Source organism: Acomys russatus, chromosome 15, assembly GCF_903995435.1.
Source record: "Acomys russatus chromosome 15, mAcoRus1.1, whole genome shotgun sequence".
Lineage (NCBI taxonomy): Eukaryota > Metazoa > Chordata > Mammalia > Rodentia > Muridae > Acomys > Acomys russatus.
In genome coordinates this window covers 24584362-24656450 of record NC_067151.1, presented here as the reverse complement: position 1 = coordinate 24656450, position 72089 = coordinate 24584362, and positions in this window count along the sequence as shown.

Below are 72089 nucleotides of genomic sequence, written 5' to 3'. Positions count from 1 at the left end.
GTGATTTCACCTGGAATTTGGCTCCTGCTTTGCTGTATCTAGGATCCCTTCAAACACCTGTGCACCTGAGGTTTGCTACAGGGGTATCATTGCCATTTTCAGGAGATGAATTAGGCCAGCTGTTTTGGAATTGGTAAGGGATCTATTTGAGACAGAAAAGCCTAGGAAATGACAGAGAGGGAAGAAGTGGAGAATCTAGTTAAGAAGTCAAGCTTTTCATGTCACAGAGATGAGCTTTGCATTCCCTGAGTTGTCATTTTGAATTCCTCCCTGAAATAGCAGAGATACTGAATTCCAATGGAACAACACCTGTTCCAACCCCAGGGCAGACTTTTGGGCAGTAATCCTTTTGGATACAAATTCATTCAAGTCTGCTAAATAATTAGTGACTCAAGTTTCCTCACTGATTTCCATTCCTTTGGGCAGAGTGAACTCTCCTCCAATTTGAGTCAGTTTATGGGAAAAAAAGCTCTACAAAGTACAGATTCTGACTCATTCTTTCCCACATTATCACAAACTTTGAAATTGCACTTGCTATGATGAATAAATAAAAACTTTAATAAATATTCAGGCCTAAATCAGGAAGATGCTATTATGTATGTTTATCTGACTTCTACATTTGAGGTGTCATTTTAAATACAAAAATATAAAGTATAAACCCATCAAATTCAGTAGAAAAGTTATATTAAGTCATTTTATTATTTATTGTACATATGACTTGTTATTTTAACACATTTAAAACATAGAAAAATTGTGACATATATTTGTACATGGTCTGTGAAATTTTTAGCCAGTCTAAAATATATTAACCCTTTTGGTGTGACTTTTGACATGTTCTAAATATCAAAGTAGAATTTTTTATTACAGAATTATGTGAAAAATAACTTCCATATATGTGGCCTATTATTGATGAACTGAAGTGTCTCCCATGTAAACTCAGTGCTTCTAAACACTTGCTATACATTGCTGGCATTATTTAATATACCATATACATCCAAATTATTAAACAGCTATATGTGTCAGTTTTTCCACATGGCAGAATATATTCACAACACCCTCAAAAGTGAGATCTCATTAGACTTTATCTATCATGAGATTGGATAGGAAAATTTTCAACCCTATGTAAGAATAGACTCAGTAATTCTAAAGGAATCAACCCTAGTGTTAAGTTTGTCAAACTTGCTAAACAATTACACAGTGGGCACTCAGTCATTAATGTCCCTCAATTCTCTTGTATTTTTTATTCAATGTTTTCTTCGAGAGTTCTTTAGCAACACAATTAAGAGTCAGGAACAGTCATAGGGGAGGGGAATAATGGGAAAATGGGGGGGGGGAATGGGAGGATACAAGGGATGGGATAAACATTGAGATGTAACAAGAATAAATTAAAAAAAAGTCAAAAAAAAAAAGAGAATATAGAGAATAAAAAAAAAAAGAAAATATGTTTAAAACATATTAAAATATCTAATAAATGATTGTATAAATATAAGCTGACAAGATTGTAATACACAGAAAAACATTAGATAAATTAAGAAGTCATCTCATAGAAGGGTCCTGGAGAAAGTAAAAATCAAATTCAGAAACTTTTATCAAAGCATCTTGAATAACATGACTTTATTTATACAAATTATAGTGTAATTAATATGATAAATAATAAAAAATTGAGGTAAAGAGAATAGGTGTGACATATCAAAGGATAAAAGCACATTTGCCATTTCAGAAAGTGGCTATTTAGTACATGATTTTGAGGTTAAATTAATTTTCCTAACTGTTGTAATCATCCATGATTAAATATTAGCCGTTAGATATTCTGGATCATGGGAACAACTTAAATGAAAATGAGAAAGCTTATGATGATGCAAAATATATTTTATTTTAAATTAAATGTAATTTTTTACAAGTTTTAAATGTAATTTTATAAACTATTATTTATGCTTCAGCATTTCACTGTGATATTTAATAATAAAATGTACTTTCATTGTGTAGAAAAAAATTGTATTTAGATGACACTTTTCCAGTGAATTTTAAATGTTTTTATTAATTCTTTGCAAATTTCATAGAACTCATTTTCATCCCATTCATCTTTCTCTAAGTATATCCAGACCTCCACACTCTGTCTCTATTTAAAATGTACTGTCTTTCCTTTTTCTCTTTTTTCCTTAATTATTATTTTATCTGTTTGTGTGTTGTATAATACACATTACACAAATATCTAAACTGTTGAGTGCATTCATATTGTTTATATGCACATATTGTTACAGATGGCCACTTGATAGTGCATATTCACTGAAAGGACTTGTTCCCAAGAAAGACTACTTCTTTCTCTCAGCAGCCATCCAGTGCTTGTGCCTTTTTATCTAAAGGTTGACACTTATGAGAATTCATATCATCCTCATTGGTTTGTCACCTAGTGCTGTCTTTGTTAAGAATTTGTTTAGGCACCTATATTAATGAGATTCTGTGGGCTTTACTTCCCTGGCCCATGTAGAAGTTACTATCTCTCAGTGAACGTCTTTATCCTTTAGCTCTTATAATCTTTCTATTCGTTCTTCCATAATATGCTCTGAGTCTGAGATGTAGTACTTGCATTGTATATGTATCTATTTAGGTGAACTTTCACTATTTTGACCATTGATTTCTGTAAGGGTCTGTCTACATCTGCTGCAAAAGGAAAATTCCTTGGCGAGGATGACAACTATACTTCTCTGTGGGCATAAAGACAATGTTTTGTCAGGTTAAAACTGAGGACACCATTAATCCCTGCATGAAAATCTTTTGAGCTTTGAGTATGAAGCAGTTTTGGTCTAAAGAGATTGTTTCAGGACAGTCAGAGCTACATAGAGGAACACTGACTCAAAAAACAAAAGCAAACAAACAAACAAAGGTAATGTTTTTATTCTGCATTATGTGTATATTGTTCATTTTGCATTGTAATTTTTAAAAATGATACTGGTTTCAGAACATGACAGTAGTAGGTTCTCCACTAGGTACCATGGCCTCATCAGTTATGGGTAGTTGGCTAGGTGTACAGTATCAGGCATGATGTCCATCTTATTGGACAGGCACACAGTCCTATTAGATAACTTTCATTTACTTCTAAGATATATGTGCCACTATTGGATCTTTAGGGATATTTTTCTGGGAAGATCATTGTTGTTGCTCACATTATCACAAGTGAGTAGAACTTTTCTTTTTCTCCCATGGCAGTTTGTGCAATAATTTCTTATACTAGGAAAGCCCTTCGTCGGGGAGAAACCTTGCAGGTCAGTTACAGTTACAGTTACTTGTAGTTACAGCACTGAAAGTCCTATATTCAAAGAATTTGATGTTTTCATGAGTATGAACTAAACTTCAAATTCTGGTAGGCAATCAAGTGTAATAACAAAACCATATTGTTTTGTTTTGGTGGGGGTTCCTTGGACTCCCTTGGCCAACAACTCAAAAGAAAATTCTCTTGTCTGTAGTGGAGGTTTTGGTCTGTGACTTATTTCTTTTATTCAAAATTTATTCTTTCACTCCACACACAAACTTCTTCCAGTTCCTCTCCACCTCCCTTTTCATCTAGATATACACCCTTTCTGTCTATTCTTAGAAAACAAAGGGGAATTTGAGGAATAACAATAAGTTTAAAAAAAATGGAAAATGACTTAACAGCCAAGCAGCAACAGCAAAATAGTCCCCCCTGCAGAAAGAATAAAAGCACAAGAAACACATATAGAGACACACATGTACCACACTCAGGAACCTCATTAAAACCCCAAATCAGAAGCTATAATGTACACCTAAAGGATCTCTAAGTCAGAAAGAAAGAAAAAAGAAAAAAAAAAAAACTAAATTAAACTGAAAATACCCTGACTTAACACTAAGAGACAGAGAAATGCCAAAGATGTCTTTGAATTTGTCCATTGTTTACCATCTAAAGTTGATCACACAGCCTACATTTAAGAGTAGTTTATTAACCTAATGAGACTTACTTGAGGAACAGGAGTTTTTCAGTTGCAAGTGGCTATCAATTGGAGTTAGGAGTTGGAATGTGTATCTACTTCTTTTAGCTCTAAGGCTCAATCTGGTACAATACTCTTCAAGCCCCATTCATGCTGTCTAAGTCACTGTGAGTTCACGTGTGCATCAATCCTGTAGATTTAGAAGGCCTTGCTTCCTTGGTGTTCTTCATCCCTTCTGACTTCTAGATTCTTTCTGCCTCTTCCACCACAGGGTTCCCTGAGCCCTGAGGGGAAGGATTTAATAGAGATACCCTTTTCAGGGCTGAATGTCCCAAGGTCTCCACTATCTGCCTTGAATCTGTGGATCTCTGTATTTGTTCCCATCTGCTGCAGAAGGAAGCTTCTCTGATGATGGCTGAGCAAGGGACAGATCTATGAGTATAGCAGGATATCATTAAGGGCCATTTTTATTGCTAGTTCTATTTAGCAGAATAGTAGTATTGGATTTTCTTCAAGGTCCATGGCCTATGTAGTCTCGGATTCTTTTTCATTTGTTTGTTTGTTTGTTTGTTTATCAAGACAAGGTTTCCCTGGGTTAGCTTGGCTGTCCTGGCCTCACTTTGTAGACCAGGCTGGCCTCCAACTCATAGCGATCCCCCTACTTCTGATTCCCAAGTGCTGGGATTGAAGGTGTGTGCCACCATGCCCAGTTGTATTCTCTCAGATTCTCAATCACAGGAGCAACCTTAGATATGGGTTCCATCTAATGGACTGGCCTTAATGCAAATTAGTTATTGGTTTGCTTAGTTCCATGAGGTTTGTGCCATTGTTGTACCAGCCTATCTTGCAGGCTGATCATTCTTGTATATTAAAAGGTTTGTAGCTTAGTTGTTCTTTGTCATTTCTTCTTTGGTAGCATGCAGTCTACCTTTAAATACTATGAATACTAGTCCATTGTGTGATGGCTCCAGGTAGGTACCAGATCACCAGATCTACATCTACATGTTTAATGAGCTGTACTGAGCAAAAGGACCTTACTGTCATTAGGTTGAGAGCCTGTGTTGTTTGGAGAATATCATGGGACCCCTTCGGCCAACAACTCAAGTAGATGTAACCCATTCCCAGTACTGGAGGGCTCATTTAGTGACAAGAGATGATCAGCTGAGCCTCAGGCTTTCAATCTTTTTGGCTATCACCCCCAGTGTTTATATACATGAACATTTATAGGTAAACATAAATAATATGCTTCTCTATGACATTTTAAAATCTCCTTTTTGTTGTTTATACCAGCTCCCCCAAACTTCTCCCTCTGTTTGCTCTGGTTCCTCCCTCCTTAGTTAGTACACTCCATTCCTCACCCCTTTCCCCATCTCTAGAACTTTCACTCTGGGCCCAGGTTTCTTTCTACTCTTCTGATTCTTGTTACTTTGTATTATATATACATATACAGAGGTCTGAAGATAAGAGTGGACTTGTGACATTTGTTACTTTGGTCTGGGTTGTCTACTTATAATAAAAACATGTTGCAAAATAAGTTTAAAAAAATATGTTTATATAGTGTTATATTACTATCATTATATATATCCTAAGTATTTTCAAAGACCTAGAAATTGTTTCTAAGGAGAGAAAACCTGTATATATTCTAAATTAGCAGTTGACTTGGCTGCTTCTACTTAATGTAGCTAATTTGTTTTTTCTCTCCATCAAAATTTTATGTGAAAATATTATCATAGCAAACTGAAGTATCATTTGAAGAAAGCAGCTTTCTTTTCTATTTGAGAGCCTGTGGCTGGGTATTGTTTTGTGTATTTTTCTGCTAAGTTGTTTAAAGATTATCTGCTGAGGTATCTAGAGAATTAATAATAATATCCACAATTTTCTCAGACATATGTTACACACATCAACAGTGTGTTATCCCTAGCTGTAGAGACAAAGTTCGTGAATTTATACCATGAGAATTCTATCCAAAAACATATGGTTATGTGGCATTATTTCAAAATATTCTCATCTTACCTTTAATGTGATAGGAAACTATATTTTTGTCACATCAACTGTGAACATAATGAAATTAAAAGCATTATCCCTGGGTACTTCTGAAATAATCTCATGTGACACCAAGCAAATAAAATGAGTTTATATTTTCTTAAACCATAAAACTTAAAACATACTATGACATTTGAAATAATACAAATATGCATTTAATGAAATAATACAAAACACTATATATTTTATGCTACATTATAGAATAAAAACAAAGATGTGTGCTAGTGATAATTACAATATATTTTGATTTATACAATTAAATTTTGTGATGTAGTCTGACAAAATTGACCCAATACCTTTTGATCAACTGTCTGTCCTCCTTTTTTAATCATTTAAGTGAATATATTCCTTAGTGTTTTGAGGTTTAGAGCCACTTGGAGTTTATTCTCAAAGGCTTCAAAATATAACACTAGGTTTCTAGCTTTCTTTGATATTTTATTTCATGGCAACTATAACAGATAGCCTCAGGAAGTTCTTGTCCATGATTAGGGAATATTAAATCCCAAGAACAGATGTGAATCTCTCAAATTTTCTGCCACGCACAATTTAAAAAATGCAGATGCTATTCTATTTCATAATTTTACTTTTGCTCTTTCAGGTCTATTTGGCCCCATATGTAGAGATAGTGGACATTATATTTATGAAAAAGAATCTTTACTGTTTAGGAAATAATATTACATATGCATTTAATTCTGTTTGTTTACTATTGTGTTCAATTTTGAGAATAGTTTAATGTCATTTTAATATACTACACTGGCAAAGCACTTAGAAGAGCTACAGTCAATGAAACTGTTTCATGGAAAATGCAATCTTTGAATAAGCCATCGCAGGACACCTGACACAAACTCCAAGTGTGGTGTGTAGTATTTAAAAGACTATAATTGGAATTTTCCTTGGGGGCCAAATAATTCATTTATGGTGCTTGTCATTTTCAATGTGATTACATCTGAAGAAAGGGAAAGGGTGTTTATGTCAGAATCCAAGAAATTAACTAAATACAGAGACGTGCTCTCTCTAGATCCATAGACTAGTGGGCATATGTCTACTTATCCATGTATCATCTTTCAGGATTTTATTGCTGTAAAGAGACAATATAACCACTACAACTTCTTCTTCCTTCCTACCTTCCTTCCTTCTTTCCTTCCTTTCTTTCTGTCTCTATTTCTCCCTTCTTTCCTTCCTTTCACTTTTATTTTTGTTTTTCTTTTTTTCTTTCTTTCTTTCTTTTCTTTTTTCTTTTTGGAGGCAAGGCTTCTCTGTGTAGCCTTGGCTGTCCTGGAACTCACTCTACAGACAAGATTGGACTCAAAATCACAGAGATCTCCCACCTCTGAATCTGGAGTTCTGGGATTAAAGGGATGCACCATTATTGCCGACTCAGGGCAACTCTTATGAAGGAAAACATCTACTTGGGACTGCCTTACACTTTCAGAGGTTTAGTCTATTTTTGTCATGGCAGGAACCACAGCAGAGTGACGTAGACATGGAGCTGCAGAAGAAGTTAAATTTTACATCTTCATCCACAGGCAGCAGGAAAATTATGACACACACGTCCTCCAGCAATGCCATACCTACTTCAACAAGGCCACACCTCCCAATAATTCAGTTTCCTATGAGTCCCTAAGGGGATATTTTCTTCAAATTATCACACAACCAAAATACGGGGTCACTGACCCGAGAAATTGTTTTGGATTTGTTACCTACATAAGCACCAATGGGCAATCACTTTTTCTTACGTGGTTTATACTAAATCTATGACTCCTGCAGATGTTAACATTTTTTTATCACTCGCCCTCCTCAATCCATCTGAGGGCAGTGTTTATACTTTATGGTCAAAAGAGCCCATCTTAAAGTAGTGTTTGACTCTCCCATAGACAAAATCTTGGGGAAACAACAAACCCTAGGGTTCATGAAACTACTTCTCAAAAACCTACAGCAAAGACTAGTCCTAAAAAATGTCAGTCCACTTAGTTCAATTCCTTTTGGATATTCTAATACTAAAAAAAGAAATTACCTTTTTTTTTTCCTGGGGAGCAGTTTCTTGTTATAATGAGAACACAGAAAACAAAATTTACAAAACTGCTTTCTAAAGTGGCATGCTGATCTATTTATTTTTTATTTAATTTATTTATTTATTTATTTATTTATTATTATTAATTTATTCTTGTTACATCTCAATAGTTATCCCATCCCTTGTATCCTCCCATTCTTCCCTCCCTCCCATTTTCCCTTATTCCCCTCCCCTATGACTGTTCCTGAGGGGGATTACCTCCCCCTGTATATGCTCATAGGGTATCAAGTCTCTTCTTGGTAACCTGCTGTCCTTCCTCTGAGTGCCACCAGGTCTCCCCCTCCAGGGGACATGGTCAAATGTGTCACATGTGATAGACACTTCTAAGGTTTTCATAAGCAAAGGAACTAAAATGTAAACTAATTAAAAAGCCATAGGTTGTGTTGTATCTGTTTTTAAAATATGGCCTTTAACCATTTAGAAAATGGCATGTAGTTGGAAAGGCAGCCTTGAAGTTGAGATGTGCTCAGAATGATTGAGGACTTGAATCCAGGTAGAGCAAGATAGCTTTATTCCCTCTATCTACTCTTATTATTTTAGAATGAATAGTTTATATCCATATAAATTACTCTTAGTATTCATCTTTGTCACTTGCCTCTTTTCTTTCTGTCAGTCTTTATCTACTTCTATCATTCTCTATGCAGTGTGAGCTGAGGATTGAGTATTCATTGCAGCTGTTGATTTCCAGGCTCTGATCTTAAAATCAAATCAAAGAGCTTCATTTCAGAAAGATAAACTCTAAATATCTATTCAAACAATCTTTCTTATGCTTATGACTTCATCTTATGACTTCATCTATTTAGCAGAACATTTAAATATTAAATCAAATTAGAGAATTATAACAGTATGACATAAAAATAAAAGACCTTGTGTAATGTTCAGCTTCTCAATAAAGGAAATAAAATAAATACAACTTCACAAAATGCCTATGAAGAGAAATAGAATTCAATCACCTTACAGTAACTAAAAGACCTTTTCACTAACTATAATCTTTAAAATACTTTTACTTAAAAATAAGCCACAGAAAGGTCATAAGATTGTCTTCCCAGTGAAGAGGGCCCCAACCCCAGTTATTTATACAATACCAAGTGTACAGCTCTGAGATTATATACATAAATGTAAAATCATATGAAATGAGGCAGTTGTTCATATATATATGTGTGTGTGTGTGTGTGTGTGTGCACATATGTATGTATGTGGCTTTCAGTCTTCTCCGCCCCCTGTGAACAAGAACAAAGATATCAAGATCATGATTTTTAATACCAGAGAGATAGAGAAAGAAAGCAAGAGAGAAAGAGACAGACATGGATATATATACATACATACATATATATATATATATATATATATATATATATATATATAGAGAGAGAGAGAGAGAGAGAGAGAGAGAGAGAGAGGGAGGGAGGGAGAAGAGCAGAGAGAGTGAGGGAGACAATGACAGAGACAGAGAGTATATGAGGGGAATAGAGGAAGGTGGAAACGTGTAATTGCATTTTTATTTCTTTTCTCCGTTTCACTGAAAATTGATTATTTTCTCATACAATATATCCTGATTACCCTGTCCTTTGGTGACATTAACGGACTCTGGCCTGAAGGTTGCTGTTTCCTCCAAAACTGTTGGGTTGTTCTATCACCCATCCTCTGCTCTTAAGGCTGGCATCAACTGAGCCTGTGCCACACATATTGACTGCTCCCATGCTTGCCTGTGCTCTCGGGCCGGCTTGTGAAGGCATCTTTGCATGTTTTGTTAGGTGTTCCCATTTCTTGGTTGTAAGAACCCAAATTGGTTGGACAGTGTGCCATGAACAAGAATGTGTTTTTTGTGCCTGCGCCTCCTGGTGCACTTTTCTACCACTCCATTGCTTTTTTAATTAGTGTTTTTATTTAAAAATAATAAAAATAAGAGGAATGTTTTATAAACTAAAACAAATTTTCCTGTCAGAGGATCCCTGGGATGTTAATACAACAAATATTCACTCCTTCGAATTCAGAAGTGTGGAAATTCAAAATCCTGGCTTTGCAAGGTTTGATGTGAGACTGTATTAAGTATTAAGTGTTTACTTCCAAATTGTGGGACAGGATTGCCCATGGTCAATTGGAAGGACACATATATTTTGTCTATTACACTGATAGGAATTAGTTTACAACTCCATTGTTTTTCAACTTTACCTCAGATTTGTCATCGGATTCAAAACATCTATGAACTCTAATTAAAAAGTCTCAAAACAGTGTGACCCCCCAGACATCAAAGGTATTATAAATAGTTTTACCAAAAAAATCATTGGGTCAAGTGAGAATATATCAAAGGTTATATTACAATGTGATATTTAATCTGATATTCAAAAATTGAAACTGAACAAACAAACCTTTGAAAAGCACTTTTCATAGATTACATTCAATCTATTTTTTATTAGGAGATTTTGAGGAATGAGAATTTTATATTGTCTCACAATATTGGCAAACTTATATGAGTTAAAATTGTGCCAGATGTTGTGAGTGAAATGCTATGCTAAACTGGCTTTCCTAAGAATTTGCAAAAAAGTTTTTTAGCCACAGCGTATGTGAATAAGATAAGGGTGCCTATATCAAAATTAGCAATTTCTAATTTTAACATCTGCTTCTTTGATTGACAGAGAAAAAATACCTTCATCAGAAATAATACAGGTTGAAAAAAGACAAAGCAATACTAATCTCATGAATTATTAAGTAATGCGTCTTTAAATAATATTTGATGAGCAGGGCATGGTGGCTCATGCCTTGAACCCCAGCACTTGGGGGCAGAGGCAGACATATCGCTGTGAGTTCGAATCCAGCCTGGTCTACAGAATGAGTTTTAGGACAGGCAAGGCTACACAGAAAGAATCTGTCTCAGAAAACCAAAAAGAAAACAAACAAAGAAACAACAACAAAAACATCTAAAAACTTGATGATTCACAATTATTTAGCATAATTTAAAAATGAAATAAAATTATTTGGATGCCTAACTGATAAAAGTTTGAGATCACAAACACAAGCCAAAATAATAAGGGAATGATCGGTATAGAAAGGTTGTGCCACATGTCTAAGACACTTAAGGTGGTGTTTTTAACAGGACTATAATTTAAGCCCACCCACAGGCTATAGAATATAGTTATTAAACAAACAAAACTGTACACCTATATATGCACAATTATTAAATACCATTTAAGCTGTAGAATGAAGTAACTTATTTGAAACACACTAAAAGTATTGATCCACTCTTAAAAAAATAGACTGAAAAAATAAAATATAAAGTAGTGTAAAAGCTTATACAGGGAGAGGAGGTCCCTCTCAGTCATAGTCATTGGGGAGGGGAGTAAGGGGAAAATGGGAGGGAGGGAGGAGTGGGAGGATACAAGGGATGGAATAGCAATTGAAATGTAATATGAATAAATTAATAAAATATATTTTAAAAATGTTAAGAAACAAGCAATGGTCAAAAACTTGTGTTTACTTCTTTCTATTTCATTTTTCCATCACACACAGTGTCATGAACAACTAAATTTTGACATTTTCACAAATATGTTCATAGCTGCTTTATTTGCTTACTTACTAATTTGTTCACTTTGCATCCTGATTGCAGTCCCCTCCCTCATCTCCTCCTGGTCCCATCCCTTCCCTCTTCGACCTTCCCCACCCACCCCTAGTACTCACAAACTGGAACCCTCCTCCCTTATCATGTGACCTCAGCTTGCCAAGTCTCATCTGCACTGCCTGTACCCTCTTCCTCTGTGGCCTGGCATGGCAGCCCTGCCAAGGCGAAGTAATCAACAAGTGGGCAACAGAGTCCATGTCAGAAGTAGACCCTACTCCCCGTATTTTGGGACCAACAAGGAGACTGTGCTGCCTCATCTACTGCATCTGAGCCAAGGGTCTAGGTTTCCTCACCATGCATGGTAGGTAGTTGGTTGGTGCACCAGTCTCTGCAGTGCCCCCCACTCCTTCGTGTGATACCCAACGTTTCTTAGAAAGTAAAATTTGTGACAAGGTTTTGAGTTTAATTATTTCTTCTTTGCTATTTGTGAAGTTTGCATTTTACTGTCAGAATAAATGTAACTAAGTGCAGATAAATTTGAAATAATTTTATTTATTTTTAAAGTGGTAAATCACTTTTCATCTAGTAGTATGTATATTATTAAAGATTAAATTAATAATATAGAGTTAACTTTTGTTAGTGTTTGTATTCTAATAATTTTAACTATGTATTTAAATGTACCTTATGCACATTAGGCCCCTTCTTAATCTTTGACTAAATGACCATATGTTTGCTTTGTTCCTGTGCTGGAAACCTAAGCAACTGTGATTGCATGCATACCCTCTCTGTGTCAAACCCTTACAGTTTGAAGGGGTTAATCCATTAACATCATATAGGGACGCAGGCAGCAAGCAGGCATTCCATGATGCTGGAGCAGTAGCTGAGAGCTTATATCCTGATCCAGAAATTGTAAGGCAGTGAGAGCAGGACTGAGATTGGTCTTGATGTGGGTTTTTGAAACCACAAAGCTGCCCTCAGTGACACACCACTTCCAACAACACCACACCTCTTAATGCCTCCGAAATAGTTCACTGAGTGGGAACCAAACTTCAAATACATAAAGCTACATGGGCCATTTTAACCCAAATCACCACAGTTGCTAAAAATCAAATGTCTGTGAATAGAACATCTTCCAGAATAACATTTCATATCACATGGGTCTGTGAGTTTTACTTGGGATAACTTTTCCTTTTCTTTATGTCAGTTGAAATAATTGCATTTAAGATCAAATAAAGAGTCTTGTTAGCAACTGTCTTATAGTGGATGAACAGTGTTTCAAAGGAAGGTAGTGGCCATCTGTTCTTTTTCCCACTGAGAATAAAATGAAAGCAACTGAAAGTGCTGTTTGAGGAAAGGAGAGTTGGGTTAAATGTTAGAAAATAACTTACTGACACTAGGGTTGTTTAAACACAGAAATCCAAGTATCTAGGGACTGTATGTGATCCTTCCCTCTGAACATTAGTAAGAATATAGCAAAAAAGCATCTGTCTTAGCGGCTCAGTCCGTGGGCCTACCTGAAAGCAAAGTACCAATCGCTCTCCAGAGAAATCGTTCACTTTAAAAAGATATGCGCAACCTGCAAAGATTTACTAGGAGAGATTTTTTAATGTGCAGAGGAAGCTTTTTCTAAAAATTTGGGTAGACTCTAGAATTTAAACTTTAAAAAGTACTATGGTGTTTTTAACACATTAAAATGTTGCATTCGGAGCTGGATCTGTTGATTCTGAAGACAATCCATGCTGCTTGGCCCCAAGCTCAAGGCCATGCTGGGACTATGAGATACTGTTTCAAAAACATTTAGTCTTTGAAAGGCTTTATCTTTTTAAGGTTTACACTATACATTACACTGTTAATTGATAGTATCATATGTGTTGTAGCTTTGTCTTTATTTAAATAAGCTATAGTAAATTATAATATGATTATAATATAATTATAATAATCAAATATAATTTGATTGTATATAAAATGTGTGCCTGAAATACAATTATCTGGTACTTTATTATATAAAAATGTATCTACCTATATATCAAGTCTCTACCATCTATCTATCATTTATCTATTTATTCATTAAAGATAGATGCTGCAGAGTCTGCACTCATGGAGGCCATGCATACACTCCAACCTTTTTTTTTTTTCACATTCATTTTGGTTATAGTTCCCATCCACATTTACAAGGGAGATACAAGATCATTAAAAATATAAAATGTGTTGAACACCAAGTCCCTGAAACACCTAATCTATTTCTCAAGACTCTTATTTATTTAAAGAAATGTTTAAAGAAAACAGTAACTACTTTTGCTAACTTAATGAGTCAAGAAAAGCTAAGATTGGATCATTCAGATGTGGAAAAAAGGGAACACTCTTCCATTGCTGGTTGGAGTGCAAACTTGTGCAACCACTTTGGAAATTAATCTGGTGCTTTCTCAGAAAACTGGGAATAGTGCTATCTCAAGACTCAACTATACTACCTCTGGGCATATACCCAAACGATGCTCCACCAAATAAGGACATTTGCTCAAATATGTTCAAAGCAGCTTTATTATTAATAGCTAGAATCTGGAACCAACCTAGATTTTCCTCTACCAATGGAAGAATTGATAAGGAAATGGAGGTACATTTACACAATGGAATACTATTCAGCTATCATAAACAAGGAAATTTAGAATTTTGCCGACAAATGAATGGAACTGGAAAAGATCAACTTGAGTGATTTAACACATGGTATATACTAACTTATAAGTGGATATTAGTCTAATACAGATGTCCTCTGAGAGACTTTACCCAGATGTGTGTCAGGACAGATACTGGTTCTCACAGCTGGACTCAAAGTTTGAGTTGTATGGAGAAGTTGGAGGGTAGAAAGACTGTGTGGGGCAAGGGGACCTTGTTAATTTTCTTATTAGCAAGTTTCAATAAACTTTGTGTCTTATATTCTCGGGTTCTACTGCAGATTGGCTGTAGGTGGCCCAGGAAAGAACAATACAGGAAGCGGTTTCATGTTGCTCTTTGTGTTTTACTTGACAGAAAATGATTGGATTCTTTTCAATATTATCATCTTATTTTCAGTTTTTAAAAAAATTCTCTCCCGAATATACAGGGGGACGTAATCCCCCTCAGGAACAGTCATAGGGGAGGGGAATAATGGGAAAATGGGGGGGGGGGGGAGGAATGGGAGGATACAAGGGATGGGATAAACATTGAGATGTAACAAGAATAAATTAATAAAAAAAATGCCAGACCAAAAAAAAAAAATTCTCTCCCTTTTTTCCTCATACATTACAATGTGAATATAGTTTCGCTTTCTCCTACTTTTCCTGGTTCCTTCCATATCCTCTCTCCATGCCAATCCACTCCCTCTCTGTCTCATTAGACAAAAAAAACAAAACAAAACAAAACAAAACAATAAAAAAAAATAGCAACAACAAAAAGCATGCTTCTAAGAGACAACAAAACATGTAAAAATAAAATTTAATAAGGTAAAACCAAAACCATCATATCAAAGTTGCATAAGTAGGGAAAAAAGAGCCCCAAGAAAAAGCACAAGATTTGGAGACCCACACATTCAGACATTCAGTCATCCCAAAAAAAGCAATAAACTTACAGCTATAATCTATTTGCAGATGACCTGGTACAGACCTATTTAGACCCTGTGCATGCTGTTTCAGTTTCTGTGCATTCATTGGAGCATTGCCTGGTTGATTTAAAAGGCCTTGTTCTCTTGGCCCCTTTGTCTCCCCAACTTCTTTTGGCTCTACTTTCATAGGTTCCCTAAACTCTAAAGGGAAGGATTTCATGGAGACATCTCATTTACAGCTGTGTGTTCCAAAGTTTCTCTATGTATAATGGTGTCTCTATATTTGTTCCTATTTGCTGAAGGAGGAAGCCTTTCTGATGATGACTGAAAAAAGGAAATGATCAGTGAGTTTAGCAGAATACCTATAGGAGTAATTTCATTTTATTTTTAACCTCTCCCCACCCTAGACCACTAACACTTGGTTTTACTATAGGTCTCTTGGTCACCCAAACAGTGTCAGGTATGGGGTCAATCGCATGGAGTGGGCCTTAAATGGAATCAGATATTGATTAGTTACTCCAGCAAGTTTTGTGCCATAATCACTCTAGTATATTTTTCAGAAGGACAGATTGTAGACCAAATGTGCTGTGATTGAGTTGATGTTTACATTTCTCTTTGTTTGCCTCCAGAAAACCTTCCCACTTCATAGATATTATACCAGGAAATTATGGTTCTATATATGATGAAAATCTTGCATCTTTTGACACAGAGTTTCTCTGTGTAGACTAGGCAGTCCTGGACTCTGCTTGTAGACCAGGCTGGCCTAGAATTTTTTTATAAAACAGAAATTCATCTTTGACTCAACAACTTTATTTTAAAAGTAAGAAAGGGCTGTGATTAAAATATTTTACATTTATCCTCTACTTAATATAATAGCAATCCTCAATCTATATTAACATATAATAAACTATAGACTAAATATTAACTTTGAAGTATTTAGGACAGAAGATACTAAGCATTACATAATGTTTTTGACTCTTAAGATTGTCATATTTAAGAGAGGTGAACTAAGGAATAGCTAAGCATTTAAAATTGATTCAAAGTTATATAGATATCAAACTTTACAGATCAATCTTTGATATATATCTTCCTTTCATTTTTATAGTTAAATTTAACTTTTGAAGCCATTTGGAATTTATTTAAGTCCAAAGAGGGTAAAATTATACATTTACTTGAAGATGGACCATATTTGCCATAAACAAGTTCAGAAAATCAACAAGATTTGAAACAAATGCTGATTTGAAATGTGCTAACTCAATTTTATTGGTGCTTTTAAGCTAACTAGCACATAGGTTTGTAATCAAAGGCTTTAATTTAATTATCAAAGACTGTAAGAGAGACTTCAGTCTTGCTTTCCATATAGGTCCATAGCATTTATTGTCATACAGTTTGTGAAAAATTCTACAGACAAATCTAAAATAGAAACTCAAAGACACGAAGGAGTTTGATTCAAAATTAACCTTTTAAAATGAATATTAAATGGGTGAAAATAATATTAGCATGAAAATTAAAAACTAGTCTACTAGTCTTTTTGTGCCATGAGAGAAAGACGTTTTACCTAGTGTTGATGTTGTTCCTTCAGGTAGAAAGTAGTGTCAGTATGAATATTCAACTGGAACATTGTCCTCCACAGCTTCCTGTCAGAATAAGCCAAAAAGCTCCCGGCCTTCCAGAGGGTACCTGGCAGTCAGCTTTCATCTACAATGGCACAACTTCTTGTAGCTTGTGGAGTAACAAAATGATATTGTCACTTCCAGTCCATTTACTAAGTTTCATTTCTGCAAGGGATTACCACAAATTTTTTTTGCACAATTGTCACATAATTAGTTAAACTTATAATGATAAACTCTGGAACCAAATTTATTATCATCATTTCTTAAGCTGACTATCACAACTGCAGAGTAAAATGCTGCTCAAATATTATTTTGCTTCCATTATTCAGCAAATTATCAAGTGATCAATATGAAATATTTATTATAAAGCCTATCAAAAAGCAAAAATGTTGATTGATGGGGGTATCTTGTCACAGAGAGTAATTGATGCTCTTGAGTCCTTAGACTAAATTTCTACAAATGTGGTCACAGTGGCCTTGTGTACTCATGCAAATGTCATCTTGGTTTCAATGACATCTCACTCGCTCTCTAACAAGTTTGAGAAATAACAATAACTCTCAGAAACACCTTGGTTACAAAATATCATCAAGTGGCCCAATGCTTTTATCATAGAAATTCTTTTTTTTTTTTTTTTTTTTTTTTTTTTTTGGAGTTATTCTTAAGGAACAAAGATTATCAGTGTAAAAATATGTGTCCCATGAGGTGAAATGTGTAAAGGTTATCTTTTTTTAAAATATGAATCACAGAGTAAATTAGCAATAAAATAAACAAGTATGCTTATGGATGGAATGATATAAAATGAGTTATTTTGTTCAATTCAAATATATAAAGGAATCAGTTGGATTCAAAACATTAATTATTTGCTACTTTAAAAGTTTTGGTTAAAATAAATAGAATATTAGAAAAAGATATTTCAAATACTTACGTTCTGAAATAAATGTAGAATCATATTATTTTGCATGTATTAGACTTCTTGTTAGCCAGTAAGGACCATACACTACCCCCAAATATTATAATATAAATGTATATGCAAAAATTAAAAATATGTAATGGTTTTAAATAAGTCTATTATCTTGTTTGGTATAGGATGGTTAAGAATACAAACCACAGTTCCAGATGCATCTTCACTGGGCAGCCACTGTTTCAACTTGCTTTGGAAGAATTCATATTTATAAATCCAGCAGAAAGCAAAGACCTTGGTCACATTTTCAATAAGATTAGTTTATTCATTAGTTATATTTTGTGAATAATGTTTAATAGTTTCATCTGACACTTCCATTTTCTAGATAAATGAAAAATAATGCAAATGAGCAAACAGATAAAGGCAATACAAATAACACCCAGGACAGGCATACATTAAAAAAATAATCATGAATAAATAACATGAGAACTTCTCAACTCTTCACAGTGTGTTTAGTTGAATATGATTGTAACTAGTTAACATATAAGCACCTATTGCTTTGCCTGTATATTATGTTTCCCAATTTTGTGGTTTTTTGTTTTTATTTTTTTAACTTCTGCGTGTGTTCATGCATGTGTGTCTTTGAATCAGTAAGTGTTTTTTTTTTTTTTTTTTTTTTTTTTTTTTGCTTCGGTTCTTTGTCTACTATTTGCTTGTTTGTTTTGCCTATTCTGGTTTATTTCTCTGGATTCTATATTTATTGATATTGTTGTTGTTTCCATTGTTATTATAAATATTCTACGCCTATCTGTATTTTAATGAGAGAGAGAAAGGCCGCGAATTTGGATGGGTAGGAATGTTTGGAGGAATGTGGAGGTCTTGTGAGAAGCAAACTGTAATCAGCTATATTGTATGAAAAAAAATCTATCTTCAATAAAATAAAAGAAAAATATAGAAAATGTTATGTTCTAAGTAAAACTTACATGTTTAGAAAAGTAAAATTAATACATAATTTTTTGTGAAAATTGAGTTTCATGATAAACGTTATGATTTTTGAAACCAAATCTCTGTCTTTGTCTGTCTGTCTGTCTGTCTGTCTCTCTCTCTCTCTTCTCTCTTCTCTCTTCTCTCTTCTCTCTCTCTCTCTCTCTCTCTCTCTCTCTCTCTCTCTCTCTCTCTCTCTCTCTCTCTCTCTCTCTCTCTCTCTCTCTCTCTGTTTAAGATATTAATGATTACTTTAGAATTTCATTTTCTTGTTAATTACATATTTTTGTTCTCATGTTAAAGTTTTTGCTTCCTCAGTCATGAGTATTTTATGAGAAATATTTTAACATATTATTCACAAGTAAAATACTAATGAATTGCAAAATTATCTGAAGTAAGTAATACATTTAAGTGTATGATAATAGAAAGATTTTTTTAGAAAAACATTAAGCTTTGGAATGTAAAAGCTAAACACAACACTGAAACTGTGTCTCTGACATATGCTGTAAGAAAGCTTCCTGCAAAAGTGAACAAGCATACACATTGAGTAGAGTGGGAATTGAGGATAAACTCTAGGACCCAAGCAGGATGTTAATCACCATGCATCTATAATATAATATAATACAATATATTATCAGGGAAATATATTATCATGGAAAAATATATATACATATATGTGTACATGAATAAATATTATATGTAATACTTCTGTTCTCTGATTTTGACTCAACAAAACATAAACATGACCTTTTATTTTGGGTTTTGGGAAAGAGACTCAGAGACACTGTATCCAGGTTATCCATATACACAGACTACAGTTCCAGAGAAATAACACAATGTAGGGTAGGGGTCAGAGGAACTTGATGTTCTGGTTCTAGGACCTAGGTTACCACAGTAGACATTGTATTAAGTCTTGTAATCAATACCTATGTTTTGGAAGCAGAGGAAGAAAATTCTATGTGCTTGCTGGGCAGCGACCTAGAGTGATGGGTGATCCCAGATAAATTGTCAGCCTTGTCTCAAAAGCTAGATAAATGTTTTTCCTGAGAATGACATTGAACTTATCCTGTGGCCTGCACATATCCTTTGATGCATATATTTCAGATAAGGCATTGTATATTTATTACAGTGTACTTATTGTGTTTTCAGTATTCCTTCATTTTGAGCAACATTTTTACATGTCATCACAACCATCTTTTCAATGTCCTATCTCTTTTGAAGCAATCAGAGAAACTTCATATTATACAAAGTATAGAATTACTTTTGACACATAATATAATAAAAAGCAAATAAAGTACTATTAGAAAAATGTCCCCAAATCTTTCTTAGTATGCCTACATTCTCTCAGAACAAATACTATATTGCCTCAAATTCAAAATAAAAAACTGTTAAGAATGAAAAAGGGATACAAAGTACAACAACATAAGTTTCAAAATGAATTGCTAATTTGATTTACTATTAATTTATATCAATTTTACATTTTGTGTTATTGTATATAATATCCATCAATGGCATTTGATACAGGTAGAAATTTTCAATTCATGAATTTCAAATTGTGGCTCACTTAAAAGCCAAAGAATGAGAAAGGAGAGCTAGAAGACCTTCACAATAGCACTGTCTTTGTTAATGGCCATGACACGTGGTATGAAAAATTAATAATTCCAAAGAATCTTTTATTCAGATATTCAGGATATATGGAGTAAAACAGAATATTTTCACCTTGCTGAACATCTATAAATTTACGCAAAAGGATCATTCTTTTTTTTTGAATCCACACTTGTAATAGAAAGTTTGCTCATGAAATAAGTAACATACTTTTTTCCCCCAGAATTATTAACAAGGCCGTGAACCAGCACACATTCAAAGTTGGGGATACAACCAATGCAAGAGGTACTTTAGACATTGGACTCTGCTTGGAATAGTTTGATTATACACAGATAGATGACTGAGGAAATCAAGACAATTATTTAGTTTATACTATTACTCTTAGCCTTCACTAAGAGGATTGGAGTGTCTAGTTGCTTCTATTTGCTGCTCATTTTCAATAATACCACAGTGTTCTTCTCTATGAAAGACATGAGAACTTTGATGAGAGTCCTGGTACATTTCCTTAAGTACCTGGTACCCATTGGCACATGCTCACATGTCATTCACACATAGAAAGTAGATGAAAAGCCGAACATAGCTGGACATGGTTCCTTCAACACAGCATATTTCTGGAAAAGAAAAACACTAGATGGATGTTATACATACAAATTAGCCATTGGAAGCCCAGACTTCACATGAAGTCATAGTGTGGAAACTTACTATTCAGATATGCTAATATTAAAAATCAAAATCAGTTTATGGACTGTATTGTCCTTGGCTGGTGCCATAGTTTGAGCAGTACCCCTGGGCCCAAATTTAGGGGAGGGGAGTAAGGGGAAAATGGGAGGGATGGAAGAATGGGCAGTTACAAGGAATGAGATAACCTTCGAGATGTAACAAGAATAAATTAATAAAAAAAAACTGAAAAAAAAAAAGAAAGGGTCAATTACCTAAAAAAGTAAAAAAAATAAAAAATAAATAAAAATAAAAATCAGACACCCTATCCCCTGGGTTTCAAATTCCATCACATAACTCTGGCTGCTTTCCTAGAGGCCACACAGGCCAACAGAGATGTAAGGTAAGACACTACTATCTACCCAAACACTCACCTTAAAGCACAATCAAAAACTCCTCCCCTTGGATCAATATTATGGCCCACAACCTTGGCAGAACACTTCAGCTTTGTCAGAAGGCACACAGACACCATGGTCCCCAGCTAATACATTATTCTCTACCTTCCTCCTCCCTTTAAAAAACACCCAACTGTCCTAAACTGCATCCCACTCCCTGGCCTCCAAATACAGACCCACAACACCAATGGCTGCCTGGAAGATATTTAGGAAGGAAGCCGGAGCTGTGGACCAGGAAATGGAACCCAGGGGATGGGATGCAGAGTGGGGATGTGGAATGTGCTTTCATGGGAGTTGTTGGCATAGGGTGGTTTCTTACCTGGTATCCCTCTGGCACTTTAAATATTTAAATCTTCATAGTTAGGACTCAGAACATCAACAAGAGGGGCAGTCTCTGACTCTGTTGCCTGCCTTTGCGATCCTTTCCTCCTACTAGGTTGCCTCATCTAGCCATAATAGTAGCAAATGTGCCTGAGCTTGATATGCCAGGGCTGGTTGATTCTCATGGGAGGTCTGGCCTTTTGGGGAGATAAATAGAGGAGTGAATGGGGGCAATGTACTTGAAGGAGAGGAGGGAAGGAAAACTACAGTCTGGCTATAAAATAACTTAATCAATGACTCAATTAGCTAGTCAGTTAGTTAATTAATTGTAAACCAATCAGCAAAAGAAAACAAAGCAAACAAAGAAAAAGAGCAAAAATCCAGGGGCTTCAACTTGAATATAAAGTTAGTAAACATAATATTTTCACTGAAGCCAAATTTAATCATAAAGAATTCATAAACTAGTGAACTTTAAAAATCTAATACTGAGCAGATAACTACTAATGATATCAATGTGTAACTTCAGTCTGAATTCTTAGGTTTTCAACATCCCAAATACACTCAAAATTGATCAACTACATTAATTGCTTTTTTCCTTTTGTGTTATAATACTTTTATTTATTCATTTTCTTGAACTTCAATTACCTTGCTTTACATTTAAAAATTAATTAAAACTAAATTCCAATAAGCCAAAAATTATTTAATTAACATATTCTTACTTTATAAGGTTAAATAAAATTAAACAGGTAAAGTAAATCAAAGAAATAAAAATATCTCCATTTTTAAAATTTGTGTGTTACCTGTTTTAATTCTGCCAAATGGTGCCATAATTCTCTGATTTTATATGTTCCATAATAAATACAACAATATATTATTGAGTCAATTGCATTAAAGTAATATACATAATTAAGACAACAAAGGCACACATGATGATTGTTAGCAGGTGTTGACTACCTTCTAGTAGTATTGCTGGACTGTCTCCTTGTGAATCTATTTATTCTCCTCAAGCCAATAAACATCCATTGCCTTTGCAAAAATTTCTGTTTCTGCATATGCCTACCTCCAACTGTTGTTCTAATAGCAACAAACCTGAGCATTGAGTCCTAGGATGCTTGACTATAATGTATCCTTCAAGTGTAATCTAATAAGGACCCAATAATGTTGGGGTTTGTCCCAAAATTTTCAAGACTCTGATGAGACAAAAATAATTAGTTTCTTTATTGGTACTGAGATGACACTGTTTAATGTATTTATAGCCAATTTTATATTTTACAATATCAAATGCAATGGAGACAATGAGATGTCTAAAAAAAATATCTTCCAACCGTACAGAAGTCATTGATGTTTTCCCTCACCAAACTTGTTACATATTCCAAGCATCCCTACTACTGAGAGTCACATTATTCTACTCTAATATTTTGTAACAGCTTTTTGACATTTTATTTCAAAATTCTGATATTAATAATTAAGGAACAATAAAGACAATCACAATTCTACATCTATGAATTTCAGTTCAATCATTGAATCACTTTTATCAATTCATTCATGCCTTAGTAATATTTAATTGATTAAAACTCTTACAGAGTAGCAAAACAAGTAACCAATTGGTGACTTAAGAATTTTATATATACATATATATAAGAACATATATTACACTAATATATGTACATGCGCATATAAATTAGTATAATACTTGAATTTTACATTAATATATATTCATATATGACAGTAATATATGTGTGTATATATGTATATAAATTAATGTAATATATACATATATATTCATAGAATAAAAATAGAATGCAGGACCATAGGCTTTTAAAGAAAACAAGGAGAGTTATAAGGGAGGAGCTAAAGGTAGGAAAGAAAAGAGAAATTTTTAATTATATTATAATATAAATACTTAAAAATAGACATTGGCTAAGAAATAGCCAGTGTTAAAATGTGTTTGTGTGTCTCTGTGTTTCTGTGTGTGTGTGTGTGTGTGTGTGTGTGTATGCATTTTGGAAATTGGGCTGATATTGAAAAATATTTATTTACCCTGAGGATACCAACTTTGGTACAGTGATTTTATTGTGATATTTAAAGCAAACAAAGATGATGTCTTCAACTAAAAAAAAAAAAAATCAGTCACTGGCCTATAGCAGCACTAGAGTGAGAAGAAAGAACAGGAAGTGACCTAAGATGGAGTTCAGCTCACTTCTCCATTCACTGAACAAAGTGCTGTCTTTCTCTTATTTTCAACCTCTACTTTGCTGTTGAGACCTTGTGCTCTCTGACATCCTTCATTATGGTCTCTAAAACACTGCTTTCCCACCAAAGTTACAGCATATTTACAAAATCTGCCCTTGTAATACAGTTCTTATTTTCTAGTTCTCTGCAGTCCCTGGAAACTTGGGAAAGTTTGGGTTCTTCACTTTGAGGATAGAACAGATCCTAGTCTGTACATTGCCTGCCTTTCAGAAATTATATCCTCCATGCCTATTATCAAATTTCCTTGCCATGAATACTGTAAACCTCCACATAGAAACATGTACACACATATAAATTCAAATATTCTAATATATTGGGTTCAAAGTATCTGTATTGTTTTAGAAACAGGTGCCAAATGTCAGTGATTGATTTTGAGCTCATTATTTTATTTTCCTTCTTTTCTCTCTGTCAGATGCCTATCAGCATGCTTCTTATAATTCACCACATGACCAACTTGTCTTATCTAATACCAGGTCTGCATATGGTGATGATATTTGTGGGAAATGCGCTGAAAGAATTTCACCCTCACCATCCCACCCTTATGTTGAAAGCATTTATATAAAAGGCTAGCCAGAGAGAAGTAACAATGGAACAGATGCTCACCCTCCAAATCCAGCAATAGGAAAAAAGCAAAAACACTCTGATCATTGTGATCTCAAAAAAGGCTCAACATGTTAGGGAGATAATCTTATCTGTTTATGTGCTTACTATTCACATAAAAAGACTTGAGTTAGGTTTCCAGGACCGATGTGAAAGTCAGGTACTGAAGAAAGGGATTCTAATTCTAGATTTGGGGTGGTAGTTACATATTTCACAAGAAATAAACTATGATATGACTTGGAATCAATAAATCAATTTCAGAAACATGTTTTAAAAAGACGGGGCAAAATTTGGGCTTATAACAGATACTCAGTTTTAACTTTTGTCTTTTACAGAAAAAATGAACTCCCACTGGCAGTCTCATTTCTATAATCATAAACAAACACAAAGTCAAATTTGTAAAAATACTCATCAAGAAAATAATAGATACACTGTAGGATACCATTACAAATAGATAATTAACATCCATTCCTCATGTTAGAGAAGGAGTCACTGATATGAAACCACAGGGCCCAGGGCACCAGTGCAAAGGTTACAGTGTAGTATACAAAAGCCATAGACAAGGAGGGCAATGGAAAACTCTAATGAACTATAATTCTTAGAGTGGCTAAAATCTAAAATGTGTGATAGGAGAAAGTAGAAATAGAAGTACCATGATGCAAAGCACACATTTAAGCATAAATATGCAATAGGCTATTAAAAATATCTAATGTATTTTAATATGATTTCAGTCTGTCATCAGTTCAGTCACTCAACAAACTTTTACTGATTATTATATTCTCAGCATCATGCCAGGTGCCAGCACAGTTTATGCAAAGGAGATGTTTGTTTGCCTCTTTGAATCTCACAGATCAATGTAAAATATGCGAAATAGAAACTGAACAAGAAAAAAATACAAGGAACCATGGTACAAAAGAGATATTCTGAGCATGTTTTCCAAAGACGGGAAGACAGAACTGATGAAAATATGTGAATATAATATTTAGCAATAATTAAATTTGTCACACACACAAGATCAGGGAGTTTTGTACAAAATATACATTTTCCCCATGAATTTCTTACACACTTCATGAATGAGAATACAGATTGTTTGTTCACAGATATAGGTGGTCTTGAGCTGCCATAATATCTCACCCCAGCTCATAAACTCACATCAGGATGTTTCCATGTTCTGGCTATTATGAATAAGGCTGCTATGAACATGGTTGAGCAAATTTTCTTGTTGTGTGCTGGAGCATCTTCTGGGTATATTCCAAGGAGTGGAATAGCTGGGTCTTGAGGAAGCCCTATTCCCATTTTTCTGAGATAGCACCAGATAGATGTCCAAAGTGGCTGTACTAGTTTGCATTCCCACCAGCAATGAAGGAGTGTTCCTCTCTCCCCACATCCTCGCCAGCATGTGGTGTCGCTTGAGTTTTCGATCTTAGCCATTCTGATGGGTGTAAGATGGAATCTCAGAGTTGTTTTGATTTGCATTTCCCTGATGACTAAGGAGGTTGAGCATTTCTTTAAGTGTTTCTCAGCCATTTGACACTCCTCTGTTGAGAATTCTCTGTTTAGTTCCAAGCCCCATTTCTCAATTGGGTTATTCGGTTTGGTGGTGTTTAATATCTTGAGTTCTTTATATATTTTGGATATTAGATCTTTGTCAGATGTAGGGTTGGTGAAGATTTTTACCCAGTCTGTAGGCTGTCGCTTTGTTCTCTTGACAGTGTCTCCTGCCTTACAGAAGCTTCTCAGCCTCATGAGGTCCCATTTATTAATGGTTGACATTAAGGCCTGGGCCGTTGGTGTTCTGTTCAGGAAGTTGTCTCCTGTGCCAATATGTTCCAGGCTCTTTCCCACTTTTTCTTCTAAGTGGCTTAGTGTCTCTGGTTTTATATTTGACCATATCCCCTGGAGGGGGAGACCTGGTGGCACTCAGAGGAAGGACAGCAAGTAGCCAAGAAGAGACTTGATACCCTATGAGAATATATAGGGGGACGTAATCCCCCTCAGGAACAGTCATAAGGGAGGGGAATAATGGGAAAACGGGGGGGGGGAGGAATGGGAGGATACAAGGAATGGGATAAACATTGAGATGTAACAAGAATAAATTAATAAAAAAAATGAAACAAACAAACAAACAAACAAACAAAAAAACTCACATCAGGACCCGGATGTTAGACTGTGTCTTTTTTTTAGGGAGTTGAGGCCACTGATATTGAGAGATATAAATGACCAGTGGTGGTTAATTCCTGTTATATTTTATATTGGTAGTAGTAGAATGGGTATGTGTCTTTCCTTTCTTTTAGTTTTGTGAATACTGGCTTATTTATTTCCTGTGTTTTTCTGGGTGCAGTTAAACTCCTTGAGTTGGAGTTTTCCTTTTAGTATCTTCCATAGGGTTGGATTTGTTCTGAGTTACTATTTAACTTGGTTTTGTCACAGAATACCTTGTTTTCTCCATTTATAGTGATTGAAAGTTTTGCTGGGTATATTGTCTGGTCTGACATCTGTGCTACCTTAGTATTTCTATGATATCTTCCCAGGCCTTCCTGGCTGTCATAGTCTCTGTTGAGAAGTCAAGGGTAATTGTGGTAATTTTGCCTTTATATGTAACTTGGCTTTTCTCTCTTGCAGCTTTTAATATTCTTTCTTTGTTCTCTATATTTAGTGTTTTGATTACGTTGTGGCAGAAGTATTTTCTTTTCTAGTCCAATCTAGTTGGTGTTCTATAAGTTACTTGCATATTTATATGCCTCTTTTTCCTTAGCCTGGAGAAGTTGTCTTCTCTGATTTTGTTGAGCATATTTTCTGGGCCTCGAAGATGGAAGTCTTATTTTTCTTGTATTCCTATTATTATTGGATTTGGTCTTTACATAGTGTCCCAGATTTCTTAGATGTTTTATATCTGAAACATTTTAGAGACTTAAGATTTTCTATGGAACATGTTTCAATTTCTTCAATCCTGTATTCTACACCTGAGATTCTCTCTTCCATCCTTGTATCCTGTTGGTGATGTGTGTATCTGTAGTTCCCCTTCACTTCCTTTGGTTTTCCTTCTCAAGATTTTCCTCAGATCATTTTTGTAGTGCTTCTATTTCTATTTTTAGATCTTGAATAGTTTTCTTCATTTCCTTCTCCCATTTGATTGTATTTTCTTGTATTTCTTTAAGGGATTTATTGCATTCCTTCATCTGATCAAATGCATTTTCCTGTATTTCTTTGAGGTATTTATTGTCCTCTTTCAGTACCTAAATCATTTCTATAACATCAGATTTAAGATCATTGTTTTGTGCTACAGGTGTGTTAGGGTATCAAGGGCTTGCTGAAGTAGGATGGCAGGTTTTTGAAGGTGCCATATGGCTCTGGGTTTTGTTGCTTGTGTTATTACCCTGACCTCTAGCTATACGGTTGACCCTGGTGTTAGTAATTCTCTTGGTGGCTGATTGTAGACCGATTTTTGCTTGAGCTGGTAGTGCCAGGTGGTAGCATGCTCTGTTTTCCTGGGTGGCAGCAGGCCTCTGGAGATACAGGGGGAATTGATCATCTCTGATGGCTGCTGGTCTCTGGGATGAGATTCAGGGAATGCGGCTGGTGGAAGCTGTTGGACCCTGATGATTGTCTGTCTGAGCCCATCCCCGCTGATTGGTGCTGTTCCCTTATGTCTTATGGTCTCCATAACTGTCTTTTCCAGATGTGTGCCTGTCTTTGGGACTGCAGATTTTGATGTAACTCAGGAAGTAGAATATGCCCAGGAGATGGTGAGTGGACCACAGTGGGGAAGGGGTGAATGCTATGGGGCAATATCTGGAACAGATGGCATGGGCAAACTGTGCCCCTGCTGGCAGATTCTGGTTCTTCCCTGGTGGCTTCTGGTCTCTGATATAGGAGGTGGGGTAGGTTCCCAGGAGAAAGAACACACCCAGTAGCCGGATCATGGAGCTGCCTCCTGGAATGGAGCTTGGAGAGTCCAGGAAAGACCACGCCTCTGCAACTGGGCTCTAATAAACCAATGATTGGAGGAGTGCTCTCAGTTATTGTCCCATGATTACTGGATGCCTTGGGAGCTACAGATGGAGATGAGGCCAGGAAATGGAGGGTGCCCAGGAGATAGAGACTGGAGCACAGTGGGGCGGGCATGAGGGCCTGAATCTGATGTGCCAGGGCAGACCATGCCTCTGCTAGCAGGCTCTGTTGTTCCATGGTGGTGGCTTCTGAAACAGCAATTTTTAATTCTTGCAAATAATATGAGCGTGTGTGATTCCTGTCTCCAATCTCATTTCTTTAGCTCAGAGCACTAGTACTACAGACAGAGTTTACCAAGTCTAGTTTGCTTGAGATAAGTTCTCTCAGTTCTACCAAATTACTATCCACACTGAATCATCTTTAGAGCTTAAGTTTTATTGGTGTTGCTTGTGTATACCATTCATCTTTTTGTCTAGCTGTCAATACAGGGTCACTAGAGGACCATGAGAGTTGCATCAGAGGAAAAATCATCTAAAACACAAAATGTAGATAGTGAATGTAAAATGAAAAACAGTTTTGCTGTAATGAAGAAAGAATATATACAATGTATTCAATCACTTCATTATTCTACAATAAGAAATTAGGAATATGTCTCTGGTGTCTGACCCATTTATTGGGAAGAATGTATGGTTGGACAGCATGTTGGGTTGAGAAATTTTTCTTATGTAAATAGTCTGTGCTTTCATCATTTTTATTTCCATCTTTACATTAGACTATTTTCTAAAGATATTAAGAATATATTCTTTACTTTTTTATATTACATAGAGTAAGAAATAATAGGAATGTGCTCTGAAATAGTCAAGTTTTTTCCAGAGGAATAAATATTTAGTGGTATTATAGAAAAAATAGTTAATTTTAATTACTTTTAAACAGAAGTATTTTGTACTTTATGTTTGTATGTATTTTTTTCTAAGTATATATCTGTGTATGATATGCATGCAGCACCTTCTGGAGATAGAATATGCCATCCAATAATCTGCAGCTAGGACCATATATGGCTGTGAGCCATTATGTTGATACCAAAAACTGAACCCTGACAGTATGAAAGAGGAACAAGTGCTCTTAAGCACTGAGCTATCTCTACAGCCCCAAACTAGTTAAATTTAAATCGTTCAATATAATGACCATGGAAAGGAGTCATGATTGAAAATTATTATCACAAAGAATTGCTATGAAAGATGTGTTTTCCATATTTAATGTGAACATGGTTAAGTTCCACAAATAATATGCAAATATTATCACTGTTTGATGATAGTGATGATGATCATAATGATAATTTTAAAAAGCCTAAAAGGATATTTCATATGTCAAGGGACATCACTTCATGATAGTACACTATACACATAGTTAAAGTAGTATTTTAAATCTATTGCAAAAACAAAAGGTTTTGTAAGTGTCAAATGTATGTGACAAGGAGACTAAAAATATCCTCAAGATGATAGTGTCACCTCAGGACTGGTAATGGCAAATGTACGTGTTTAGACATGTTCAATGAGTAATCAAAGGACAGTGCTCCAGGTCTTATTATGTTTTGAAACTCAATCAAAAAGAACTAATGTCCTGTATCATCTGGTTTGACTAATGAGCAGAAAAGCAGGAAGAAAATAGCATCTATGATTGTCTTGATTCTGTATGTCACACATACTCTGGCTTCTGCACTGCTGTAAGGCAGTTTGGGAGAATCAGGTACCACAGACACAAGTATAGGTAACATTATTTGGTATAAAAACTCTTCTAAGTAATCTTTCCTACCTTGACCTGTGTGAATATATCTAAGTTTAGATATTTTGATCCATAGGAATAATGTATGTACATATACAGAAGGAGATTGTTTTTGAAACGATTGTAACTTTAACGTTTGATCAAGTTAACATCCTAAATAAACCAAGATGATGTTGTTGTAAGAAGAAATTCTAGACCCTTTTTATATAATTTGGCTTGATTTTGAGATTTAAGTTTCATTATAGTCTTCTAGGAGTCCATAGATAATTTACAAATTTGCAAATAAATGTAACCTAAATAAATTCTTCAGAGTATTAATGGTGGATCACAGCATTTTTATTTATACTTTTCAGGAAAATTAGAATTTTATTACAATTATTTGATTTCTTTCCACAAAGCAATAATCAATTATAAGGTTTCCATTTGAAAGACATTTCAAAATATATAACATATTTTATTTTATTTTAAAAAATATTTTATTAATTTATTCATGTTACATCTCAATTGTTATCCCATCCCTTGTATCCTCCCATTTCTACCTCCCTCCCACTCTCCCCCTACTCCCTTCCCCTATATATGTGACTTAAGGGGACCTCCTTCCCCTGTATATGCTCATAGGGTATCAAGTCTCTTCTTGGTAGGCTGCTATCCTTCCTCTGAGTTCCACCAGGCCTCCCCATCCAGGGGATGTGGTCAAATATGGGGCACCAGAGTTCATCTGAAAGTCAGTCCCCACTTTCCACTCAATCGTGGAGAATGTCCTGTCGATCAGCTAGATCTGGGTAGGGGTTCGAAGCTTACTGCCCATATTATCCTTGAATAGTATCATAGTTTGAGCAGGACGCCTGGGCCCGGATTTGCCCGTCTTAATGTTCTTCTTGTAGGTTTCTAGGGCCCTCTGGATTGTTCCATTTCCCCATTCTCCCATGCGTCTCTCACCTAAAGTCCCAATAGGATGTCCTCCCCTCTGATTCACTTTCCTGGGAAGTGAAAACTTTCATGGGACACGCTCCTTGGGCTAGTGTCTAGATATAAGTGAGTATATACCATTTGACTCTTTCTGCTTCTGGGTTAACTCACTCATTATGATCATTTCTAGTTCAATCCATTTGTCCACAAATTTCTGGAATTCCTTGTTTTTAATAGCTGAGTAGTATTCCATTTTGTAAATATACCATAGTTTCTTTATCCATTCTTCTATTGCGGGACACTTAGGCTGCTTCCATATTCTGGATATTATGAATAAAGCCACTATGCACATGGTTGAGCATATATCCCTGTTGTGCAGTGTAGCATCTTCTGGGTATATTCCAAGGAGTGGAATAGCTGGGTCTTGAGGAAGCCCTATTCCCATTTTTCTGAGAAAGAGCCAGATAGATTTCCAAAGTGGTTGTACTAGTTTGCATTCCCACCAGCAATGAAGGAGTGTTCCTCTCTCTCCACATCCTCGCCAGCATGTGGTGTCACTTGAATTTTTGATCTTAGCCATTCTGATGGATATAAGATGGAATCTCAGAGTTGTTTAGATTTGCATTTCCCTGATGACATATGAAGTTGAGCATTTCTTTAAGTGTTTCTCAGCCCTTTGATGTTCCTCTGTTGAGAATTCTCTGTTTTGTTCTGAGCCCATTTCTTAATTGGGTTATTTGGTTTGGTGGTGTTTACTTTCTTGAGTTCTTTATATATTTTGGATATTAGACCTTTGTCAGATGTAGGGTTGGTGAAAATCTTTTCCCAGTTTGTAGGCTGTCACTTTGTTCTGTTGACAGAGTCCCCTGCCTTATAAAAGCTTCTCAGCCTCATGAGGTCCCATTTGTATATAACATATTTTAATGCAACAAAGTTTAAGTTTGAAAAATAATCAATAAGTACTTATTTGAGGATGAGGAAGGTAAGGAAACCTCTCATTACTCACTTGTATGATGGTCATCTAGCCTTCTTGAACCAGAATACAAAATAAACCTTTCTTAATTTGACTTAGGTCAAGGTGTTTATCACACCATTGAAGTTTAAACAAAGACACATTCTTCTTACTAGCTCCAAATTTGTTTTGCTATAACATACAGCACTCTACTTGTTAATCGTAGGTGGGTACATATCTTCCATCTAAATAGGATGTTTTCTAGCTTTCCATGCAACCATAGTCAGATAAATTATTGATGATCTACAGTGAGCAGCAGTATCACAAGCAAATGTTAGAGTTTTTACTGTATTCTGTTTTGTGGCATCTAGATCATGGACAATGGCGAACTTTTTTTTAACCCTATTGCTTAAAAAACATAGGTAGGTATAAATCCTTAATAAGGTGTTTAATATGCATCACATTATATTATATTACATGAGAAGAATATTTTCTTCATATTGAGAATAATTATTTTCATATTTTCCATTAGAAGGATTTGTTATTTAATATATATGAGTACGTGTTTCTGAGTGAGTACATGTGGACCAGCTGGGATGTACGCAGGTACTTGCAGAGAAGACAGGCATTGCATCCCCTTGAACTTGAGTGACAGAGCTGTATAATATCTCTTTTTTAGAATTTAAGATATTACCTGAATATCTTAGGATCTATATGAATGACATCTTGGATTTTTAAATAAATATAGACATAATGCACTCAAAATATTCTTGAATGCTCTCAAAGAAATATGAATGGAAGATCATACTAAATAGTCGGTGGAAATAATGTCACAGTGCTTCTGCCTTAATGATTTTTAATGGTCCTCATAATTCTGAGACATATGCAGAATAATTCTGGCTTTTACTTAGATTTCCTTTAGTGATGAGTCAGTGTATTAGATTGTTCTTATTTGCATAATAAGAGAGTGTGATTTGTTGTATCATAAATTTCACTTAACTTTATCTTTTGTTTTATTGAATTATAATGGTTTAGTACAGTACTTGTTTTAATTTGTTTTTATTGCTATGAAGAGACAAGATGACCATGGAAACTCTTATAAAGAAAAACATTTAGTTGAGGCTTGCTTACAGTTTCAGAGGTTTAGTCCATTATCTTCTTTGTGACAAGCAATCATGGTGGCAAGCATGGCAGGATCCAGGCAGACACGGTGCTAGAGAAGGAGCTGCACATTCTACATTTTGATCGTCAGGCAACAGGAAAGAAGCTGGGTGCCACACTTGGAGTAGCTTAAGGAAATGTGACCTTAGAGCCCACCCACACAGTGATGCATTTCCTCCAATCAGATTACACTTACTCCAACAAAGCTATATCTGCTAAAATTGCCACTCCTTATGGGCCAAGGATTACACAGGAGTCTATGGGGCCACAACTATTCAAACCATCTATTAAAAACCACAGCATTGAGGGACCAAGCCAAAAAACAAAAAGAAAAACTAAAAGAAAAAAAAGAAAACATAGAAAGTAAAATGGAATTTTAAGAAATACAAGATAGAAGATAAAGAAAACAATATACGAATAATATGTTACGTATGTCTAAGAGACAAGACAATTATCTCTAGGATCAGAAAAAAGGCAAAGCTGTCTCCATACTGGAGTAATTTAACATCATAGATGAATCCTACTTATTAAAGAAGAGAGAAAAATAAGCAAAACTGACATGCCATATAAGAAAGGTATAAATAAAATTAAGTTCATACATAGTTTCAGATTTTTTATTTGTCAAATGAAATAATTGTAAATATGTGTAAATATAAATAAACTTATATATATATTCATATATACAATCTCATGCATGAATAGCAGTTTGTATAGCAAATCACTATATTTTCACAATCTAAAAACTAAAGAAACATTTGTTATATACCTAACAAACTAAGTAAAGGAAATCTGTAGTGAAGGAACAGTGGTGCGCACCTATGATCCCAGCATTCAGGGAGGCAAAGGCAGGCATTTCTACGTGAGTTGAAGGCCAGCCTGGACTACAGAGGGAGTCCAGGACAACCAAGGCTTCACAGAAAAGAAAGAAAGAAAGAAAAGAAAGAAAGAAAGAAAGAAAGAAAGAAAAGATGAAAAAACAATTCTGAATAACCACATGGAAAAATCAATAATGTACATAAATAAAGAGATAGGCCATGTGCCTAGTTAGGGATACTCAGTAGACTAGGCAAATGTTGGGATATTTTATCATTTTCATGTGTAGATTTAATTAATAATTTTTTAAAAATTGGTTTACTTTACATCTCAGTTATGCCCCTGCCTTGTCACCTCTGAATCATACCCTCCCTCCCACATCTCCCATTCCCCCTTATTTGACAGAACGGGGGAGCCCACCCCCCTAACATTTGACCTCAGTGAATCAAGTCTCATCTGGACTCCCTGCATCCTCTTTCTCTGTGGCCTGGCAAGGCCACCCCACCAGGAGGAAGTGATCATCAAGTGGGCACCAGAGTCCATGTCAGAAGTAGTCCTTACTTCACATATTATTGGACCCACAAGGAGACATCTGAGCAGAGGGTCTATGTCCTCACCATGCATGGTCCTTGGTTGGTGCATCAGTCTGCAGCATCCCCATCCTAATCTCTCTAGATTTAATGAATCTTAATGGAAAATCTACCAAGTTTTGAAGATGTCTAGGAAGTGTCAATATAAGTGTTGTTGATATAATGCTAACAACATATTAAAGAAGAAATAAGTTTCTAGAATTACTGTGAAATTGTTTACGTTCAAAACTATGGTTTGAGAAAGAGCATGGAGGAATAATGGAATGAGGTATAAAAGTGAGTTCAGCAGTAGATCCAAGCATACACCATTGCCTAATCTATGACAAAAGCACAGAGTAACTGAAATGAATAAAGGTTCCTCTTACAATTAATACGTCTGTTACAAGTGAACAAATATCACAAAGCAAACAGAAAATTAATGGGCAGATCTACACTTTCATCACATCCTGAACTCAATGTGAATCACTGAAAGGACTGCCCTTGATGCACCAAGACCAAGCTTTTATCACAAAGAAGATTCATTTGCCTCAGAGAGACAAAAGGCTGGCAGGGAACAAGAGACAAAGTCTGGAGATAGAGGACAAAGAAGTCAAATGGAACAAGGGAGAGGAGGAAGAAACATTTTCACCAGAGGGCCAAAGATTTGCCTCTGGAGGTAAAAAAGAGGAGACAGACATAGCCCGCACACAAATGGCAGCTTCTAAAAGGAAAGGGGAAACTCCGTGATAGGACGAGATGGTTAATTTTGATTGGACAGATTAATTAAGTGACCAAAATAGGGCTGTTGATTGTGGACTTTAATATGCTGAAAGCTGGACCTTAATAGTCGGCCTCAGGAGGAGGAAGTGGCCAAATAAGGGAATGGACCTTGGTGGCTAGCTTTAGGAAAGCAATGTAGTGGCTTACCAAGGCAGAGAGAAGGGGGTATAAGGCCAAAAAGCAAAAATGTGTTGGGGACATATTTGCCATGCTCAGGTCAGTGTTTGCCATAATTGTACCTGCTATAGCCCTTCAATTACTTTTTCAGAAGTGAAATGCTAAGCTGTAAAATTTCTACTACGAGATAATTTGGAGACATTAGCTGATTTTATAATTGCCTAATTTCTTTGAGGATACAAAACTCAGATCGCAAAATGTGAAGGAAGAAATTGAAATCGAAAATGATGGAATTCTCTGAAATTCAAAAATTCTACAAATTATAAGTGCTGTAAAGGACTTGGAAAGCTGAGCAGCAGATGGGGAAATCTTTACAGAATTTGAGGCTGGGAAAGGGTATAGAATCTAAAATACAAATGTGTGAGCACTTGTGCATGCGTGGGCATGCACAAGCACAGACACACACACACACAAAGACATACACAAACACACACACACACACACACACACACAAACCCTTTAGATTTAAATAATGCCAGGAAGCACAGAGTTGAAAGTGAGCAAATATTTTGAACAGACACTACAAAAGAAAATGTGCAGATAAGTACAGGAGGCAGGGGAAAGAGTAACTCTTTCAATCAGAAATTGCAAAGGAAAGCAATTTGCTAAAACCATATGTGGCTAGTGTGCTTACAGAACAAAAAGACTACCCTTATCAAACACTGTAGGTGATATGTACAACAACTCATATTTGTTGATAGTAGAAAAGAAAATAGCTTAATAAGAAGTTTATTAAGCTTTTAGAGAATTCATTAAAAAATCTTACTATACAGTGATCAGAGCACTTAGGCATTTTCAAATGCATTGATATATTCATGTCCCCATAGAAACTAATACTTAATCATTGTAACAATTTTACTCATTTTTTGCCAAATTTGGGAAAAAAAAGTTAGGTATTTTCAGTAGGTGAATGGGAAAATCAACAATAGTATACAAGATACGTTCTCTGGGAAATTAATCACTGATATAAAGGAAATAGTTACCAATCCTACACAAAGAACTACAGGCAACTAAGGCATGCTGAGAGCATGAGAAATAGTCCTCTACATAGAAGATTATAACAATTTGTTATTCAATAAATATCCAATGGTTAGAACTGAAGATATACATAAAAGAAAACTCATATTGACTCAGTTGGCCATATTTAGGAATATATTTGTATATACTTATACTTGATAATTTTAGGAGGAAGTTGTGTGGTAGCTGATAAGGAAGAGGCAGGGAACTTGATATAATTTTTATAAGTGTAAATGTTTTTTTATAAAAATATGTCAATAAAATATGATGTGAGTTGTAAAGCATAGGATATTCAAAACAAGTTTAAATTAATACTTTCATGTATTTAATAATTTGCCTTTTATCCATACTGTTAAATAACAAAATAGTACTTTTTAAAGAACTAATTTATAATTTTACTGGCATTTTTCCTTCACATTTTATATCTAATTATTTATCTACTACTTCCCCTTTATTTTAATAAAATAATATATTAATTGAAGAACATTTAGTTTCTAATGTTTTAATATATATATATAGAACCATTTCATAAAATTCCAGTACATTTTTAAAAATCAGAATAATTACCAGTGGATATCAGTGAAGTATTGAAATAAAATAAAATGAAAAGGTTAGATGAAATACCTTGGTTTTGATCTAAGAGATTCTGTAGAAGAGAGTATTTGAAAAAGTCTGAAAAAATTTTTCTAATTTTGAAAGAGGTATTAGTATGTAAGAGCTTCCTCCCAAGGGCTCTTACTCTCACCTACTGGCAAGGCTCTGTCTGCACAATTACTCTCAGCAGATCGCCTGTTTCTGTGGACCATGTTTGACTACTATATTCTTTCTTCAGAGCCTTTGGAGTCACACTTCCTCCTGGCCTTATTGATTTCTTGCTGAAATATTTTAAGGCCTTTATGTAGTTTAGAGATAGACAAACCTTCTTCTTAGTAAAGACTATGGAATATTTTTCATGAGCATGTGATAGGAAATAGGTCAGTGGAGGAATCTAATAATTATGGCAAGCCATAGCACATAGGGCCTGCTCCCCCCCCCCAAAAAAAAATGGAGTGAAATAAAGGTAGGACAAAGAAAATATATAGAAACACTCTCAATTGGTCAACTCTAGTCATGCTTACAAGATGTTTTAACTACTAATTTGGAGGCACATACATACATACATACATACATACATACATACATACATACATACGTTGTTCATTATTATTCTTTTAATTTTACTTAATATAAAACTAGAAAATTCAGTCAATCAGAAATGACAACTTATACCTATGCATTCCCTGTCCTGTACAGAACAGTCATCCATAACTATTTCCAAGGTAAAGGGTTATAAGTTACATTTTAGGTAGTGATCACATATTTTGCAAAATTCTCTTATGGAAAGCATTCTTGTGCAGTTCATATTTCATGTAAATGAAGGTGCTTTCTAGCATACAAGAAAAATAGTCTATGATCCTACAAATTTTATTCTAATTAGTTAAATAAAGGTATATTTTTTTCTTAATGAACACTTAATTTTGCCACTCCCAAGACCAGCTGTGGGAAAACGAAGAGAAGAGAGGAGAGGTGGATCCTCAGTAGGGATGATTGAATGGGCAGTGAACAGCTGGTTAAGCGAAACCAAGCATTGGTTGAACAACTATCTAGAAGAATTAGCTGTTGATGAGAAGTTGAGGAATGGAGAAAGTAGAAATACTCAGAGACTCAAGCATATGTGGTACCAGCTGAAGTTCTTAAAGCCCAGGAGGACTTTTCTATCTGTCTCCATCTCTGTGTCATTTGCTGCCTCTCTATCCAACTAACTATCATCTTGCTGGTTCTTACCAATCCTTCTAGCTCCTTGCTTGTTGTTGCCTATGTCTAATTTTCTTCCTTGCTGTTACCCATCCTTCTAACTCCCTTACCATTCCCCCTCTATCCGTCTCTCTTGCTGTTCCTCACCTCACTCTAACCCACTCTCTCACATCTGTTATTCACTTGCCCAGCTCCTTGAGCCAACCGCAGTATTTTATTGAAATGATGTTCAATCTTTTTTGATACACATGACATCATCGTTCCAATCACTAGGGCAATAAAAAATCAACAGAATAACAAGGAAATACAAAAGGTTCTCTAACCTACAACAAAACATACAACAAAAATCAAACAACCTTCAGGATAACCTGGTCATTATCTTTTAAACAATACACAGGAAACTTTACTCATAAATTTCCCCAGGCTTAAGCCAATGGGTTTATGAGATGGTCATAGAAACATAGTTTGAGTTAGATATTCTCTAAAGAAAACATTTGACTCACTTCCAGTCCCAGACCAACAGGTGTACTATCCAAGCCTAGGCTAACTGCCAAAGGGAGCTCTATTGTAAAATATCTGCAAAGCATGATGTTCCAAGCCCACCTTCTATTGCACTTAAAGCAGATTCTAAGGAAACAATTCTACAGGTAAAAGTATTTAGCAAGATACTCTTATGTCTAGGTCTTAACTTTCTTACATGCAGGTCCTGCTTGGGTGCCCAAAAAACTTTGTCATTGTCTCAAGCCTTTGGCCAGATGCCTTCTTTCAACATTATCTGTGGAAAAGAGTTTTCCCTGCATGAATTTTCTTAGGGCTGAGAAATAAATAGAAAAGAACAGTTTTAGGAGAAATAGCAGATTCTAAACAACATTACAACTGGATCATACATAATATTTAGGGGCAAGAGTGATCAGCTGGAGATCTTTCTCTGGAATTTTGTCAAGCAAAGTCTCCATGACTTATCCACCTGTCTGTGGCATAGTTTAAATAACATATGTATCTAGTGAAGCATGACTCAAAGACAGTTGCATCACTGAAGCTCACCAAAATGAGTAACAGCTCACAAAGCTAGGAACGTGGAGCACATTACACAGACTGCAGGCATAGCAACAGCTTTCCTTTCCTACTGAATCAGTACATCTAAACTATTGCAAGGCATTTTTTTGCATCTTTAGGTCACTAGTGTGGTTTCAGAGTCCTTTAAATTCATTTGTCTGAGATTGACTTCTAGTGGTCCTTACTATTTACATAATCATGAGGAAGGGAGGAGTGCCTAATGCCTAGGGAAATATCAGAACTAGAGTTGTATGATGTTACTGTTTAATTAAGAATTTCAAATCTGAAATAATATATATTATGATCATTTAACTTGAAAGAGAGAAAACTCTATGTAAAATTATGAAATAGAATGAAGATATAATTAGGAAACACTGTTCTCTATACATAAACTTTGTATAAAAATAAAGTCTTGTTGATGAGACTTTGCTGGTGTAATTTCTAGTATTCCTAGGAGATACATATAATCTGAAAATTAAAAGAAATGTTTAAACAAAAGAATATATGAGAACAATAATGAAAACAACAGTTTATAAAATAATAAGATTATACAAAGACAAAGTTCAAATTAAACATTTATAACATGTTCAAAACCAGAGAGTAGTCTAGATAGGGTCTATATTGGACATAAGCTGTGGCCTAGTTTCTACTCAGATTTACTCCAAGAGAAACAATCACAATGCTAAAGCAGGTTTCTAAGAAATTGTTAGGTTCATAGTCCAAAAATAATACATATTAATTGTCTGTGTTAAGCTCTGTTTTGTATTTAATAGTACTAATGTAATTTAAATTAATTTAACTTAACCAAGATATCTAAAGTGTTACATGTAAACCATGCTGACTCATATTGGTACTTGCACTCATACAAATGTATGTAGATAAGAAAAAATCCAAAGAATTAGTATTTTTAAAAATAATAATACAGAAGAATATGTATGTGATAACTTAATTTAGGAATAAAATAAGTAACCTGCATCTTGTTCACTGAATGCCTTTGAGAAAGTTGTTTCATACCTGTCTCCTTTTGAACTTCGTTTGTAAAGTAGACTTTACAATAATATCCTCACTTGTAAATTTGCTTAAAATATTGATGGGGATAGGTTATAGCAATGGACATTTATAAGTGGTAAGTGCAAAGTTTATGCTCAGTTTACTACTAAAAGTAAATTATATAATATTTTATTAATTTCTAAGGAACAAATAGCCCAGCTTACATAAATGCACCAACTAATCTTCACATTCCTTTCAGCCATTCTGATGCTAGAAAGCATAATAAAACCAAATTACCCCTAAAGACTTTTATGAATATCTATCACTTACCTGTCTATCCATGATCTATTTGTTTACTTGTTTTATGATGCCAGGCTGTCCCATAGCCTACAACCCTCCTATCACAATGTTCTGAAGTTTTGATTCCAGGTAATTTCTACAGTTTTACTTTATTCTCTGATGGACAGATTTTTTTCTTTCAGTTATCCTGATTTTTCATCTCATTCCAAATGCTTAAAATCCTTAAAGCTTTCTAAAAGTTTCCAAAGATTTTGAGAAATCATTCTCCCCAGACTCATATGCTATGTCTTTTCTCTTCCACTGAACAAAAAGACTCACCCGATTTCTTCAGTGTTTTCATCAAGCATATATTCTTCCTCAAAGGTGTTACACTGATTTTTCTTGTTTTTAGAAATATTGCCCCTATGATACTTGTATAACTTATTTTTGGTTCCTAATCACTTACTCCTTAAGATTTCCATTGAGACCCTACAAGCAATTGCAATCCTAAGCTTGTCCCTTACCCATAGGTTCCATATTTCTCTCAGACTTCTTAGAACCACTACATGTAATATATTTGCATGGTTGTTTCTTTATTTCCTTTATATTACTATTAGAATAAATACATAAGAAAAAAATCAAAAGAATTAGTATCTCTAAAAACAATAATATAGAAGAAAGGTATGTGATAACTTAATTTAGGAACAAAATAAGTAATCTGCAGCTTATTCCCTGAATGCCTTTGAGAAAGTTGTTTCATACCGGTCTCCCTTTGAACGTCATTTGTAAAGTAGACTTTACAATAGTATCCTCACTTGTAAGTTTGTTTAAAATACTGATGGATATAGGTTATAGTTAAGACACTTCTTTTCTTCTTATTTGTTTTCTTCTTTATTTCTCCACTTTAAACATTACACTGCTCGTACCTAAAAGTCAAATTCATATATATCAAGCTGAGCATTATCCCTTAGAATATTTTAAAGGCCTATAATTTAGAGGAGGTATAACATCTTCATTACATTGTAAATATTTCACATCTTTCTGAAACTGAATATAGAACTTCTGCACCAGCCCAATCAAAACTTAAAGTGATTATTCATGAAAGCCATCATACTAACTTTAAAATGTATATAAAATTTTAATGTGTAGTTTTAGAAATGAAAAAAGAAGCATGGGCGGGAAATTATCATACTAAATACCGGGACATGGTGTAATATATAGTAATTTAAACAGTGTGATTTAGAGAAGCCAAAAATGAAAGAGATCAACATCAAGAAAGAACCTCATGGACATGTGGCTATTTGGATTTGGCAGATGTGGAAGTGTAAAAAAAGGGACAGCAAAGAGAGACTTGTTCTAAAATAATGCTGTGAAAATAAAATTCCGGTCCCAAAACATCCTGGCAAAATCATTCCAGATGGTTGAAATATTCATACTTAAAGTAAACTTTAAACTTATTACAGAAAGTATTAAAGAATATTATAAAACCTATTCAGAAAAAATATACTTTGGAAAATGACTAGAATAGACTAAGAAAACTATTATTGAATTTCATTGCTTCAAAATTAAAAATTGCATCAATTATTTAAAATAAAATACAGTTTAAATATTTAAAGACAAATAACAGATAAAAAGGAAACATTCACATTTGATAGAGTCTAGTTTGATACATATATATATATATATACATATAAATGTACATATGATAAATGATACAGATATCAACATAAACTATAATGACCATGCTCAAATTCAACAACAAATAACATGTATGTTCAAAGTTCAGAGTAGAATTCAACTAGAAAACCCAAAGTTCAATCTAAGTTGTCTGAGAAACAGGATGGAGCCTAGGGGCCAGGCTGGGAGCTACAGACCACTTATGGAGAGCCATAAGTGAGAGGGGTTCACATGGTCCAGAGCACAGGTGTGTCTGCCCTGGGGCCATCCAACTAGTCCTTGGAGGATGGGTGCCCAGTCGCCAGAGACTGGATGCATACCGGCCTGCGAGCTACAGCTGTGCTCTATATCTGCATCTGTGTCTGGGACTGAAGCACCGTCAGGGAAGTGCCTGCATTTGGATCTGCTGGCCCAGGGGAGAATCCAGGAAAATGGGTGGATCTGACCTTAAACCACCCTGCCAGTCCACAGAAAGCCCCATGGTGCTGTGGAAGCAGGCAGGGTCTCCAAAGCCTAGCCCAGCCTATCAGGTGGTACTTGCACTCTTTCTGACTAAACTGTGTGGTACAGAGCACCAATGTCATCTTACACTCATCAGAATGGCTAAGATAAAAAACTCAAGTGATAGTACATACTGGTAAAGATGTGGAGAGAGAGGAATACTCCTTCATTGCTGGTGGAAGTGCAAACTTACATAACCACTTTTGAAATCAGTCTGGTGCTTTCTCAGAATATTGGGAATACGGCTACATCAAGACCCAGCAGTTCTACTCTTTGGAATATACCAAAACGATGCTCCACTGCACAACAAGGACATTTGCTCACCTGTGTTCATAGCAGCCTTATTTGTGATAGCAAGATGTCCATCAGTTGAAGAATAGATAAAGAAACTGTGGTACATTTACACTATGGAATACTACTCAGCTACTAAAAATGAGGAATATTGAAATTTGCCAGCAAATGGATGGAACTAGAAATGATCATCCTGAGTGAGCTAACCCAGACCCAGAAAGATACACGTTATGTACTCACTTATAATTAGATACGTGCCCACCATGGATGTCCTCTGAGAATCTTCACTTAGCAGGGGATTGGACAGATGCTGGGACTTGTTATTGGGACTCCCTATATGGGAGAATAAGGAAATAAAAGGACCCAAAGGGTCCCAGAACCCTATAAAATGACCATCTAGGCTGGCAGATCTGGACCCAGGGGGGGCATACACAAAGTACTGTACCATCCAAAGACAATGTATGAAGTAAACATAGACCTCCTATTCAGATCTAGCAATGAACAGCAGATTTGCCACAGATGTGTAGAGTGCAAGGACTCTGACATATGCATATACATACATACATACATACATACATACATACATACATACATACATACATACATATATATATATATATATATATATATATATATATATATATATACATGCATACACACTTAGAATAACCACAGAGTTTAGCTAGCTAATATGGGATCAATTAGGAGAAGAGGAACTATAGAAGAAAGTGAAGTAGAATGCCAAGTTATAAACAGAACATAGAATTAGTAGACCAAATAGGAAGCAAGATGGAAATGGAGTTTAAAGGAGAGAATTGGCAAGGGATAACAAACAATAAAAACATTTTGAAAAGCATATGGAAACTTACTGTGGAAACTTTTAAAAGTATGAAAATAAGTTAATGAAGTAACCATATAATCTGGGAGACAATTCCTCATCTATACATCTTATGTGCAGTAGAGCACACCGTGACAGGAACTGTTTAACCCTTGTTGAAGCATTGGGCATAAGAATCCAACAGATGCTCCTGCAAGCATTGCAGACTATTACTTATTCTGTTTTTTGCATTTGCCACTGATAGGTACATCTTTGTTTCTAAAAACATCACTGTGCAGCATATGGAGAAGCTGCATAGTTACCCAAAAAGACCTTTCATATCTACTGACTAGTGTTTATGGAGCTGGAAGGCACAATACATCCTAGCTAAAGAGAAAAGTATCAGCAATATGATCCATCTATAAATCCTGGAAAATATAACAGTAACCTTCACAGAAGATAAGCTGGAACTAAAGTGTCACACATATTATAGAAATCATCAACTACTTTTTATTGAGCTTACAGCTCACTTTATGAGGTGAAACTCATATATGACACTGGTAAAGAGGTATAGAATATATAGATCATGGGCCTGGAAAAAAACTGTTTTCTTGTAAAGGGACACAGCAATAAAATGACTCCTAATGGTACAAATATACCCACATATCAATAAATTTTCAGCCCTCATCATAGAAGTTTTCCTGTCTTTGGCACTAGGTGATAATACACACATAGATCTACAACTAAACAACACATAGAAAAGTGGACATTTTGGTGCATTCAGTCCTGAATTATATCTACTTATAAAGCTGGTCCCTTCAAAGCTCAGAAAGCTCTATAGAAGAGAAGGTTGAAATACTGTAACAGATATAAATGGTGTAGAACACCAAGAGGACAAAGATCTTCCAGATACAAAAATTATAGTACACATATGAACTTACAGTGACTATGACAGCATACACAACTTCAAATTTCAAATAGGACAAAATCATGGTGCAGAAAAGAAGTCAACACTAAGATCTATCCATAGGAAGATGCTTGTAGTTGATAACTTTTGGGAAAAGAAAAAATTACTTTCTCCACTGGAGTGTCACTCTTTATTGTCTAAACCAAACTCGAGAGCTGGACTCATGTCCATGAGTAGCTGGGCAATACTAAGTGGAATTTTTGGGGTCTTTTTGTGCACTTCTCTTTTAATTGGTTTGCTTTGTTTGTTTATTTTTTAATTTTTGCATTATTTGGTTTGTTGGTTTTGATTGACAGTTTTCAATGTCTTCATTTTTAAGAAAAAGAAACAGAAGCAACAGGAAGTTGTGTAGAAAAAAATTACAAACAATAATAAAACATTGTTAATTATAATAGTTTTTTTGGAATAAATGAGGAAGTGTTCAAAGAAAATTAAGGTGTGAACACACACACACGCACACAGAGAGAGAGAAGAGAGAGAGAGAGAAAAAGAGAGAGAGAGACAAACGAACTCTTCATACTACAAATGTAACCTAGAGTCCATTGAGTTAAATTCAAATTGGACTTAGGGAGGACATGTGGTTCACTTTGTAGGAATAAATGATAAACAAGTCACTCTTCTTTCTTTTTTTTAAGCCTTTATGTTGTATTTTTTTTATATTACTTGTATTTGAAATAATAATTTTTAAGTATGCCACCATGTATATACAGCTTGGATATGTCAAATATGAGTCAAAATATTTTTTCTGAGAGACTTGTCCATTATTTTTTCACTGATATTTTATTTCTCTTTTTTCTTCTCTCTTTTTTTATTGTTTTATTCTTGTTACATCTCAATATTTATCCCATCCCTTGTATCCTCCCATTCTTCCCTCCCTCCCATTTTTCCATTATTCCCCTCCCCAATGACTGTTCCTGCGGGGGATTACCTCCACCTGTATATGCTCATAGGGTATCAAGTATTTTCTTGGTAACCTGCTATCCTACCTCTGAGTGCCACCAGGTCTCCTCCTCCAGGGGACATGGTCAAGTGTGAGGTACCAGAGTACATGAGAAAGTCATATCCCACTCTCCACTCAACTGTGGAGAATGTTTTGTCCATTGGCTAGATCTGGGTAGGGGTTTAAAGTTTACCGCCTGTATTGTCCGTGGCTGGTGCCTTAGTTTGAGTGGGACCCCTGGGCCCAAATATGCCATCATAATCGTCTACTTGTAGGTTTCTAGGACCCTCTGGATCCTTCTACTTTGCTATTCTCCCATGCTTCTCTCATCTAGAGTCCCAATAGGATGTCCTCCTCTCTGTCCCAGTTTCCAGGTCAGTGAAGGCTTTCGTGGGACATGTCCCTTGGGCTAGTATGCAGATATAAGTGAGTATATACCATTTGAGTCTTTCTGCTTCTGGGTTAACTCATTCATTATGATAATTTCTAGCTCAATCCATTTATCCACAAATTTCGGGAATTCCTTGTTTTTAATAGCTGAGTAATATTCCATAGTGTATATGTACCACAGTTTTTTTATCCATTCTTTTACTGATGGACACTTAGGCTGTTTCCATGTTCTGGCTATTATGAATAAGGCTGCTATGAACATGGTTGAGCAAATTTTCCTGTTGTGTGCTGGAGCAACTTCTGGGTATATTCCAAGGAGTGGAATAGCTGGGTCTTGAGGAAGCCCTATTCCCACTTTTCTGAGATAGCACCAGACAGACTTCCAAAGTGGTTGTACTAGTTTGCATTCCCACCAGCAATGAAGGAGTGTTCCTCTCTCCCCACATCCTCACCAGCATGTAGTGTCGCTTGAATTTTTTATCTTAGGCATTCTGATGGGTGTAAGATGAAATCTGAGAGTTGTTTTGATTTGCATTTCCCTGATGACTAAGGAGGTTGAGCATTTCTTTAAGTGTTTCTCAGCCATTTGATATTCCTCTGTTGAGAACTCTCTGTTTAGTTCCAAGCCCCATTTCTCAATTGGGTTATTTGGTTTGGTGATGTTTAATTTCTTGAGTTCTTTATATATTTTGGATATTAGACCTTTGTCAGATGAAGGGTTGGTGAAGATCTTTTCCCAGTCTGTAGGCTGTAGCTTTGTTCTCCTGACAGTGTTCTCCTGCCTTACAGAAGCTTCTGGGCCTCATGAGGTCCCATTTATTAATGGTTGACATTAAGGCCTGGGCCGTTGGTGTTCTGTTCAGAAAGTTGTCTCCTATGCCAATATGTTCCAGGCTCTTCCCCACTTTTTCTTCTAAGTGACTTAGTGTCTCTGGTTTTATGTTGAGGTCTTTAATCCACTTGGATTTGAGTTTTGTGCAAGGTGACAAATATGGGTCCAGTTGCGTTTTTCTACGCATATACCTCCAGTTAGACCAGCACCATTTATTGAAGATGCTATCCATTTTCCATTGAATGGATTTAGCTCCTTTGTCAAAAATCAAGTGACCATATATCTGTGTCTTCAATTTGAATCCACTAATCAACCAGCCTGTTGCTGTGCCAGTACCATGCTGTATTAATTACTATTGCTTTATAATACAGTTTGAGATCAGGTATGGAGATTCCTCTGGAGCACCTTTTATTATAGTAAATTGTTTTAGCTATTCTGGGTTTTTTGTTTTTCCATATGAAGTTCAGAATTGAAGTTTCAATGTCTTTAAAAAATTGTGTAGGTATTTTGATAGGGATTGCATTGAATCTGTAGATTGCTTTTGGTAGGATGGCCATTTTTACTATGTTAATTCTCCCAATCCATCAGCAAGGAAGATTATTCCATCTTCTCTGGTCATCTTCTATCTCTTTCTTCAGAGTTTTGAAATTTTTTTCAAACAAGTCCTTCACTTGCTTAGTTAGAGTAACTCCTAGATATTTTATATTGCTTGTGGCTAATGTGAAGGGTGTGGTTTTCCTAATTTCTTCCTCTGCAAGCTTTCATTTGGATATAGGAAGGCTACAGATTTTTTGAGTTAATTTTGTATCCAGCCAATTTGCTGAAGGTGTTTATCAGCTTTAGGAGTTCTCTGGTGGAATTTTGAGGGTCACTTATGTACACTATCATATCATCTGCAAATAGGGATAATTTGACTTCCTCCTTTCCCATTTGGATACCCTTCATCTCCTTTTGTTGTCTTATTGCTCTGGCTAGAACTTCGAGTACTATATTGTAGAGATATGGAGAGAGTGGGCAGCCTTGCCTTGTTCCCGATTTTAGAGGAATTTCCTTGAGTATCTCACCATTTACTTTGATTTTGGCTATTGGCTTGCTGTATATAACCTTTATTATGTTTAGGAAAGTGCCTTGTATCCCCAGTCTCTCTAAAACTTTAAACATGAATGGGTGTTGAATTTTATCAAATGCTTTCTCTGCATCCAAGGAGATGATCATGTGGTTTTTTATTTTCAGTTTGTTTATATGGTGGATTACATTGATGGATTTCCGTATATTAAACCATCCCTGCATGCCTGGAATGAAGCCTACTTGGTCATGATGAATGATATCTTTGATGTGTTCCTGTATTCATTTTGCAAGTATTTTATTTAGTATTTTTGCATCTAAGTTCATAAGAGAAATTGGTCTGAAATTCTCTTTCTTTCTTGAGGCTTTGTGAGGTTTAGGTATCAATGAGACTATGGCCTCATAGAATGAATTTGGGGATATTCCATCCATTTCTATCTTCTGGAGTAGCTTGAAGAGTATCAGTATTAGCTCACCCTTGAATGTCTGGTAGAATTCTGCACTGAAACCATCTGGCCCTAGGCTTTTTTTTTTTTTTGGTTGGGAGACTATCAATGATTGCTTCTATTTCTGTAGGGGAAATGGGACTATTTAGCTTGTTTATCTGTTCTTCCTCAACTTTGGCAAGTGAACTTAATGAAGAAAATCGTCCATTTCCCTTAGATTTTCAAATTTTGTGGTGTATATGCCTTCAAAGTAGTATCTTATGATTTTTGAATTTCTTCAGTGTCTGTTGTTATGTCTCCCTTTTCATTTCTGATTTTGTTGATTTCAATACTGTGTCTCTGCCTTTGAGTTAGTTTGGCTAATGGTCTGTCTATCTTGTTGATTTTCTCAAAGAACCAGCTCTTGGTTTTGTTGATTCTTTGGACTGTTTTCTTAGTTTCTAATTTGTTAATTTCACCCCTGAGTTTGATTTCCAGACATCTACTCTTTTTGGGTGTTTCTGCTTCTTTTTTTTCTAGGGCTTCCAGTTGTGTTGTTAAGATGCTTATGTGCGATGTTTCCAATTTCTTTTTAAAGGCACTTAGTGCTATGAATTTTCCTTTTAGCACTGTTTTCAATGTATCCCACAAACTTGGGTATGTTGTTCCTTCCTTTTCATTGAATTTCAGAAACTCCTTGATTTCTTTCTTTATTTCTTCCCTGACCCAGGTGTCAATTAGCAGAGAGTTGTTTAGTTTCCATGTACGTGTAGGCTTTTTGTTATTTCTATTGTTGTTGAATTGCAGCCTAAGAGCATGGTGATCTGATAGGATACAAGGTATTTATTTCAATCCTCTTATACCTATTGAGGCTTGCTTTGTGACCTACGATGTGATCAATTTTGGAGAAGGTTCCATGGGGTGCAGAGAAGAAGGTGTATTCTTTCTTGTTTGGGTGAAAGGTTCTATTGATATCTGTTAGATCCATTTGACCCATGGCATTGGTTAATGATGTTATTTCTCAGCTTTGTTTCTGTTTCAATGACATCGTTCAGTGAGAGTGGGATGTTGAAGTCTCCCACTATTATTGTGTGGGGATCAATGTGTGGTTTAAGCTTTTTTAGCAGATCTTTTACAAATGTGGGTGCCCATATATTGGGAGCATAAATGTTCAGAGCTGTGATGTCATCTTGGTTGACTTTACCTTTGATGAGTATGAAGTGTCCTTCCCCATCCCTTTTGATTAATTTTGGTTGAAAGTCTAATTCATTCCATACTAAAATGGCTACACCTGCTTGCTTCTTGTGACCATTTGCTTGGAATATTCTTTCCAACCTTTTATCCTGAGGTAATGCCTATCATTATGGGTGAGATGTGTTTCTTGAATACTGAAGAATGTTGGATCTTGTTTATGCACCCATTCAGTTAGTCTGTGTCTTTTTATTGGAGAATTGAGACCATTGATGTTGAGAGATATTAATGACCAGTGTCTTCATTTTTATGTTGTTTCCAGTCGAGCATTTGTGTAGTTGTGTGTTTGCCATAGGATTGTTATCTATTTCCTGAGTAGTTTTGGTTGTAGCTTGACCCTTTGGGATGGAGTTTACCTTCTAGTACCTTCGGTAAAGCTGGATTTGTGGATAGGTACTGTTTGAATTTGTTTTTGTCATGGAATATTTTGTTTTCTCCATCAATGATTATTGATAGTTTTGCTGGGTAAAGTAGTCTGGCCTGGCATCTGTGGTCTCTTAGGGTTTGCAGGATATCTCTCCAGGCCCTTCTGGCTTTCATGGTCTCTGCTGAGAAGTCGGGTGTAATTCTGATAGGTTTGCCATTAAATGTTATTTGGCCCTTTTCCCTTGCCACTTTTAATATTTTTTCTTTGTTCTGCATGTTTTGTGTTTTGATTATTATGTGATGGGAATTTTTTCCTTTCTGGTCAATTCTATTTGGTGTTCTGTAGGCCTCTTGTATGTTTATAGGTATTTCTTTCTTTAGATTGGGGAAATTTTCTTCTATGATTTTGTTGAGAATAGTTTCTGGGCCTTGGAGTCTGATATCTTCTCTTTCTTCAATGCCTATTATCCTCAGATTTCTTCTTTTCATGGTGTCCTTGATTTTTTGGATGTTTTGTGTCAGAAGTTTTCCAGATTTGGCATTTTCTTTAATGGTTGCTTCAAGATCTGTGATTGTATCTTCTAGACCTGAGATTCATTCTTCCATCTCTTGGATTCTGTTAGAAAACCTCACCTCTGTGTTGCTGCCTTCTTCTCTGAGGTCTCACATTCTCGTTTTTCTTCTGTCTGTGTGTTTATCATTGAATCCATTTTCATTTTCAGATCTTGAACTCATTTTTTGATTTCTTTCATCTGATTGTTTGTATATTCCTGAGTTTCTTCCATTGCCTCTTTATAGGTCTTCAGAGCTTGAACCGTTTTATTTCTTTCTTTCATCTGGTTGCTTGCATTTTCCTGCAATTTTTCCAGTTCCACTCTATGTGCTTCTCATCTGTTTGGCTGAGTCTTCCTGCATTTGATTACGAATTTTATTTGTTTCTTCCATTATCATCCTCATTACTAAGGATTTGAGGTCATTTTCTTGTATTTCCCTTGTATTTGAGTTCTCCAGGTTATTTTCTTTGGGATAGCTGGAAACTGGAGACGCCATGTTGTTTTGGGGGTCTTTGCGTATGCTTTTTTGCTGTCCTTTAGACATCTTGTCATCTTTATTTTTGTTGGGTAGCTTCCAGAGTCGGATGGAGGGAGTCTGATGATAGATTCACTTGATTTCTCAGGATTTTCCTAGGAAGGAAGCCCTAATGCTTCACTGGTGTGGATGTTAGGTGGTTAGCCCTGTTGTTTTGGACTCTCACAGGCAGTGATCTTCAGCTCCCCTGTGCTGTGGGTCCTGCAATCATTCTGGGTCTCTGAATGAGCGTTGGTTCAGGCCATGGTATCCACAGCCTTCGGTGTCCCCTGCCAAGTCCAGCCAGAAACACTGGGCCTGAACCACGGGCCAAACTCAGCTAGATTCTCAGGGCCGAGCTCAGCTAGGGATTCTGGGCCCAAAATGCACACAGGGTCCAGCCAGAATTTTTGAGCTGGGACTACGCACCAAGCTCAGCTAAGGGCTTTTGGCCCAAAATGCGTGCTGTGGTCAGTTATTGACTCAGCGCCCCAACTGTCCGTCAAGCTCAGCCAGGAATTCTGGATTCAAACTGCACACTGTGTCCAACCAGAGTCTTAGTGCCGGTGGAACTGAGCTCTCCACCCAGCCTGTGTCACAGCAGGAGAACTGCGGCTGCATTGAGTTAGCGCAGGTGGTGGAACTGAGCGCTCTGCTCAGCCTGCGTCACAGCAGGAGTACTATAGCTGCACTGAACCAACGCTGCTGGTAGAACCAGGCACTCAGCCCAGACTGTGCCACAGCAGGGGAGCTGTGGCTGCACTGAGTTAGTGCCTCGGGCAGAATTGCTTGCTGGGCTGAGCCAGAACCCAGGACTCTGGGGCCAAACTGTCTGTCAAGTGCAGTCTGTGTCCCAAGGTACCATGCGACCCAAATCCTGCCCAGAGTCCCCTCTCCCACAGCAACTTCCAGTGGCCACTACACCAATCGCCTCCACTGGAAGGTTATGAGCTGCAAACTTCAGCCACTTCCGCTGCTGCCTCTGGTGCTGCTGCTGCTGCTGCCTCTGCTGCTGCTGCTCAGACCCGAGAAAATCCGCGCTCCTCCTGTGTGCAGCGGCATGCAGGTCCTCCGCACCCTAGTCTCCCTGATCCGTGGAGCACTCCTGCTGCCGTGGTGTGGGGACCTCGGTGTTCCTGGCTCAGAAATCTGTGCAATTCCCTGAGTTGTTCACTGGAGCCGGCAAACACTGTCCACACTGCTCGCCGCCATCTTGGATCCCTATTCTCTTCTTTCAACGGATAAAAATTTGAATAAAATTTAAAATGCAAAGACGGAAAAAATGAAAGTAAAGAGAAAATAAATATTATTCCCACCCAGATCCAGATATTAGAATCAGCAAAAATACTTAAGATAACTATCTATGTATTTTAAGGAACTCTGTAGAAAAATTCAAAAGGAGTAAAAGGAAATAAGGAAGAAGAAAGAAAGAAAGAAAATGAAGAATGAATCACAGCTGCTTTCATGGGATATGCTCATTTCTGTAATTCTATTAGAAACATCAGCTTTGAAACCCAGTTAACATCTATTAAATGCAGGTGCCATGTGTTATGTTTAGGGACTTAGGGATGTTAAAATGAATGCATTGCTTTTATTTTCCTTTCCATTTACAAAAATCAATGCATGATTTGAAGACCACTTAAATTGAAAATTAATACCAAAATCTTATTAAAATAGTATTATGAAAATAAAAATTTAAAAGATTTAAAAATACTTTTTTTGCTGTTAAAATTAAATAATTCTCTAGGGTGTGTGAAAATTGTAGCTGTTTCTTTAACTTCTTCCCATAGAGTGACATACAATATTTTACGAGTTTCAATTAAAATGTACTGCTTTCCATGTATTTATACTATTTTTAGTTTAAGTTATAAGTCATTTATTCTACAAATCATAAAAATTAGTAGGAATTATGTTTTATAAGTTGTTAGAAATTAATTTATATTTAACTTAGACTGGATATGTATATAAGCATGCTAATGAAGCAGGGAAGTTAATACTTGTGAACACTTCTGCATATTCTCATTAAAGAAGTTTAGGATGAAGGAAGTAGAGAGAAGGCTTATCATGATAAGGAAGCATGTCCAATTTTGGACTAACATTAACTATAAAGCTAATCTTGGAAATTTTAAACTTAAAATAACCTAATATGGAAGTTAAATGGTGTCAATTAAAGAAGGCAAATACAGGTGTTAAAGTAAAACTTATTTGATTAATCATTCATTTCTTATATAAGAAATAATGTCTTATTCACTCGTTTTTTATACAAGAAAAACAGAGAGAGAGAGTCTCACAGAATCAGTTTTTTGTTTTGTCTGTTTAATTTGTATGACACAAAACAAATATTTTTATATTTAGCTTTATTAATCTAAAGTCACTGTAATTAATAGTTTTAAAAGAAGATAAAATTTTTCAAATGTTTGACTGAAAATGTCTCTAAAGTTAATGTTCGGGTGTAAGAAAATGACAATATATGTTAGCATTTTATTTAAAAAGTAAGGTTCTATGTATCTGAAGAATGGCATACAAGTGACATAAGGGCATAAGACATAAACTAGCCACACTGAGTAATTAATTAGAATTGCTTTTGCAAAAAAAAAAATTGTTATTACCTTGCAGATGATATGTTCTGTAATTTTAATTGCCAGTTGCCTTGGTAAGAAATAAATTCCCTCTAAGTTGTTTCTTCCCCCACTGTAGCACAGCGATTCCACTATAGACAACATTCTCTGAGCCTCCTGAAAGTGCTTCCATTTCGCTTTGAGTTATACTCTTTCACAGAGTGTATTTTAGATATTACATCAGGCACTGTGCCCTGGATGCTGACCAGTTTGCCTCTGTGACATTAACCTGGTGCCTGAGAGTCTGAGTGTCAAGAAGGTTGACTCATTTACAGTTTTCCATTATGTAGCTCTAACATTTTATGTTGTTTTCTAAATAATAGATGCAGTCCAGCCAGCCCAGACATGTTGAAAATACTGCTTGGCTCCCAGTGGCTGTGTAACAACAGTGTTCGCCTGGGCTACCCTGAGGAAGGACCTTTTGTTTTCTTTCTTTTCCTTGATTTTTCCTTTTAACTACGTAAGAAGAAGAGTATTTCAATTTCTAAGACTGGAAAATCCCTTGTATTCTATCACATCATCAGTGCATAAGAACAGAAAAATATTCTACATTGACATATTATCAGATATGACTTTTTTTTAGAGTTAATTAAAGAAAACATGTATAATCTTATGAAACCCAAGCTATAGATAATATCCTTTTCTTTCTATAGATTATCTGTAGAGACATGGCCTTATTCAGAAATTTTTCATTCAATACTAATTCAGGGACACAGTTGAGAAAGTCACAGGCTATGTAACTGTTCATATTGGAATTCACTTACCAGGAAACTGGGACAGAGGAGAGGACATCCTATTGGGACTGTAGATGAGAGAAGCATGGGAGAATAGCAAAGCAGAAGGATCCAGAGGGTCCTAGAAACCTACAAGTAGAAGATTATGATGGCAGATTCGGGCCCAGGGGTCCCACTCAAACTAAGGCACCAGCCAAGGACAACACAGGCAGTAAACTTTAAACCCCTACCCAGATCTAGCCAATGGACAGAACATTCTCCATAGTTGAGTAAAGTCGGTTATGACTTTCACGCAAACTCTGGTGCCTCACATTTGACCATGTCCCCTGGATGGGGCACTCAGAGGAAGGACAGCAGGTTACCAAGAAGAGACTTGATACCCTATGAGCATATACAGAGGGAGGTAATCCCCCTCAGGAACAGTCATAGGGGAGGGGATAAGGGAAAAATGGGAGAGAGGGAAGAATGGGAAGACAGAAGGGATGGGATAACCATTGAGATGTAACAAGAATAAATTAATAAAAAATTTAAAAACATTTAAATAATAAAGGACAAACAAAAATCAATAAAAGAGCAAAACAAAATAAAATGGAAACTTCGGAGGCAAACGACTTCAGTTTTAGAGTAGTATAAATAAAATTACCTCACAGAGACAGCTAACACAGTGTCTTTCTGTTTCTCAACTTGAACTTTGTTTCCTTGAATTAGTCCTGACTGCAGAATATCTATCATTGTTACCATAGTGATCTGAAAAATATTTTTAAAAATATAGGGAAATGGCAGTAGTTAACAAATATCTATCACTCACAAATCTGGATATTAATGATGTCCATTATGAAATAAAAATACATAAATTGGCAAAATGATTAAAACAAAATCTATCTTACTGTCTCTAAAAAATATTTTTCAACATTAATGGTAGATTCTACCTTAGACTAAAGAATAGAAAATGTATCTAGAAACAAGCTTGTGTAGCTCTTATCAATATATAATTCAAAACAAAATTACTAAAAGAAACAAGGAAGATCACAGAAAGTCACAACAAATAAAGAAATGTTGAAATGAAATCATATTCTTGTAACAACATTGGTATAAAGGTAGCTACCAACATCAATAAAACATGTAGAATGAATACAAAAGATGGAGACCAAACAGTGACTATTGAATGATGATGATTCAGTAAAAAAATGGAGAAAGAAATAAAGACATTTCATAGAATTTAATAAAATAAAAATAAATATAACCAAATCTATAAGGCATAGGGAATGTTGTGCCCATCTAAAGTACAGACAGGCCCTTAAATATACACCTTTAATCCCAGACAATGAAGCCTAACTGAGGGGCAGAAAACGTGAGGAATCAGAGAAGTATTTGCCAAAATCAGTCAGAGTTAGGATATTCCCATCTCTCAGGAGAACCCACAGGATGGAGAGGATACTAAAGAGTCATGCAAGGAGACAGAGGGAGAGAGAGAGGGAGAGAGAGAGAGAGAGAGAGAGAGAGAGAGAGAGAGAGAGAGAGAGAGAGAGAGAGAGAGAGTTGAGTTTGGTGAGTCCAGTTGAATGAGGTTAAATTCATTTGAGTTATTACATACAGTTCCATTCAGACCTGTTCCATTCCTTCAGCCAGCACATTTCAGTTTGTGGAGTTCAGAGGCAGGTCTTCCAAGCAATGCAATTCAGTTAGAATTCAAGAGAAGCCAGTTTGAGTCAGTCAAATTGGAAAGGACTTTAAACCAGAAAATTTGAGTTGCATCTGCCAGCCAGAAGTCAGAAAGAACTAGTAAGGGTGACAAATCAAAGTAAGATTTGGCAGAATTTGTCAGAGGTACTCTCCTGAGAGTTGAGCATATCCTATTCTGTCAACGTTTTCTCTGATTAGTCCCTTTTTCTGCTCCTCAAATCGATATCACTTTCAAACATGCCTGTTTTCTTCTATAAACTAGTCTTACTCTCATTATTTGGGATTAAAAGTGTGTACTATGGATGTATCTTTATTCTAGCCATATCTTGTTGCAATTTGAAGCATGTCTGCATTCCAGCCAAATTAAATAAACCTAGAAGGTCTTTAAGTGTGATCCTTTGCCAGAGCACCATATTGCTGGTTTGAATTTTTCTACAGTATGTAATAACAATTATTGTAAAAGAGAGGTTATGAACTTGAATGAGAACAAGAAAGGGTTTATAGGAGGGCTAGGAGGGAAGAAAGAGAAGAAGGAAGTGATCTAATTATATTATAATCTCAACAAATAAAATAAATAATTTTTAAAAATTATAGCAGTGTTAAGAGCAATTGAGGAAATCCTTGAAGATGGAATGAAATCGAATGGTCATCAATTGAAAGTGTAATATCAAAACAAGTATCTTAGCTAAGGGTAGCTATAGATTAAGTGCAGTTCCAATCAAAATTGTGGGCTAATACACAAATGCTATATTGAAAATGTTTAACTCACAATGTGTCCTTTTTAAAGAGAAGTGAAGGGAGAACACATGTGTGAAAAGAAAGAAGAGGAGAAGAGCTTAAGGGTGAAAGGAATAAATGAGGATAAGGCTAGTGAACAGGGGAGGAGAGAAGACAGTAAGTGGGTTAGGTGAAATTGAAGATGCACAATAAAACCTATTGAAAACCACTAGCATGTAAGGTAATTTCAAAGGGCATCTTTAATTAGTTTGAATAATATATATATATATATATATATATATATATATATATATATATAATGTCACTTTTAGATGACATAAGTAATTATGTTAAAGTTTTCTACAAGGCATGAGATACCCTCTTATGCAAGTTATTGTAATTGTCTTTAGTGGCTTAATATAGCAATAATGGTAAACACTGTGGTGAAGACGCCACACATTTCCATTGCAAGAAATAGAGATATCAATCTCACACTGAATATCATATTGTTCTTCTTGCAACCTAACGTTCATAGTTTCAGAAAGTGATTGGAGTCTGTAGGATGAGACATCAATATTCTCAACCAGCACTGGATCCCGCTTGCTGTTCTACTGACCTGACAAGGAAGACACACCTACTCAAGGAGAAGTGCAGTATGAGGTAATATGATTTTCCTCTTGGTTTTGAAGACTGCTTTACAGAAGGAATTCTATGTCTTTTACTCTAACCATGATTAAAATTCCATGGCTGTAGAAGCTACATATCTTAGGGTACCATCTGGTACTCTTATTTGGCTAATGGTTATGGTATCAAATTGCCTTCTACATATTCACAGTTATTCCTATAACTTAACTTTGTCTCAGTATTGGTCAGAATAGTTTTCCTTTGCAGTATTTTTTATTGTCAGTTCAGAGTGTGATGTGAGGAGAGGACCTAAGTCTTGGTGGCTGCACAAAAACTATGTATGTATGTGTATATAAAATAGGCCCAAGAATTTCCAAGCTAAATTAGAATCAATAAGAAATATAATCATTTAGTAATATTTATGATATTTTAAGTTTTAAAAATACTCTATATAGGTGGACAAAATGTTAATAAGTCCCTTGTTATGTACTTGACTACAGTTGATATAGCCCAGAAAATGTCTCTTGCCATTATTTGAAAGGGTGCCTGAGTGCAAAAAGCTATTTTTCAAAAAGACATTCCATTATCAACACTTATTCTATTGTAATTCAAATTCCTTTGTCTTTTAAGAAAATTACTATTGAATTATAGTCCCAGACCATCTCCCTAATATCACAGTTACTAAAACTGATTTTTCATACATATTCATAACTAAAACTATAAAGACCATTGTGGGTTTCAAAATGATACATCAATCAATGCCATAAGCTCCTGCTTAGCAGTTCAGAAAAGAGAAAGCGTAGCTCAATATTTTTATGTAAAACACTTACTGGGCATTTTATGCAGAACTCATCAACAAAACAATTTGTCATAAATATGTACATATATGTATGGATGTGACATAAATATCAAAATATGTAAGCAAGCTTGAAAGATAAGCAAAAATACAAAAAGTAAGAACAATTTCTATAGCCCTGACTTCAGAGTCAATATATTTTATACAGGAATTAGAGCTCTAATGGGAAAGAAGTAATATATCCCAAGGTTAGAATATTGCCAAACTTTATTCTGCCCAGAATAGTAGGTAGCAATGCAATTTGATGTGTTTTCTTATCAAAACTAGACGTTGTATCTAATATAGAAAATAGCACATTAAAGAGTTTTCTGTCTAAGTATTGCAGACATATAGTTTAGACAAAACTATTTACTTTCCCTTTACAGGTACCAGAAAACAAACTGAAAATCAAGCACAATCATAGAAGTATTAAACAAAAGTGATAAAATATATTAACAAATTTTATTGTCTCATATATAATTATTTAAAAGGTTTGGATTTATATTTTTCTATCATATATATATATATATATATATATGAAAAATAGAATTTACTTAAAATAAAATATAATACTTATCATATCTTAGTGAGAATTACCTGTAAAGTCTTTCACAAACTATGTGTGCTCTTCTGATTTGTCATTAGAAATATACCTATTACCATCTACTTCATAGTGAGCATTATCAAATTTCAAAAGCCTTAAGAGTTTCTATTAATTACAAAAGTATACAAATATATGCAATTAAGATGCTGTTTTAATATCTTTTTATATTAATATGAACACGATTGGTTATATATGTTCACTAAAAGAACTTTATGAAACAATATTCTAGCTTTGGTAAATAGTCTCACCTGAGTATTTTGCCTGACCCCAGCTTCATTAACCTACAAATGTTATAATAAAAGTCCATCTTCACCAACATTACCCTCCTACAAGCAAGAACACACCTGTTTTCTCATTCTTCCATTCTGTTCAATCATCTCCATGCGTTGCCCATAATTCTCCCATTCTGTTCAATAGTCTCAATGCATTTCCCACAATCCTTTGTTTAGATGCTGCTTTTGCTAGAAAAATACCTCTATCATGCCAATCCCTGATGACTTTTGAATTAATTATTTTTACCTATAATATTGCATAGGTTAATTTATTAACTCATCTTAGCATTTTTAACCTCCCATATATAGCCTCAATGTCTTTGACACAGATGAGCAACATTAGAGGTGGCAAAATTGGGGAAATTGTTTAAGAAAACCAAAGATATAAAAATATGCATTTCCTATAGTTTATGTAGGCTGATGTAGAATCAGGAATCATTACCAAAAATGTAACTCTCTTGACAAAATGATGCTTCTTTCTCCTATAAGTTGAAAGACACACTATCCTAGTTGATAGCACAAGGTATTAAATTTCATCTTAATTGATATGTATAATAATGCCCTAAATAGACTGCTAAATGAGTGGCAAGTGTATGGAGAAGGAGGTTGGCCTTCTAAAAAATGTCACACGAAATAAATCCTCCGGTTTGAGAACAATCATGGACTGCCTTGAACCATTTTGTTTGTTATTGTATATCTTGTATTTTTCCTGACACTGGGTTAATTTGTGTTTCAAAAAATTTTTTAAAAAATAGATTTTGTTTATAAATACAGTCTGATTATTCATTTCCCCAACTCCTTCTAATCCTCTTGCCTCCACTTCCATCCAAATCCACACTCTTGCTGTCTCTACTTAGAAAACAACTTAGAATGTAAAGATTAGAAATGAAATAAATTAAAATTGCATAAAAGCAGGCAAACAAGAGTAGTACAAATAAACAAACAAAAGAAGAAGAAGAAGAAGAAGAAGAAGAAGAAGAAGAAGAAGAAGGAGGAGGAGGAGGAGGAGGAGGAGGAGGAGGAGGAGGAGAAGGAGGAGGAGGAGGAGGAGGAGGAGAAGGAGAAGCGGGAAAAATACAAATAGACACAGAAACTCACACATTTGCACATAGGAAACCCGTAACAACACAAAATTACAAAACATAATTTATACTCACAGGGCCTGAAAGTTTAAGAAACTGTTGTAACAAAACCTTATGAATAGCTGAGTAGTATTCCATAGTGTAAATGTACCACAGTTTCTTTATCCATTCTTTAACTGAGGAACATTTAGGTTGTTTCCAGATTCTGGCTTTATGAATAAGGTTGCAATTAACATGCTTGAGCATATGTCCCTGTTATGTGGTGGAGCATTTTCTGGGTATATTCCAAGGAGTGGAATAGCTGGGTCTAGAGGAAACCTTATTCACAGTTTTCTGAGAAAGCACTAGATTGGTTTCCAAAGCGGTTGTACAAGTTAGCATTCCCACCAGCAATGAAGGAGTGTTCCTCTTCTCCACATCCTTGCCAACATGTGGTGTCACTTGAATTTTTGATCTTAGCCATTCTGATGGGTGTAAGACGGAACCTCAGAGTCAATTTGATTTGCATTTCTCTGATGAATAAAGACATTGAGCATTTCTTTAAGTGTTTCTCAGCCATTCGATATTCCTCTGTTGAGAATTCTCTGTTTAGTTCTGAGCCCCATTTCTCAATTGGGTTATTTGGTTTGGTGGTGTTTAGTTTCTTGAATTCTTTATATATTTTGGATAATGGACCTTTGTCAGATGTAGGGTTGGTGTAGATCTTTTCCCAGTCTGTAGACTGTTGCTTTGCTCTGTTGACAGTGTTTCCTGCCTTACAGAAGCTTCTCAGCCTCATGAGGTCCCATTTATTAATTGTTGACCTTAAGGCCTGGGCTGTTGGTGTTCTGTTCAGGAAGTTGTCTCCTTTCCCAATGTGTTCCAGCCTCTTCACCACTTTTTCCTTCTAACCGATTCAGTGTCTTTGGTTTTATGTTGAGGTATTTAATCCACTTGGACTTGAGGTTCGCGCATAGGGACAAATATGGGTCTAATTGCATTTTCTACATGTAGACATCCAGTTAGACCAGCACCATTTGTTGAACATGCTATCCTTTTCCCACTGAACAGATTTGGCTCTTTGTCAAAAATCAAGTAACTATATGTGTGTGGATTCATTACTCGGTCTTTGCTTTGATTCCATTGCTGTACCAGTACATGCTGTTTCAAATACTGTTGCTGTATAGTACAGCTTGATATCGGGCATGGAGATTCCTCTGAAGGATCTTTTATTGTATAGGATTCTTTTTGCTATTCTGAGTTTTTCTTTTTCCATATGAAGTTGAGAATTGATCTTTTAATGTCTTTAAAATATTTTGTAGGTATTTTGATAGAGATTGCATTGATTCTGTTCATTGCTTTTGGTAAGATGGCCATTTTTACTATGTTAATTCTTCCAATCCACAAACAAGGGAGTTCCTTTCATACTCGGCTATTATACACAAGGAAATACCCGAAATTTGTGGACAAGTGGATGGGACTAGAAATGATCATAATGAGTAACTTAACCCAGAAACAGACTCACATGGTATATATTCACTTATATTGGGTGCTTGCCCAAAAGGCATGTCCCATGAAAGTCTTCACTTACCAGGAGATGGGGATAGATGTGAGGACATCCTACTGAGACTCTAGGAAAGAGAAATATAGGAGATGGGGAAATAGAAGGACCCAGAGAGTCTTAGAAACCTAGAAGAAAAATGTTGTGATGGGTGGATCGGGGCCAAGGGGGGTCTTCTCAGAATATAGCACCAACCAAGGACAATACAGGTAGTAAACATTGAACCCCTACTCTGATCTACCCAATGGACAGGACATTCTCCAGAGTTATGTAGAGAGCATAGACTGACTCTCACATGAACTCTGGTGCTCCATATTTGACATCCTCCCCTTGGTGGGGAGTCTTGATGGCACTCAAAGAAAGAACAATAAAGCTACCAAGATGAGACTTGATAGCCTATGACCATAAAGTGGTGGGGCAGGTTTACCTCTGTATTAGACCTAGGGAAGTGGAATAAGGTGGAAGCAGGAGAGAAGGAGGAATGTGAAGATACAAGTGATGGGATAACAATGTGTTATAATCTGAATAAATTAATCAAATTAAAATTTAAAAAACATTATGAAACAAAGGTGTCAGTGAGTTCAATTTAAGTTTGTCATATACTCTTGGGAATTGGTCATACCTTTAAGAGTGGTTTGTATCCCAGTGAGATTGCTATTGGCAAGAAACACATTTTCATATTCCAGTGCTTATTAATTGGAGATAACTAATGGGCTAAGGATGGGAACTTGTGACCATTTCTTTTCTCATTGAGGGTAGCACATCTGCCACAGACCCATGCAGTCACTGTGCATGCTGTCACAGTCTCAGTGTGTTTGTATATGCATCTGCCCTACTGTGTTTAGAATAACTTATTTTCTTGGTGTTTTACATCCACATTGGGTCTTACTTTACAATATTTCCATCTGCTCATTTGCAGGATTATCTGAGCACTGAAGCAGAAGGGGCTATTCATTTAGGATTGAATGTTCTGAGGTCTAGCACTCTACACACTGCCAGCTGTGGGTCTCTTTGATCCACTTCTCAGTGCTGAGATTACAAGCAACACCTACTTCACTCAATGTTACATGGGTTCTAGAGACTAATTGGTCTTTATGTATAAGTCATGCAATCTACCAACTGTTTCTAAAACATACTGTTTCTATGAGTGAAATTTCTGTCTGCTCAGTCATAAGAGATTATCATCCTTAGTCCATGCCTTCATAAGCTCAGCCTCATTCATCTCCATAAATGCCAGCAAGACAACTTACGGGAAAAATTCCATTTTTGAGGTATGATGGATTGAAGTCCTCATGTAGGTTCAATAACATTATTTCAAATAATACCCCCAGGTTACATGCACAGGATTTATGAACACATATGGATTTATCAATTAAGTTTCATCCTTTACCCTAAGCTATAATATTATATAGAAGATACATGAACGTACTCTATTATCTGACAAGTATTTATCTGAATGAGAAACATTTTTGGTCCCTTGGATTTCAGATAAATGATCCACAAGTTGCATGGATCTGTACAGAACGTTTCCATTTAATGTAAGTATCTCTTGAAGCTGGAAAGATGTGACTTAGTCAGTGAAGGACTTGAAGTGCAGGTCAGAAACCATGGTGGTGGGTGGATTAAGATAAGAAGGTGAAAATAGGAAGATCTGTAGCTCGTTGTCAAGTCACTCTAGACAAGTCAGTGAATGTTAAGTTCAGGAGACCCTATCTCCAAAAACATGCACATGGAGCTACTCATAATTGTGAATATCATCAAACAAAATATATGCAAACCCACACAAATACAAAAATTAATGAAAAAATAAAAAGGTGTCTAGCTTTTGGGAAACATAACTGAATCATGTCAGCAAAAAGTCATACATAGAATCACGTTCAAGCATTTAGTAATTTTTGAGCAATGGAAAATTTTAACATAGCCATCTCTGAGAAAAATATGTTATGTATTTCAACCTGTGCTTATGGACAACATGCAGTGAATTAATATGACATAATTAATGAAAAGAAAAGCATTCCAGAAGCATTAAAGCCTCTCCTAAAGCATTCCTTTTAGAGCTGTATAAAGTCTGAGATTGGAAAGGCACAGGTCAGTCTAAGAAGGAGGCTACCACATTCAAATACAAAGACTGCAAGTCAGCATTTGCACTTGTTTCATTTAATTGATTACCAAAATTCTATCATTCAATGAATATTAATTGTGAACAATGTTTTTCACAAATTATTCTAGTGTTAACATCCTTTTACAAAGTCTGTAAAGAATTGGGTTGCCATTTTCATGGGGATTGAATTGAATCTGTAGATTGCATGTGGTAAAATGACCATTTTTACTTTGTTAATACTACCAATCCATGAACATGGAACATTTTCACCTTTTGATATCTTCTTCCATTTTTTTCTTAAGATACTTGAAGTTATTTCCTAAAAGTCTTTCACTTGCTTGGTTAGAGTTACAGCAAGATACTTCATGTATTTTGTGTTTATTGTGAAAGCTATTATTTCCCTTATTTTTCAGCTTATTTGTCTTTTGTTTAAAGAGGGGCAACTGATTTTTTTAAGTTTATTTTGTATCTAGGAACTTTACTGAAGGTTTTTATCAGCTGTAAGAGTTTGTTGGTAGAGTTTTGGGATTTTCTTATGTATAGTATCATATAATCTGCTGATAGTGATACTCTGACCTTTTCCTTTCCAATTTGTATCACTTTGATCTCCTTTAGTTGAGTTATTGTTGTAGTTAGGAATTTGTGTTCTATATTGAAGAGATATGGAGAAAGTGAACAAACTTGTCCTATCTCTTATTTCAATGGAATTGATTTCAGTTCCTCTCCATTTAGTTTGATGTTGGCTCTGGGCTTGCTGTATATTGCCTTTCCTACATTTAGGTATGTGCATTGTATCTCGGATCTCTCTAGGACTTTTAATATGAATGGATGTTGGGTTTTGCCAAACACTTTTCCAGCATCTATGGTGATGATTCTGTGGTTTTCTTTCCTTCTGTTTGTTTATCTGGTGGATTTCATTCATGTATTTCTGTATACTGCACCACCCTGCAAGCCTAGGATATAACATACTTGGTCATGGTGAATGATATTTTTGATCTGCTCTTAAATTAAGTTTTCAAGTATTTTATAGAATATTTTTGTACCAATGGTCATAAGGGAAATTGGTATGAAATTCTTTCTTTGTTGGTTCTTTGTGTGGTTTAGCTATCAAGGTGACGGTGGCCTCATAAAATGAGTTTGGTAAAGTTCCTTCTGTTTCTATTTTGTGGAATAGTTTGAAGAGAATTGGTATTCATTCTCCTTTGAAGGTATTGAAAAAATTGGCAATGAATCTGCCTGGTCCTTAGTTTTATTTTTGTTTTTGTTTTTGCTTTTTTTTTTTTTTTTTTTTTTTTTTTTTTTTTTTTTTGAGGCCCTTGATGACTGCCCCTATTTCCTTAGAATATATAGTACTATTGAATTTGTTTACTTGGCCTTGATTAAATTTTGGTAATGTGTAACTATCAACAAAATGGTCCATTTCACTTAGATTTTCAAATTTTGTGTCATATATGCTTTGAAGGAAGGGCTAATAATTGATTGGATTTCCTCCATGTGTACCTTTAATTTCTTCCTTTTCATTTCTGATTTTGTTTAAATGAGTATTATCCCTCTGCCATTTAGTTAATTTACTAAGGATTTGTCTATCTTGGTGATTTTCTCAAATAACCAGCTCTTGGTTTTATTGATTCTTTGAATTGTTCTCTTTGTTTCTAATTTTTTATTTCATCCCTGAGTGTGATAATTTCCAGCCATCTACTGCTTTTGGGTATGTCTATTTCTATTTGTTTTAGACATTTCAGATGTGCTGTTAAGTTAGTAGCATGAGATCTCTCCAATTTCTTTGTGAAGGCACTTAGTGCTATGAACTTTCCTATTAGCACTACTTTTCATTGCTTGGGTAAATTGTATGCAGGAAAGAGATGGGCCCTGTTTCCACATTAATTCTCTTAGCCTGTTTCTTTATATTTGGTAGTTTAAGCATTGATGGTGAGAGAGATTAATGATGAGTATTGGTTAGTTCCTGTTCTTTTGATATTGGTGGTGGTTGAGTGTATGTTTGTGTGTGCATGTGTATGTGTGTGTGTGTGTGTGTGTGTGTGTGTGTGTGTGTGTGTGTGTTTGTGTGTGTTTTCTTTCTTTTGTTTTTTGGATCTGAAATTATTTATTTCCTGTGTTTTTCTAGGTGTAGTTAGCCTCCTTCGGTTGAAATTTTCCTTCTAGTATCTTCTGTACAGCTGGATTTTCTGGTAGAATCTATTTAAACTTGGTTGTGTCCTAGAATATCTTGTTTTCTCTATCTATGGTGATTGAAAAAATTTTTATAGTACTCTTCGTTGGCATTTGTGGTCTCTTAATGTCTCCATGATATCTATTCAGGCCCTTTTGACTTTCATTGTCTCTGTTGAGAAATCCTAAGCAATTCTCATAGGTTTGCCTTTATATATGAATTGGTCACTTTCTCTTTTAGCTTTTAACATTCTTTCTTTGTTATGTACAACTCAATGTCATACGGAAAAGAAAAAAACCTTTAATAGCTAAGACAATCCTATACAATAAAAGAGCTTCTGGAGGTATATCCATCTCTGATATCAAACTGTACTAAAGAGCAACAGTAATAAAATTGAATGGTATTGGCATAGAAACAGACAGGTAGATAAATAGAATCAAATCAAAGACCCAGAGATAAACCCACATACCTATGGACATTTGAGTTTTGAAAAAAAAGCAAAATCACACAGTGGGAAAAAGTTCGCATTTTAAACAAATAGTGCTGGTTAAACTGGTTATCTATGTGTACAAAAGTACAAATATAACCTTATTTGTCACCCTGCACAAAACGGAAGTCTAAGTGGATTAAAACCAAATACACTGAATATATTAGAAGTGGGGAAGACCCTTGTGCTCATTGACACAGGAGACAACTTTCTGAACAGAATGAAAAGGTTTCAATCTCTAAGATCGACAGTTAATAAATGGGATCTCATGAAACCAAAAAGGACACTGTCGATAGAAAAAAAGGTAGCCTATAGATTGAGAAATGAACTTTACCAACCCTCTTTCTGACTCAAGGCTCAAATAAAAAATATATAAATAACTCAAGAAATAAAACACCATTGAGCCAAATATCCCAAGTAAAAAGTGCGGTACAGTACTAAACAGCGAATCCCCAAAAAGAAATATCACCAGAGGGTCCTAGAAACAAACAAGAGGAACATTATGATGAGCAGATCTTGGCCTAGGGGTTCTGCTCACCCTGTGGCATTAGCCAAGGACAATACATGCAGTAAACTTTGAACCCTTACCCAGATCTAACCAATGGACAGGACATTTTCCACAGTTGAGTGGAGAGTGGGGACTGATTTTCACATGAACTCTACTGGCCCATATTTGACAACACCCCCTGCATGGGGAGGCCTGGTGGCACTCAGAGGAAGGATAGCAGGCTATCAAGAAGAGACTTGATACCCTATGAGCATATACAGGGGGAGGAGGTCCCCCTCAGTCACAGTCATTGGGGAGGGGAGTAAGGGGAAAATAGGAGGGAGGGAGGAGTGGGAGGATACAAGGGATGGGCTAACAATTGAGATGTAATATGAATAAATTAATAAAATATATTTTAAAAAGAAAATCAAATGGCTGAGAAACTCTTAAAGAAATGTTCAACATCCCTAGTCATCAGGAAAATGCACATCAAAATGTCTCTGAGATTCCTTCTTACACCTCTCCGAATGGCTAAAATCAAAAATTCAAGTGACAACAAATGCTGGCTAGGATATGGAGAAAGGGAAAAATTCCTCCATTGCTGTTGGGAGTGCAAACTTGTACAAACATTATGGAAATCAATCTTACACTATCTCAGCAAACTGAGAATAAGTCTACCTCAAAACCCAGAGATACCACTCCTGGGCACATGCCCAAAAGACCCTCCATCATACAGCAAGGGTCATTTGCTCAACTATGTTCACAGCAACTTTATTCACAATAGCCAGAATCTAGAAACAACTTAAATGTCCTTTAACTGAAGAATGGATAAAGAAACTTGTTAATTTGTACAATGGAATATTACTCAGCTATTAAAAACAATGAAATCTTGAAATTGGCAGGCAGATCAATGGATGTAGAAACAATAATCCTGAGTGAGGTAACTCAAATGCCAAAAGACAGGAATAGTGTATATTCACTTATAAGTGGATATTAGCTACCAATAGGGTAACCACACAACTATTAACATGTCTAAAGAATGCTTAATTCTCATTCAGAAGGGTAAATAGAATAGGCACTGGAAGAGGTTGAAGAGAAGGAACTGGATAGGAGTGTGGGGAGCCATGCTAAATTCGGCCATGTTAGAAATCCCATGCTTAGGCTACATGCTGTGACCTTCGAGTTACTGACCTTTGATGAAGGGGGTCTTGTGTTTAGGCTATCTTTGGATTGTTTACCTTTGAAAGAATAGGGAAATTCTTACAGGGAATTACCCAGAGGATTAAGAAAGTTCTTACAAGGAACTATTCAGAGGTGTGTATTCTTGCCTTGGGGTTAGGGTATATGAGATTATAATAGAGCTTGTGTTTACTTTGCTATATAAAGTGTACTCACTTACATTAAAGAGAGTCTTGATCAGAAATCTCTAGACTTAACTCAATTTTTCTTGCATCTCTGCCCCCCCCCACTTTCAATCCCCAGTCCCTCTTCCGGGGAACCCTGTTATATTTGTCATACAGTCTGGGACACAGGAGTATATCATAGACATCCTCTGTAAGGCTCCATCACCTTTAAGATTGAAACAGATGCTGAAACTCACAGAGAAAGCGTGGTTTGGACTGCAGTGAGGCATATGTCACAGTTCGGGGATCAAATGACCTGGAGGGGACATTGACCCCCACAAGGAGACCAATGGAATCAACAAATTCAGGTGGAAGAGGGGGTGCTGCAGAGACTGTTGGACCAACCAAGGACCATACATGGTGAGAACCTAAGTCCTCTGCTCACATATAGTAGATAGGCAGCACTGTCTCTTTGTGGAGAGACATATTACCATCATATGAGGAATAAGGACTACTTCTGACATAAACTCTTGTGTTCACTCATGGATCATTGCCCCCTGGTGGGGTAACCTTGCCAGGCCACAGAGGAAGAGGATGCAAACAGTTCATATGAGACTTGATAGGCTGAGCTCAGATGTTAAGGGAGGAGGGCTCTCCTCCACTGAGGACTAGAGAACAGGTAGAGGAGGAGGAGGAATGGAGGCTTAGACTGTGTGGTGATGAGGGACAGGGCTACAATGAGGATGTAAAGTAAAAAAATTTTTTAAAAATTAAATCAAAATTAAAAAAAGAATTTATGTACAAAAATAAATTTGTAACTGACTTAAATATTTGTAATTTATTCTGACTGCATATTAGAGTGAACATTTTAAATCACATAGGCTATGTTGCACATTCTAATTAATAATGAATGAAGGTTTAACATTTCTCACTTTTTTTATCTAGAGAAAAGTATTGCAAATTGTTTCCAACTTAAAATAATAAGCATATTTTGTATAAAAAAATACCATCATACTTTTGTAGCAGTTTAATTGGCTAGAATGTAAAAAGCTAACTTGGATCAAAGTTCCATACTTACTCAAAATACTTAGAATTTGGCAACCATTTTTTCAAACATCAGCATCCTTAGGAAGGACTTATCTATGTTATATGAACAAATGATTCAACAAAATGTAGCCAATGCCTTTGACAAATTAACTATATCTTCATGTTAAAATAATGATCATATTGAGGAAGCATAATGGGAAACAACATTTAAATGGCATGAAAATATTGAAAATATCTATGAATAATCCAAACCAGCAAGAATTTTAAAATGTTCATGAAATAATATATAGAATACTCCAGAAGATAAAAAATCCTACTATGTATATAGATTGAAAGAAAGATATTGAAAATGCTTATAGTACCAAAATCTATCTCCAAATTTCATGTAAACTTCTAAATATATCATGATATTGTTCACAGAAACAGCACAGTGAAATCTTAAAAGTCGTGAAACAGTGTATTCCAAAGAGCCAAAACAATGCTTGGAAAAGGAACAATTCTTTTTTTTTATTATTAATTTATTCTTGTTACATCTCAATGTTTATCCCATCCCTTGTATCCTCCTATTCCTCTCCCCCCCATTTTCCCATTATTCCCCTCCCCTATGATTGTTCCTGAGGGGGATTACCTCCGCCTATATATAATCATGGGGTATCAAGTCTCTTCTTGGCTACCTGCTATCCTTCCTCTGAGTGCCACCAGGTCTCCCCCTCCAGGGGACATGGTCAAATGTGAGGCACCATAGTACGTGAGAAAGTCATATCACACTCTCCACTCAACTGTGGAGAATATTCTGACCATTGGCTAGATCTGGGAAGTGGTTTAAAGTTTACCTCCTGTATTGTCCTTGGATGGTGCCTTAGTTTGAGCGGGACCCCTGGGCCCAAATCTGCCTATCATATTGTTCTACTTGTAGATTTCTAGGACCCTCTGGATCCTTTTATTTTGCTATTCTCCCATGCATCTCTCATTTAGAGTCCCAATAGGATGTCTTCCCCTCTGTCCCAGTTTCTTGGTAAGTGAAGGCTTTTGTGGGACATGCCCCTTGGGCTAGTATGCAGATATAAGTGAGTATGTACCATTTCATTCTTTCTGCTTCTGGGTTAACTCACTCATTATGATCATTTCTAGCTCAATCCATTTATCCACAAATTTCGGGAATTTCTTGTTTTTAATAGCTGAGTAGTATAGGGCCATCCTATCAAAAGCAATCTACAGATTCAATGCAATCCCTATCAAAATACCTACACAATTTTTTAAAGACACTGAAACTTCAATTCTGAACTTCATATGGAAAAACAAAAAACCCAGAATAGCTAAAACAATCTTGTACAATAAAAGGTACTCCGGAGGTATCTCCATACCTGATCTCAAACTGTACTATAAAGCAATAGTAATTAAAACAGCATGGTACTGGCACAGCAACAGGCTGGTTGGTCAGTGGAATCGAATCGAAGACCCAGATATGAATTCACACACATATGGTCACTTGATTTTTGACAAAGAAGCCAAATCCATTCAATGGAAAAAGGATAACATCTTCAACAAATGGTGCTGGTCTAACTGGAGGTCTATGTGTAAAAAAATGAAACTGGACCCATATTTGTCACCTTGCACAAAACTCAAATCCAAGTGGATTAAAGACCTCAACATAAAACCAGAGACACTAAGCCACTTAGAAGAAAAAGTGGGAAAGAGCCTGGAACATATTGGCACAGGAGACAACTTCCTGAACAGAACACCAACGGCCCGGGCCTTAATGTCAACCATTAATAAATGTGACCTCATGAGGCTGAGAAGCTTCTGCAAGGCAGGAGACACTGTCAAGAGAACAAAGCGACAGCCTACAGACTGGGAAAAAATCTTCACCAACCCTACATCTGACAAAGGTCTAATATCCAAAATATAAAGAACTCAAGAAATTAAACACCACCAAACCGAATAACCCAATAGAGAAATGGGGCTTGGAACTAAACAGAGAATTCTCAACAGAGGAGTATCAAATGGCTGAGAAACACTTAAAGAAATGCTCAACCTCCTTAGTCATCAGGGAAATGCAAATCAAAACAACTCTGAGATTCCATCTTACACCCATCAGAATGGCTAAGATCAAAAACTCAAGCGACACCACATGCTGGCGAGGATGTGGGGAGAGAGAAACACTCCTTCATTGCTGGTGGGAATGCAAACTAGTACAGCCACTTTGGAAACCTATCTGGTGCTATCTCAGAAAAATGGGAATAGGGCTTCCTCAAGACCCAGCTATTCCACTCCTTGGAATATACCCAGAAGATGCTCCAGCACACAACAAGAAAATTTGCTCAACCATGTTCATAGCAGCCTTATTC